Source organism: Arachis hypogaea, chromosome 16, assembly GCF_003086295.3.
Source record: "Arachis hypogaea cultivar Tifrunner chromosome 16, arahy.Tifrunner.gnm2.J5K5, whole genome shotgun sequence".
NCBI classification, from domain to species: Eukaryota; Viridiplantae; Streptophyta; class Magnoliopsida; order Fabales; family Fabaceae; genus Arachis; species Arachis hypogaea.
This window is the reverse complement of record NC_092051.1, coordinates 95461573-95533661: the sequence shown is the minus strand read 5'-3', so window position 1 is coordinate 95533661 and position 72089 is coordinate 95461573. Positions and strand designations below refer to the sequence as shown.

The following is a 72089-nucleotide window of genomic DNA, read 5'->3' as shown; positions in this document are numbered from 1 at the left end:
CAGCGCCCAGAAGCTGCCCATTTTGGGCGTTCAGCGCCAGAACCATGCTCTGTTCTGGCGCTGAACGCCAGACAGATGCTCCTCCAGGGTGTGATTTTTCTTCTGCTGTTTTTTATTCCGTTTTCAATTTTTCTATTTATTTTGTGACTCCACATGATCATGAACCTAAGAAAACATGAAAAACAATAAAAATAAGAATTAGATAAAACATTGGGTTGCCTCCCAACAAGCGCTTCTTTAATGTCAATAGCTTGACAGTGGGCTCTCATGGAGCCTCACAGATGTGCAGAGCTTTGTTGAAACTCTCCAACACCAAACTTAGAGTTTGACTGTGGGGGCTCTGGTTGACTATGCTTTGAGAGAAGCTTTTCAAGCTTCCTCTCCATGGTTGCAGAGGAAGATCCTTGAGTTTTGAATACAAGGGAGTTCTCATTCCATTGAAGGACTATTTCACCTCTGTCAACATCAATCACAGCTCTTGCTGTGGCCAGGAAAGGTCTTCCTAGGATGATGGATTCATCCTCTTTCTTTCCAGTATCCAAGACTATGAAATCAGTAGGTATGTAAAGGCCCTCAACCTTTACTAATACATCTTCTACTTGTCCATAAGCCTGTCTTCTTGAGCTGTCTGCCATCTCTAGTGAGATTTTAGCAGCTTGCACCCCATAGATTCCCAGTTTCTCTATTACAGAGAGGGGCATGAGGTTTATTCCTGAACCAAGGTCACACAGAGCCTTAAAGATCATGGTGCCTATGGTACAGGGTATTATGAACTTTCCAGGATCCTGTTTCTTCTGAGGCAATGTCAGTTGATCCAGATCACTTAGTTCATTGATGAACAAGGGAGGTTCAACTTCCCAAGCATCAATGCCAAACAATTTGGCATTCAGCTTCATGATTGCACCAAGAAACTTGGCAGTTTGCTCTTCAGTGACATCCTCATTCTCTTCAGAAGAAGAATACTCATCAGAGCTCATGAAGGGCATAAGGAGGTTCAATGGAATCTCTATGGTCTCTAGATGAGCCTCAGAGTCCTTTGGTTCCTCAGAGGGAAGCTCCTTATTGACCACTGGACGTCCCAGGAGGTCTTCCTCCTTGGGATTCACGTCCTCTCCTCTCCTCATAGGTTCGGCCATGGCGCTTATGTCAATGGCCTTGCACTCTCCTTTTGGATTCTCTTCTGTATTGCTTGGGAGAGTACTAGGAGGGATTTCAGTGATCCTTTTACTCAGCTGGCCCACTTGTGCTTCCAGATTTCTAATGGAAGATCTTGTTTCATTCATGAAACTTACAGTGGCCTTAGATAGATCAGAGACTAGATTTGCTAAATTAGAAGCATTTTGTTCAGAGTTCTCTGTCTGTTGCTGAGTTGATGATGGAAAAGGCTTGCTATTGCTAAACCTGTTTCTTCCACCATTATTAAAGCCTTGTTGGGGCTTTTGATCCTTCCATGAGAAATTTGGATGATTTCTCAATGTTGAGTTATAGGTGTTTCCATAAGGTTCACCTAAGTAATTTACCTCTGCTATTGCAGGGTTCTCAGGATCATAGGCTTCTTCTTCAGAAGATGCCTCTTGAGCACTGTTGGATGCAGCTTGCATTCCATGCAGACTCTGAGAGATCATATTGACTTGCTGAGTCAATATTTTATTCTGAGCCAATATGGCATTCAGAGTATCAACCTCAAGAACTCCCTTCTTCATAGGCGTCCCATTTTTCATAGGATTCCTTTCAGAAGTGTACATGAACTGGTTATTTGCAACCATGTCAATGAGTGCTTGAGCTACTGCAGGCGTTTTCTTTAGGTGAATGGATCCACCTGCAGAAGTATCCAATGACATCTTTGATAGCTCAGATAAACCATCATAGAATATATCCAGGATGGTCCATTCTGAAAGCATGTCAGAAGGACACTTTTTGGTCAACTGTTTGTATCTTTCCCAAGCTTCATAGAGGGATTCACCTTCTTTCTGTCTGAAGGTTTGAACATCAGCTCTAAGCTTGCTCAGTTTTTGAGGAGGAAAGTACTTGGCTAAGAAAGCCGTGACCAGCTTATCCCAAGAGTTCAGGCTATCTTTGGGTTGAGAGTCCAACCATATTCTAGCTCTGTCTCTTACAGCAAAGGGGAAAAGCATGAGCCTGTAGACTTCATGATCTATTCCATTAGTCTTAACAGTATCACATATCTGCAAGAACTCAGTTAAGAACTGAAAAGGATCTTCAGATGGAAGTCCATGAAACTTGCAGTTCTGCTGCATCAGAGAAACTAACTGAGGTTTCAGCTCAAAGTTGTTTGCTCCAATGGCAGGAATGGAGATGCTTCTTCCATGTAAATTGGAATTAGGTGCAGTAAAGTCACCAAGCATCCTCCTTGCATTATTATTATTTTCGGCTGCCATCTCCTCTGCCTGTTCGAAAATTTCTGAAAGGTTTTCTCTGGATTGTTGTAATCTAGCTTCTCTTAATTTTCTCTTCAGAGTCCTTTCAGGTTCTGGATCTGCTTCCACAAGAATGTTCTTATCCTTGCTCCTGCTCATATGACAAAGAAGAAGGCACAGAAAAATAATAATAATAATGGAGATCCTTTATACCACAGTATAGGGATCCCTGTGTGAGTAGAAGGAGAGGGGGAGACAAAGAATGTAATATAATGGAAGAAACACAACTGTGAGGAGGCTAGATATGTGAGATGAGATGTTAGGATATGAATGAATAAATAGAATGAGATGGGAAAGGGAGGGATAATTTTCGAAAATTAGTTTGAAAAAGAGTTAGTGATTTTTGAAAATGGTTTTTGAAAAATGTTAGAAATTTTCGAAATTTTTTTTTTAAAATTAAAAATAAAAATAATTAGTTAATAAAAAAGAAATTTTTGAAAAAGAGGGAAGATATTTTCGAAAATTAGAGAGAGAGAGAGTTAGTTAGGTAGTTTTAAAAAAGGTTAAGAAACAAACAAAAAGTTAGTTAGTTAGTTGAAACAAATTTTGAAAAGATAAGAAGTTAAGAAGTTAGAAAAGATATTTTGAAAAGATATTTTTGAAAAAGATAAGATAAGAAGATATTTTTGAAAAGATATGATTGAAGTTAGTTTTGAAAAAGATTTGATTTTTAAAATCTCAATTAATGACTTGATTCATAAGAAATCACAAGATATGATTCTAGAACTTAAAGTTTGAATCTTTCTTAACAAGCAAGTAACAAACTTCAAATTTTTGAATCAAAACATTAATTGATCATGTTATTTTCGAAAATAACTAATAATTTTGAAAAAGATTTGATTTTTGAAAAAGATTTTGAAAAAGATAAGATTTTCAAATTGAAAATTTGATTTGACTCATAAGAAACAACTTGATTTAAAAAATTTTTGAAAAAGTCAATCCAAATTTTCGAATTTGAGGAGAGAAAAAGGGAAAGATATTTTTTTGATTTTTGAAATTTTTATGAAAAACATGAAAATTATGCAATGCATGAAATTTTTAGACCAAAACATGTGATGCATGCAAGAATGCTATGAATGTCAAGATGAACACCAAGAACACCTTGAATGCCAAGATGAACATCATAGACACAATTTTGAAAAACTTTTAATGCAAAGAAAACATGCAAGACACCAAACTTAGAATTCTTTAATGCTTAGGCACTAAGAATTCAAAAATGCATATGATAAACATGAAAAGACACAAAACAAAAAAAATCATCAAGATCAAACAAGAAGACTTACCAAGAACAACTTGAAGATCATGAAGAACACTATGAATGCATGAATTTTCGAAAAAATGCAAGATGCATATGCAAGTGACACCAAACTTATAATGTGACTCAAGACTCAAACAAGAAACACAAAATATTTTTGATTTTTATGATTTTCTAATTTTTTTTTGGATTTTTATTTTATATTTTTCGAAAAATTATTTAGAAAAAGGAAAAATAAGGATTCCAAAATTTTTAATATGAATTCCAGGAATCTTGCCATGTTAGTCTTAAAGCTTCAGTCCAGGAATTAGACATGGCTCACTAGCCAGCCAAGCTTTCAATGAAAGCTCCAGTCCAAAGCACTAGACATGGCCAATGGCCAGCCAAGCTTTAGTCTTTAACACGAGAGTATATTGATCTTGATAACAAATTGCTGCCTCAGTCCAAATAAATTTAGACATGGCTTTACAGCCAGCCAGGCTTCAACATGCTTCATGAAACACTAGAATTCATTCTTAAAAATCTTGAATAAAATTTTTGAAAACATTTTTATATTTTTCGAAAACAAAAGAGAATTTTTTTTTTTTGAAAATATTTTTGAAAAAATTTTTGAAAATAAAATAAAAAGAAGGTTACCTAATCTGAGCAACAAGATGAACCGTCAGTTGTCCAAACTCGAACAATCCCCGGTAACGGCGCCAAAAACTTGGTGCTGTTGCCGGATCAAAAGGGAATCTGGCACTGATGTTACCGGACCAAAAGCTTGCCGAAAACTCAAACAATCCCCAGCAACGGTGCCAAAAACTTGGTGCACGAAATTGTGATGTCCAGGCTCGAACAATCCCTGGCAACGTGAGCAACTTGGTACGCGTAATCGTGATTACACTTTAATTATGTAAAGTTTACGGCTCTTTCTTTCCCTGGCAATGGCGCCAAGAACATGGTGCCAATACCATGGTTCACAACTTCGATACAACTAACCAGCAAGTGCACTGGGTCGTCCAAGTAATACCTTACGTGAGTAAGGGTCGAATCCCACGGAGATTGTTGGTATGAAGCAAGCTATGGTCACCTTGTAAATCTCAGTTAGGCAGATATAAATGGATAATGGTGTTTTCGAATTTAATATAATAAATAGAATAGGGATAGGGATACTTATGTAAATCATTGGTAGAAATTTCAGATAAGCGAATGGAGATGCTTTTTGTTCCTCTGAACCTCTGCTTTCCTGCTATCTTCATCCAATCAGTCTTACTCCTTTCCATGGCTGGCTTTATGCAAGGGCATCACCGTTGTCAGTGGCTACATCCCCTCATCTCAGTGAATAATATGCTCACGCACCCTGTCACGGCACGGCTATTCATCTGTCGGTTCTCGATCATGCTGGAATAGGATTCACCCTCCTTTTGCGTCTGTCACTAACGCCCAACAATCGCGAGTTTGAAGCTCGTCACAGTCATTCAATCATTTAATCCTACTCGGAATACCACAGACAAGGTTTAGACTTTCCGGATTCTCTTGAATGCCGCCATCATTCTAGCTTACGCCACGAAGATTCTGGTTAGGAGATCTAAGAGATACTCATTCTAGCTTAATTCATGTAGAACAGAAGTGTTTGTCAGGCACGCGTTCATAAGGGAGAAGGATGATGAGCGTCACACATAATCATCACCTTCATCACGTTCTTGGGTGCGAATGGATATCTTAGAAGCGAAATAAGAAGAATTGAATAGAAAACAGTAGTACTTTGCATTAATCTTTGAGGAACAGCAGAGCTCCACACCTTAATCTATGGAGTGTAGAAACTCTACCGTTGAAAATACATAAGTGAAAGGTCCAGGCATGGCCGAGATGGCCAGCCCCCTAAAACGTGATCAAAGGATCATAAGGTAATCCAAAGATGCCTAATACAATAGTAAGAGGTCCTATTTATAATAAACTAGTCACTAGGGTTTACATGAGTAAGTAATTGATGCATAAATCCACTTTCGGGGCCCACTTGGTGTGTGTTTGGGCTGAGCTTGAGTGTAGCACGTGCAGAGGCCAATTGTGGAGTTGAACGCCAAGTTCTGTGCCAGTTTGGGCGTTCAACTCTGGTTTTGGATCCTTTTCTGGCGCTGGACGCCAGATTTGGGCAGAAGGCTGGCGTTGAACGCCAGTTTACGTCGTCAATTATTAGCCAAAGTATGGACTATTATATATTTCTGGAAAGCCCTGGATGTCTACTTTCCAACGCAATTGGAAGCGCGCCATTTCGAGTTCTGTAGCTCCAGAAAATCCACTTTGAGTGCAGGAAGGTCAGAATCCAACAGCATCAGCAGTCCTTTTTCAACCTCTGAATCTGATTTCTGCTCAAGTCCCTCAATTTCAGCCAGAAAATACCTGAAATCACAGAAAAACACACAAACTCATAGTAAAGTCCAGAAATGTGAATTTAACATAAAAACTAATGAAAACATCCCTAAAAGTAACTAGATCCTACTAAAAACATACTAAAAACAATGTCAAAAAGCGTATAAATTATCCGCTCATCATTTACCATGGTGGGGTGTCTCCCACCTAGCACTTTTAGTTTAAGTCCTTAAGTTGGATATTTGGGAGGCTCCTTGTCATGGTGGCTTATGCTTGTATTCATCCTTGATCCTCCAAGAATGCTTGCTCCTCAATTGGTTGTCAGAATTTCCAACCATTTCCACCAAGCTTGGGTGAGATTCTTCCCAAGATATGAGCTCCCAAAATTGATCCTCATATATTTCCGGATCCCAAATCTTGTTTTTGCACCCATCTTCAAGTTGATCATCATAGCTCCAATTGGGTGGTTTAGCCTTGGAATTCTCAAAGAAGCATCCAAACATTCTCCTAGACCCATGCAATTTGGTTCTACACCAACCATTTCCATTTAACTTCGAGCATACAACCATTATGAACTTAGAGTGATGTTTCCAACCACTACACAACTCTCTCTTGCTCTTGACTCCACAAAGAGCTCTAAGTTGCCCATCCGTCTCAAGCAAACCATATTCAAGTGAGAAGTTAAAGCTTAGGGATAAGAATTTCACCCACTTGAATGTTGTATTGGATGGTGACTTAGGAAGGGGTGGTCCTAATGATCTTGCAAGTTCCACTCACTTGTGCTATTCTTTGACTATCTCCACCTCTTCACAAGCTTCTTCAATTTCAACCTCTTCCTCTTGGTGGCTCACTTCCAATTCGATCTCTTCTTCATTGCTTACCAAGGGCATGAGAGGTTGTGCATCTTCTTCTTTGATCTCCATGTCAAGCCCAATGGGAGAGGATTCAATTGTAGATAGGAACTCCTCAATGATTGAATCCATCTCTTGATCAACCTCTTTAAAGTTTTCCACCATGATATGCCTTGGAGGTTGTACACCCTCCTCAACATCAACATCAAGCTTCTTGAAAGAGGGCTCTATGACTTCACATTCCCATGGACTTCCAACATCTCCTAGGTCTTCAACCACTCCTTCCGGCTCAATTGTCTCATCTTCCTCCCCTAGTGGCAATTCTTTCTTCAACTCCTCTTCTTCACCTTGAAGCTCTAAACTCACTCCCTCACTATGCCCTTTGGTTGCTTCTCCACATTCGTCAATGGGAGTGCCTTGGTTGCTTAGACTTAGTCGGGAGGAGGCCATATTGCTAACGGCTTCCACTAGGATAGCCATCTTGGCTCCTAGCTCCTTGAACTTCTTCTCATCCTCCTCTTGTCGCCTTAAGATATGAGATTCAAGGTCTCTCAATCCGTGCGTGGGGGCTTCATCGGGAGGTGATGGTGGAAAGGAAGGTTCATTATTTGGGAGGGAAGTTTCATAATTGGAAGGTGGTTCATCTTGGTGAGGTTGTGGTGGTTCAATATTTTCCATTCTTTCCATTTGTTGCACAAAACACTCCATGGTTGCTTGAAATTGATCCAATGTCTCCTTGAAATGATCCCTTGACTCTTGTTCTTCTTGGATATCATGGGTAGGATCATATGACTCTTGGATTAAAGGACATGAGTATTCTTCCATGGGAGGTTGTGGTGGAAAGTGGTATTCATCTTGTGGTTGGAGATTTTCATACAATTGAGGTGGTTCTTGAGAGTAATTGTGTTGGAATGGTGGTGGTTCCATGTATGGTTCATATGGCTCATAAAGTGGTTGGTATGGTGGATAAGAATTAGGGTCATAATGAGGTGTTTGGTAGTAGGGGGCTTGTGAGTAAGGTGGTTCAAAGTCATGTTGAGGGGTTGGTTCATAGGCATGTGGTGGTGGTTGTTGACAATTACAATATGGGTCACCACATCCATTAGATTGATATGCATTAGGATTAGAATTATACCCATAAGAATCCGGAGGAGGTTGTTGCCATGAAGGTTGTTCATAAGCTTGGGGCTCCTCCCACCTTTGATCTCCAAATCCTTGATGCACATCCCCATTGAAGCTTCCATTTCCTACAACATAGTTTGAACCAAACTCATAGCCAAAGTGAGGATGAGAATTCATGATAGCAAACAAAAACAAAAACTAACAAAAATAAGCAACAAAGTCCTAAGACTAACAAAAACTAACAAATAAGCAAAAAGCAAACATATTCACAATATTCACAATAGCCAACAATATAACACCATTGCAACTCCCCGGCAACGGCGCCATTTTGATGAACGGACTCTTGTGTGGTTTAGAATTTCCTCAAATGAAGTCTCGTTGCAAGTATAGTTTCCAAACCAATCAAGAATCCTTTCATGCAAAAATTTGAGTTGTCACAAGTAACAATCCCCAATTAAGAATTAACCGAAGTATTTAGACTCCGGGTCGTCTCACAAAGAGTTGCAATGAAATGTATGATTATTGGCTATGAAGGGTATAGGGGGGTTTTGGTTGATTAGAGGGGCAATAAAATAAAATGACAAGAAAAGTAAAGAGAGCAATTAAAGGAAGCAAGTAATAAAGAGAGACATTCATGGCAAAGATTGAGATCATAAGCTTTCTATCCTAGTCATGCATGATTAATTCGCCTTATTTAGTTAACTCACACATCGGGAGAATGTCAAACAAGACTAATTAATCATGTCATAAATATAAACAAGAATTTATCTCATTACGTCAACTCCAACAAATAGGGAGAAAGTCTAACGAGACTAGCTAATCTCAATCCAAAAGTCCTAACCAACTTACTAATTAAACTAGCAAAAGATTAGCGTCAATGGAAATAATATTCCATAAGTCCTAATCAACTCACTAATTAAATTAGCAAAAGATTAGCGTCAATGGAAACAATACTAGCTAACAACTCTAGATCACCAACATAAGTTGGGTTTTCATGACTCAAGATTGCCCAATTACTCTTTCCAAGCCAAGAATGCTCAAAATCTACTCTAAATTCCAACCAAGCATTTTGTCAAACACTTGGAAGGCATAAAAGGAAATCATGATAAATGTGCAAGAATAGTAAAATCTATCAACTACCAATTGCAAGAAAAGTAAATCAACAACTTAAATCAACAATTAAAAGAACATCAAACATTAAATTGCATTAGAAATAAATCAAATCCAACATGAGTTCATAAACATAAAAGAGGACAAAATAAAGGAAATGACAAGTAAAAACTAGAAGAGTAGAGATGTAACAACAAGAAATTAAAAGAAAAACTAAATCAAGACAAGAATTGAAAATTGGATTTGAGAAAATTAAACCTAAACTACCCTAAATTCTAGAGAGAAGAGAGAGCTTCTCTCTCTAGAATTCTACCCTAAAACATGATGAAAACTAAACTATGACTACTTGGTTCATTCCCCCTTCAATCCTCGGGTTCAATAGCATCAGAAATGGGTTGGATTGGGCCCAAAATGAGCTGCAAAATCGCTGGGGGCGATTTCATAAAAGTGGGCCACGGACAGCATCGGCGCGCGCGCGCAAAGTGCGCGTGCGCGCCCCTGAACACGAAGCAACATATGGCAAAATTTATATCATTTCGAAGCCCCGGATGTTAGCTTTCCAACGCAACTGGAACCGCCTCATTTGGACCTCTGTAGCTCAAGTTATGATCGTTTGAGTGCGAAGAGGTCAGGCTTGACAGCTTTACGGTTCCTCCATTTCTTCATGAGTTCTCCCACTTGCATGCTTTTCTTCTCACTTCTTCCATCCAATACTTGCCTTACGAACATGAAATCACTCAACAAACACATCAAGGTATCTAATGGAATTAAAGTGAATTAAAATCACCAATTTTAGGGCCTAAAAAGCATGTTTTCACCTTTAAGCACAAATTAAGGGAGAATTGCAAAACCATGTTATTTCATTGAATAAATGTGAGAAAAGTTGATAAAATCCCCCAAAATAAGCACAAGATAAATCACGAAATCGGGGTTTATCACTCCCATCAAAGCAAGCAGTTTTGAGCTAAATCCTCAGCTCATTGTCATGGTGCAGCAAAATTGCCAGTATTCCGATTTTCCACAGGAAGAACCTACTGAGTTTCTGGCACAGTTCTTACAAATTCCTGACACAGTACGTGACAAGGAAGTGGATCAGGATGTCTACAGATTATTACTGTTTTCATTTGTTGTAAAAGATCAAGCTAAGAGGTGGTTAAATAACCAACCTACAGCAAGTATAAGAACATGGAAACAGTTATCAGACAAATTCCTGAATCAATATTACCCTCCAAAAAGGATAACACGGCTAAGGCTGGATATCCAAGGCTTTAAACAAGAGGATGATGAATCCCTTTATAACGCTTAGGAGAGGTACAGAGGGATGCTAAGGAAATGCCCCTCTGAAATGTTTTCAGAGTGGGTGCAGTTAGACATCTTCTACTACGGGCTTACAGAAAAAGCTCAGATATCTCTAGACCACTCAGCTGGTGGATCTATACACATGAGAAAGACTGTTGAAGAGGCTCAAGACCTTATTGATATAGTTGCTAGAAATCAGCATCTGTATATAAGTAATGAGTCCTCTATGAAAGAAGAAGCTAAGGAAGTGTCAACTGACTTTAGTCCTCAGGAACAAGTTGCTGAACTCAATCAGCAACTATCTTCTATAACAAGGCAGCTAGCAGAATTTAAGGAGATGCTACAAGAGACCGGAATTGCTAACAGGGATATGGAATCACAATTGAATCAGACAAAACAGCAGTTATGAAAACAGATAACAGAGGAGTGCCAAGCAGTTCAATTAAGAAGTGGAAAAACGCTAAACACTTCAACTCAAAGCAGCAAAAAGCCAAGAAAAGAACAGCTGACAGAGGAAGAGCAACCTGCTACCCCAAATCCCTCTGAGGATAATAAGAGCCCAGAGAGGAATAGGTCTGACGATCAAACGCCAGAAATAGGTGAAAAAATGGCGTTAGACTCCAAATCCACGTCCAATTCTGGCGTTCAGACGCTAGAAAAGGGTAGGAATCTGGCGTTAAACGCCCATTCCATGTCCAGATCTGGCGTTCAAACGCCAGTGAGGGATCAGACACCTGCAAGTGCTGATACTAACTCCCTCAAGAAGGCTTCTCAACCTGCCTCTGTAGGAAATAAACCTGCAGCAACTAAGGTTGAAGAATATAAAGACAAAATACCTTATCCTCAGAAACTCTGCCAAGCGGAACAGGATAAACAATTTGCCCGCTTTGCGGACTATCTCAGGACTCTTGAAATAAAGATTCCGTTTGCAGAGGCACTTGAGCAAATACCCTCTTATGCTAAGTTCATGAAAGAGATCTTAAGTCATAAGAAGGATTCGAGAGAAACAGAAAATTTTTTTCTCACTGAAGAATGCAGTGCAGTCATCCTAACAAGCTTACCAGAGAAGCTTAAGGATCCCGAAAGCTTTATGATACCATGCACATTAGAGGGTACTTGTACCAAGACAGCTCTATGTGACCTTGGGGCAAGTATCAATCTAATCCCTGCATCCACTATCAGAAAGCTTGGCTTGGCTGAAGAGGTCAAACCAACCCGGATATGTCTTCAACTTGCTGATGGCTCCATTAAATATCCATCAGGCATAATTGAGGACATGATTGTCAAGGTTGGGCCATTTGCCTTTCCCACTGACTTTGTAGTGCTGGAAATGGAGGAGCACAAAGTGCAACTCTCATTCTAGGAAGACCCTTCCTAGCAACTGGACGAACCCTCATTGATGTCCAAAAAGGGGAGGTGACCTTAAGAGTCAATGAGGACGAGTTCAAGCTGAATGCTGTTGAGGCAATGAAGCATCCAAACACATCAAAAGACTGCATGCGTGTTGATATTATTGACTCCCTGGTAGAGGAGATCAACATGGCTAAGAGTCTCGAATCAGAGCTAGAAGATATCTTTAAAGATGTCCAGCCTGATCTGGAGGAATCAGAGGAAATAAAAGAGCCTCTGAAATTTCCTCAAGAAGAGGAGAAACCTCCTAAATCCAAGCTCAAACCACTACCATCATCCCTGAAATACGCATTTCTGGGAGAAGGTGACACTTTTTTGGTGATCATAAGCTCTGCTTTAAATCCACAGGAAGAGAAAGCACTACTTCAAGTGCTAAGGACACACAAGGCAGCTCTTGGGTGGTCCATAAGTGATCTTAAGGGCATCAGCCCAGCAAGATGCATGCACAAGATCCTATTGGAGGACGATGCTAAGCCAGTGGTTCAACCACAGAGGCGGCTAAATCCAGCCATGAAGGAGGTGGTGCAAAAAGAGGTCACCAAGTTATTGGAGGCTGTGATTATTTATCCCATTTCTAATAGCCCCTGGGTGAGCCCTGTCCAAGTTGTCTCTAAGAAGGGAGGCATGACAGTGGTTCATAATGAAAAAAATGAACTGGTTCCTACAAGAACAGTTACAGGGTGGCGTATGTGTATTGATTACAGAAGGCTCAATACAGCCACCAGGAAGGATCACTTTCCTTTACCATTCATAGACCAGATGCTAGAAATACTAGCAGGTCATGAATACTACTGCTTTTTGGATGGCTATTCAGGTTATAACCAAATTGCAGTAGATCCTCATGACCAAGAGAAAACAGCATTCACATGTCCTTCTGGAATGTTTGCCTACAGAAGGATGCCTTTTGGTTTGTGCAATGTACCAAGAGAAAACAGCATTCACATGCCTTCATGGATGACTTTTCAGTATTTGGAGATTCATTCAGCTCCTGCCTTGACCATTTAGCACTTGTTCTGAAAAGATGCTAAGAGACTAACCTAGTTTTAAACTGGGAAAAATGTCACTTTATGGTGACTGAAGGAATTGTCCTTGGGTATAAAATTTCAAACAAGGGAATAGAGGTGGATCAAGCTAAAGTGGAAGTAATTGAAAAATTACCACCACCTACCAATGTTAAGGCAATCAGAAGCTTTCTGGGGCATGCAGGATTCTATAGGAGGTTTATAAAGGTTTTTCAAAAATTACAAAACCTCTGAGCAATCTGCTAGCTACTGACATGCCATTTGTGTTTGACACAGAGTGTCTGCAAGTGTTTGAAACTCTGAAAGCTAAGCTGGTCACACCACCCGTTATTTCTGCACGAGACTGGACATTACCATTTGAACTAATGTGTGATGCCAGTGACCATGCCATTGGTGCAGTACTGGGACAGAGGCATAACAAGCTTCTGCATGTCATTTATTATTCTAGCCGTGTTTTAAATGATGCCCAGAAAAATTACACAACTACAGAAAAAGAATTGCTTGCAGTGGTTTATGCCATTGACAAGTTTAGATCATACTTAGTAGGATCAAAAGTGATTGTGTACACTGACCATGCTGCTCTTAAATATCTACTCACAAAGCAGGATTCAAAACCTAGGCTCATAAGATGGGTGTTGCTTCTGCAAGAGTTTGATATAGAAATAAGAGATAGAAAAGGGACAGAGAACCAAGTGGCTGATCATCTGTCCTGGATAGAGCTAGTAGAAGGGATGTGCTTTCCCTCTATTGAGATCTCTGAAACCTTTCCGGATGAGCAACTGTTTGCCATTCAGGAAACACCATGGTTTGCAGACATTGCAAACTATAAAGCTGCAAGATTCATACCCAAGGAGTACAGCAAGAAACAAATGAAAAAATTAATTATTGATGCAAAGTACTACCTGTGGGATGAACCATATCTCTTTAAGAGATGTGCAGACGGAATAATTCGTAGGTGTGTGCCTAGAAAAGAAGCACAGAAGATCCTATGGCATTGTCATGGATCACAATATGGAGGACATTTTGGAGGTGAGCGAACAGCCACAAAAGTCCTCCAATGTGGCTTCTACTGGCCCACTCTCTATAAAGACTCCCGAGAGTTTGTGCATAACTGTGACAGCTGCCAGAGAGCTGGTAATCTGCCTCATAGTTACGCCATGCCCCAGCAAGGAATCTTAGAGATTGAGTTGTTTGACGTATATGGTATTGACTTCATAGGGCCTTTCCCACCATCATACTCAAACACTTATATTCTGGTGGTAGTCAACTATGTATCCAAATGGGTAGAGGCCATTGCAACACCCACCAATGATACTAAGACAGTGTTGAACTTCCTCCAGAAACATATCTTCAGTAGGTTTGGTGTCTCTAGAGCACTAATCAGTGATGGGGGCACTCACTTCTGCAACAACAGCTTTACTCTGCTATGGTCCGATATGGAATTAGCCACAAGGTGGCAACTCCATATCATCCACAGACAAATGGGCAAGCTAAAGTCTCTAATAGAGAACTAAAAAGAATCTTGGAACGGACTGTAAGTACCCGTAGAAAGGATTGGGCAAGAAGCTTGGATGATGCCCTGTGGGCATACAGAACAGCATTCAAGACTCCTATAGGGACCTCTCCATACCAGCTTGTGTATGGTAAGGCCTGTCATATGCCCATGGAACTGGAGCATAAGGCCTACTGGGCAACCAGATTCCTAAACTTTGATGCCAAATTAACTGGAGAAAAAAGATTGCTCCAGCTGAATGAGCTAAAGGAATTTAGACTCACTGCTTTCGAAAATGCTAAGCTCTACAAAGAGAAAGCGAAAAGGTGGCATGACAGAAAGCTGTCATCTAGAGTCTTTGAACCAGGATAGAAAGTTCTGCTGTTTAACTCTAGGCTCAGATTATTCCCCGGGAAACTGAAATCCCGGTGAAGGGGACCATATGTGATTACAAGTGTGTCATCATATGGCTATGTGGAGCTTCAAGACATTGATTCTAATAAGAAGTTCATTGTTAATGGACAGAGAATCAAGCATTATCTTGAAGGAAATGTTGAGCAAGAATGCTCAAAGCTGAGGCTAGATTAAAGGCTCAGTAATGTCAAGCTATTGACAGTAAAGAAGCGCTTATTGGGAGGCAACCCCAATCTTATTTATCAATGTTAATTACTTTTTCATTTCATTTCCCATTGTTATTTTATGTTTTTTTTAGGTTGATGATCATGTGGAGTCACAAAAACAGCATAAAAATAGCACACCCTGGAGGACAGACTTACTGGCATTTAAACGCCAGTAAGAAGCATCAGACTAGCGTTTAACGCCAGAAAAAAGCATCAAGTTGGCATTAAACGCCAGAAACAGGCTACAGCTTGGCGTTTAACGCCAGAAACAAGCACCAAGTTGGCGTTCAACGCCAAGAAAGGGGGAAAAGCTGGCATTTAACGCCAGAAACAAGCAGCAGTCTGGCGTTAAACGCCAGGATTGCACTCTAAGGGCGTTTTGCACGCCTCAATGGAGCAGGGATGCTAAGTCCTTGACCCCTCAGGATCTGTGGACCCCACAGGATCCCCACCTACCCCACCCTCTTTTCCATACTCTCTTCACCACTCACATCCATCCATCATAAACCCCTCATACACACTATCACCCTCCCTTGGCCGAACCCACCACACATCTCCATCTCCTCCTTTCTTTCTTCTTTTGCTCGAGGACGAGCAAACATTTTAAGTTTGGTGTGGAAAAATTCCTGCTTTTTAATTTTCCATAACCATATTGCACCTTCCATGATATTAGAGAAGATCAAAGAGCTTTGAGGGAGGAGCAACAAAGGCAAGGAAGAGACATAGAGGAGCTCAAGAGCACCATTGGTTCTTCAAGAGGAAGAAGATGCCACCCTTACTAAGGTGGACCCATTCCTTAATCTCCTTGTCTATTTATTTTTTCTGTTTTCGTTCTCTATGCTTTATGTTTATTTATGTTTGTGTCCTTCTTACATGATCATTAGTGTCTAGTGTCTATGCCTTAAAACTATGAATGTCCTATGAATCCATCACCTTTCTTAAATGAAAAATGTTTTTAATCACAAAAGAACAAGAAGTACATGATTTCGAATTCATCCTTGAAATTAGTTTAATTATTTTGATGTGGTGACAATATTTTTTGTTTCTCTGAATGAATGCTTGAACAGTGCATATGTCTTTTGAATTTGTTGTTTATGAATGTTAAAATTGTTAGCTCTTGAAAGAATGATGAAAAAGGAGAAATGTTATTTGATAATCTGAAAAATCATAAAATTGATTCTTGAAGCAAGAAAAAGCAGTGAAAAGTAAAGGCTTGCGAAAAAATGGCAAAAAAAAAAAGCAAGCAGAAAAAGGCAAGAGCTCTTTAAACCAAAAGGCAATAGCAAAAAGCCAATAACCCTTTAAACCAAAAGGCAAGGGTAAAATAAAAAGGATCAAAGGCTTTGAGCATCAGTGGATAGGAGGGACCAAAGGAATAAAATCATGGCCTAAGCGGCTAAACCAAGCTGTTTCTAACCATGTGCTTGTGGCGTGAAGGTGTCAAGTGAAAAGCTTGAGATTGAGCGGTTAAAGTCGAGGTCCAAAGCAAAAAAAGAGTGTTCTTAAGAACCCTGGACACCTCTAATTGGGGACTTTAGCAAAGCTAAGTCACAATCTGAAAAGGTTCACCCAGTTATGTGTCTGTAGCATTTATGTATCCGGTGGTAATACTGGAAAACAAAGTGCTTAGGGCCACGGCCAAGACTCATAAAGTGGCTGTGTTTAAGTTTGGTATTGTGATGAGCGGATAATTTATACGCTTTTTGGCATTATTTTTAAGTAGTTTTTAGTATGATTTAGTTAGTTTTTATTATATTTTTATTAGTTTTTAAATAAAAATTACATTTTTGGACTTTACTATGAGTTTGTGTGTTTTTTTGTGATTTCAGGTATTTTCTGGCTGAAATTGAGGGACTTGAGCAAAAATCTGATTCAGAGGCTGAAAAAGGACTGCAGATGCTGTTGGATTCTGACCTCCCTGCACTCGAAATAGATTTCTAGAGCTATAGAAACCCAATTGGTGCACTCTCAATTTCGTTGGAAAGTAGACATCCAGGGCTTTCCAGAAATATATAATAGTTTATACTTTGCCCGAGTTTTGACGATGCAAACTGGTGTTTAAACGCCAACTTCCTGCCCTATTCTGAAGTTAAGCGCCAGAAACAGGTTACAAACCAGAGTTAAACGCCACAAACAAGCTGCAACCTGGAATTTAACTCCAAGAGAAGCCTCTACACGTGCAAAGCTCAATGTTCAGCCCAAACACACACTAAGTGGGCCCCAGAAGTGGATTTCTGCACTATCCATCTTAGTTTACTCATTTTCTGTAAACCCTAGCTACTAATTTAGTATAAATACTACTTTTAGAGACTTACTATGTATCTCATGACATTTTTCACGTTTCATATTGTATTTCTGACGGCATGAGTCTCTAAACCCCATGGTTGGGGGTGAGGAGCTCTATTGTGTCTCGATGAATTAATGCAATTACTTGTGTTTTCTATTCAATCACACTTGTTTCTGTTCTAAGATACTCGCTTGTACTTAACCGTGATAAATGTAATGATTCGTGACACTCATCACCATTCTCAACCTATGAACGCGTGCCTGACAATCACTTCTGTTCTACCTTAGATTGAGTGTGTATCTCTTAGCCTCTTGGTTCATAATCAGAGTCTTCGTGGTATAGGCTAGGATTATTGGCGGCCATTCCTGAGATCCAAAAAATCTAAACCTTGTCTGTGGTATTCCGAGTAGGATCTGGGATAGGATGACTGTGACGAGCTTCAAACTCACAAGTGCTGGGCGTAGTGACAGACGCAAAAGGATCAATGGATCCTATTCCAACATGAGTGAGAACCGACAGATGATTAGCCGTGCGGTGACAGCGCATTTGGACCATTTTCACTGAGAGGATGGATGGTAGCCATTGACAACGGTGATCCACCAACATACAGCTTGCCATGGAAGGAGCCTTGCGTGTGTGAAGAAGAAGACAGTAGGAAAGCAGAGATTCGAAAGACAGAGCATCTCCAAATCCTCAATCTGTTCTCCATTACTGCATAACAAGTATTATTTAATTTATGCTATTTACTCTTCATAAATATAATCATTCTTATCATTGATTTCCTGACTAAGAATTACAAAATAACCATAGCTTGCTTCAAGCCGACAATCTCCGTGGGATCGACCCTTACTCACGTAAGGTATTACTTGGACGACCCAGTGCTCTTGCTGGTTAGTGGTACGAGTTGTGAAAAGTGTTATTTACAATTCGTGCACCAACAGACAGTATGAATTTTGGCACCTGCGCGTACGCACACACCCTGTTTCTCAAATTTAAAATTTGTTTTCAACTATTTCACCTTCCCAACAATATTGTAAGCTTCTATGATACCATTTTTAGACTTTTGGGCTTAATTTTGGGTATGAGAACTTGGGAAAGAACTTTAGAGATTTGGTTGATGTCATTTTAAAAAGTTAGCAAACAGAGGTTTAGGTTTCTGGTGTACCGAGGATGATTTTGGTTGAGAGGAAAAGAGTAGTGAATTGGGTGATTGCAGATAATAAATTGAGACACTGATGAATTAATGAGTTTGGGATGGAAAGTATGAATTGATGATGGATGTGAAGAGTTGAGGACTCAAAAAGGAATGGATGATCTTGATAGATGTTGAGAGTATACCAGGCACTATATCCTTGGAATGTTGAGAGTTGATAATTGAAAGTGATTTGAGATTGATGGACTTGTGGATGTGGATAGTGAGCCAGGTACTATATCCTTAGAGTGATTTGTGATGAATTATATGTTGTTGTTGTTTTTCTTCTGTCCTGCAAGAGTGTGCCAGACACTATATCCTCGGAACGATAGTGTGCCAGACACTATATCCTCGGAACGATAGTGTGCCAAGCACTATATCCTCGGAACAAAAGTGTGCCAGGTGCTATATCCTCGGAAGTGGCAGAAAGGCGACATCCGAAAGGGTGTGTCGGGTTGGCAATTATAGACCGACAAGTGATATCACGAGCCAATAGGACAGACATTCATCATATGCATCTCTTATGTGCTTGTTTGCTTTGACTACTTGGGTTTGACTAATTGTATAATATGCCTACATGCTTCTTGAAATACTTGTTATATATGATTGTTACCTGGGTATTACTTGCTTGCATTAATTGTATTTGTCTGGTGCTAAGGAGGTTAGATAGGCGATGGCGATGGGATCGCACGGAGGTTAGGGTGGTGAAGGATGTGGGATACAGCGGTGTAATTAGCATTAGTTAGACCCCTAAGTTTAGATAACTCGGTTTATTGTTTAAGTTCCTGATTTATTTATTTTATTCTAAGCTTGAATATCCGTATGTGATGTGAAGTTCTAGGATTACCTTCGGCATTCCAGAGCCTTACATCTTACATCATTGGGCACTGTTACTGTTTACACCCTGGGTCGAGCTACCCGACCCAGGATGTTCAGTAACAAAGTGACCGACCTCTTTAGGTCAGACTATCCAAACTCTTCTCAAAGATATCGGCCAAATTGCCAGAAAAGCCCAGTAAAGGGTCCAGATAGAGGAACACGACCCAAATCCAAAGGCGGCCCAAGCCTACAGAGATAAGAGCGGTTCCCTTGGAGATAAGATGACCTCACTCTAAGATAAAGATAAGATAAGATAACTAGCTTATCTTATCTAAAAAGGTCACTCCACACCATTATAAATACACTGGAGCACTAATAAACCCATGTTTTATGATATATATTGTGCTCAATTCAAGAGATTTATTCAATCCTTCACCCACTTATTCATGAAAATTGCATGGTTTTACTTTCCCTTCCTTATTATGTGATATATGTGAAATACATGTTTCCTATGCTTTAAAATTATTTATTTTAATTATCCTTTATTATCATTCGATGTCGTGATTTGTGTGTTGAGTAGTTTCAGATCTTCTAAGGCATGAATGACTTAAAGGATGGAAAGGAAACATACAAAAATGGAAGAAAAGCAGAAAATGGAGTTTTTGAAGAAGCTGGCAGCGACGCGAACGCATGGACGACGCGGCCGCATGCGCAGTACGAAAAGGCAGCGACGCGAACGCGTGACTGACGCGGACGCGCGCCATGAGCAGAACACAGATGACACGGACGCATGACCGAAGCGAACGCGTGACAAGGAAAACTTCAGATGACGCGACCGCATGACAGACGCCACGCACCAGAAATTGCAGAAAACGCTCCTAGCGATTTCTGAAGCCTTTTTGGCCCAGATCCAAGTCCAGAAAGCACAGATTGGAGGTTATAAAGTGGGGGAATGCATCCATATGGAGGGAGATCTCCAATTACTCGCTTTTGATAGTTTAGATGTAGTTTTTAGAGGGAGAGGTTCTATCTTCTCTCTTAGGTTTTAGGATTAGGATTTCTCTTAATTTTAGGATTATTTCTCTTCAAGTGCAGGTTCAATGTTTCTCTTATTTATTTTCTACTTTTATTATATACCTTTGATTATCATTTATCTTTTCAATTTAGCTTATGCTACATTCATGTTATGATTTTCTTAATTAATATTATTTGAGGTATTTCAGTTCATAATTGTCTTATTCTATTTATGAATGCTTTTAATTTAATTTAGATATTTTCTTCCTTTTGGATTTGGTTAAGTAATTGGTAACACTTGAGTTGTCAAACTCAGCAGTGGTTGAAATTGGCAGATTCCTAATTAATCTAGATCGCTCTAAAGCTAGTCTTCCCACAGGGATTGACTATGACTTGAGGATCAATCTAATTAGTCCACTTGACTTAACTAAGTGGGATTAAAATCCAATTCTCATCACACCTGATAAGGATAACTAGGATAGAAATTCCAAACTCCCATACCTTGCCAAGAGTTTATTTTACAGTCATTTATTTATTTTATTGTCATTTAAAGTACTCGTTCCTTACATTCAAAACCCCAATTTACAAAACTCATAACCAATAATGAGAACATACTTCCCTGTAGTTCCTTGAGAAGATGACCCGAGGTTTAAATACTTCGGTTATCAATTTAAAAGGGGTTTGTTACTTGTGACAACCAAAACGTTTGTATGAAAGAATTTTTCGTTGGTTTAGAAACTATACTTACAACGCGATTACTTTTATTCTTTACCGATAGAAAATTTCGATCATCAAAATGGAGCCGTTGCCGGGGAACTGCAATCGTGTGCCTTATTATTGGTTATTATAAATATTTTTCTTTTATTTGTTTAATTGTTTTTGTTTTTCCCTTTTTATTTTTATTAGCTACTATGTATTCTCACCCCTCTCGCTTTGAGTTTGGTTCTAATATTTTTGAAGGAAACGGAAGTTATAGCAGGAACATGCATCAAGGTCAGAACAATCAAAGATGGATGGAGCCAAGAGGATTTGATCAACCCTTTAGCCAACAACACCCTCCAAGATATCATGGACAAAGATCATTCTACAATGCATACCAAGCTAATAGACATGGTGGACCTCCTGGTAGTTACCAACAAGCCCCACCCTGTGCCTATAGATCATCCTCTCAACATAACTTTGGACCACCACACTCACAAGCTCCTTTTCACCATTCACCACCATACGATCCTTATCTATCCCAATTCCAATCCAATTACTCCCAATCACCATCACTTCCCTATGTACCATGTCCAAATCCATCACCTCGAGAATCACAGGTTCGCCTCAAGGAAACAGTAGATCAACTTCATACAACCCTTCATCAGCTGGAGCAAGCAATACATCAATTATCTTCCAGACGTTTAAACCCTCAAGGAACTCCAATAGCTTTATGTGGAGAATCTAATGACAAACGTAGCATGAAGGAGACCCTAGAAACCCCAGTGGGCAGTAATGAGCATAACTTTGTTCTGGAACAATTGGAGGAAGCTCAAATTACCCAAGAAGAAGAAGTACTGATTGAAGATTTAGGAGATGCTGAACCTCCATGGGAACCCAGAGTTGCGAAGAATTCCGTCAAGGACGTTACAATTGATGCTAAGGAGGATAGTGCACAAACCCCAAGGCAGGTATTTTATGAAGAACCAGACAGAATGACCCAAGACACCAGTTTCCTTGATAATGATAATCTCAAGTCAAGTTCTCCTAGTAATGAACTTGCATCCGCAAGTGAATTCTCCGAGATTGAAGAATCTTCCCCAAGTGAATACGAAGATGACACAGAGGTAGATTTCTCTCAACCTCTAGCTTATGACTTGAGTGATGAGGAAGACATAGAAGACTTTGATCAGGACGATTTTGCATTTGAAGAATTCTGCAAGGAAGTAGAGAAATTCATAGAAGATCACAAGGGAGTAGAACTTACAGAACCACTGGAAACACCTACCCCAAGGCCATTACCACCTAATACAAGCTTCAAGTGGGTACAATCCTTAACCTTTAACATTATTTTTCCACTTGAATATGGTTTGCTTGAAACAGATGGCCAGCTTAGAGCTCTCTACGGCTTTAAGAGTAAGAGGAAAATGGCTCGTACTCGGAGCTGGTGCACAAGGTTCAATAAGGTTCCACACTTCAACTCGAAGTGCACGGATTGGTATCATGTTCAATCGAATGGATCTCGAAAAACGTTTGGTCATCTTAGTGAGAATCTAATTTCTGAACCGCCCGGATAGAAAAATATAGATCTGATGCGTGGAAAACTTGTCTCTCAACAAATTCCCCTTCGACAAGTGTACCGAATTTGTCATCAAGTAAAAACTCACAATAGAGTGAGGTCGAATCCCACAGGGATTGATTGATCAAGCAACTTTAATTAGAAGAATGTTCTAGTTGAGCGAATCCAGAATTTGGGTTGAGAGTTGCAGAAATAAAATGGCGGGAATGTAAATAACAGAAAAGTAAATGCTGGAATTAAAGGACTGGAAGTAAATGACTGAAAATAAATTGCAGAATTGTAAATGGGAATGGGGGATTTGCTCATAAAAATAAATGGCAGAAATTAAAGAGAATGGGTAAGATCAGAGATGGGGAGTTCATTGGGCTTAGGAGATGTTGCAATTCTCCAGATCAAGTTCATTTTCATCTCTTCCTCAATCAATGCACTCATTGATCTCCTTGGCAATCTTAATTGATTGAATTACAATTTCTTGCAATTCAATCTCTCAAATCTTGATCAATAGCCAATTCCTTGGTCAATTTCTCATGAGAAGAGATGAAGTATGGTCACTGATTATACCACATGCATTTCCCAAATCAAGTATTGAGAGGGTTATAGTCACATACCCATCCAAACCCAATTTGGTCCAGCATGAGAAAGCATTTCTAGCTTGATCTCTTCATTCCTCTTTCAAGGTTCAGAAGAGATCCAAGTTTGAATAGCTTCTTTTCCAAGATAACTACTCAATTGGATGAAGATCGAAAGCTTTCAAGTAAAATCAAGAGAAAAGATGGAAGAAGAATAATGAAAATTAGTATTGATCCATCAAATTACAACAGAGCTCCCTAACCCAATGAAAGGGGTTTAGTTGTTCATGGCTCTAGAAAATGAAAACAAAGATGGAGAATACATCATAAGACTAGAAATTGCAGAGAAGGTAAAATACAGAGAGTAGTTTTCTTTTCCAACTTTTCAGAACTCCTTTCAACAATTCAAAGCTACTCCTATATATACTACTTCTCTCAGCTTCTAGTTAGCTCTTTAAGTCTTGGGCCTTTGGATCTTGAGTTTGAAGCAGTTCTCTTCTTCATTTGGGCTTGGCTTTACTTGCAGAGAGAAAATGTGAAGTGGGCAGAGACTTTAGCTCAGGACGTTAGGGGTGTTAACGTTTAGTGAAAATATAAGTTCGAGAACGTTAGTGACAATCAACTTTCTCACTAACGTTACTAAGTAAAAGCCACGTTAACTTCATCGTTAGTGGCATAAACGTTGCCACTAACGTTGCCTCTAAGTCCTTCGCACACATTATTGAGACTTAACATTTCTAATAACTTTGAAAATCCCCCTTTGTTCCCACGTTAGAGCCCACGTTAACTTAGTTAACGTGGCTCTTTAACGTGGGCTTGCCATCCTTCGAGAACGTTAGTGACACTCAACATTGTCACTAACGTTCCAAGGTGCCCCTATGTCTCACGTTAGAGTCCACGTTAACTAGGTTAACGTGGCTTCTAACGTGGCCATGCTTAGCCATCCCCAACGTTAGTGACAATATTGAGTGTCACTAATGTTGGCCATTCTTTCACTCATCAACGTTAGCTTCCACGTTAACTAAGTTAACGTGGCTCCTTGGGGGGTTGTGTGGTTGCTTCCAACGTTAGTGACAATGTTGGGTGTCACTAACGTTGTCGACCATGCTTGTTTCTTACGTTAGCTCCCACGTTAACCAAGTTAATGTGGGAGTTAACGTGGTATGTTTCTCCTTAGGCCAACGTTAGTGACAATGTTGAATGTCACTAACGTTGGCGTTTCTCCCCCTTTCTAACGTTAGAGGCCACGTTAACTAAGTTAACGTGGACTCTAACGTGGTCACTTATGAGCATTTGCCAACGTTAGTGACAATGTTAAGTGTCACTAACGTTGGCTCAACTTCCCTTCTCCACGTTAGAGTTCACGTTAACTTAGTTAACGTGACTCTTAACGTGATTGATGACATGTCACCATGTCATGTTTTTCTATGCTTTTTCCTTTGTTTTCAATAGGTTTTATGCACTTTCTTGAGCCATAAGCAAGCCAATTGGGTAGATTTTCATGTTTCCTTTGATTTAATCCACCATGTGTGAATTCATGCTATTTCATGAGGTTTTATGCTATAATTGTCACATATTATGAAAGAATGAATATCTCATGATTTTAAGCATAGCTTTGATGTGTTTGGTTGATTAATGATAGGTGAAGAAAGCTTGGAGAAAGGTTGAAGCAAGAAGGAATAGCTAGGAGTAAAGAGAAGACAATGGAATAAGTGAAATTGAACCAGGAAGCAAAAAGTTGGACCTAAAGTTAGCCTCAAACTTTTGCACAAACTTTTGGTTGAAAAGTTAGCCCCAACGTTAGCCCCCTAACTTTGAGGCTAACGTTGGCATGAAGAAAACTTCCCTGGGCACCAAAAGTTTGCGCGAACGTTAGCCCCCTAACTTTGAGGCTAACGTTGGCATGAAGAAAACCTCCCTGGGCACCAAAAGTTTGCGCCAACGTTAGCACCCTAACTTGATGGCTAACGTTGGCACATGAAAATCACAAGGGGAGGAGCAAAAGTTTGCGCCAACGTTAGCCCCCTAACTTTGAGGCTAACGTTGGCGCCACAAGTGCACAAGGTAAGGCCAACGTTAGGGCCAAAGTTAGACCCCTAACATTGGCACCAACGTTGGCGCCACACACCACAACAGCTTGAAGGGGGTATACTTCCAACAAGAATAACTTGAGCTACAGAGCTCCAAATGAGGTGATTCAAGAAGCATTGGAAAGTAGGAATCAAGAGCTTTCCAAGCATATATGGCACTGCATGGTGAACACTAAAACTGAGGGAGAAAACTGCCCCACAATGTGCATAAACGAACATGGTGGCAACCTGCAGTGAGGCCAACTGACCTCTGCACCTTCAACGGAGTATAACTCGAGCTGTAGAGCTCCAATGGATGCGCTTCCAACGGCAATGGAAAGTAGACATTCAGGGCTTTCCAACAATGTATAATAGTATGGGGTGGACAATACTTTTGAGCCTCCAGAACTGGCGTTTTCGCCAACGTTTGAGGCAAACTTTACCTCAAACGCTGCACACCAAAGCCAGCGACCATGCCCTCTTCAAATGATCATAACTTGAGTTGTAGATGTCCAATTGAAGTGATTCCAAGTGGGTTAGAAAGCTGACATTCAGAGCTTTCTAACCATATATAATAGTCTATATTGGGCATAAAATTGGCAACATGACAAGAGGACAAAGTTGGCGCCATAAATGTGCATAAGGGAGGCCAACGTTGGAGCAAAAGTTAGACCCCTAACTTTTGCCCCAACGTGGATAGCAGCAAATTTTGTGGGCTGATATGAAAAGTTAGACCAAAAGTTAGACCCTAACTTTTGCTCTAACTTTTGCACCAACTTTTGCAAACTCAACCCGGTTCAATTCGGTTCCTCCTCAAACTCCAAGAGCAATCAACCAAGGCCTCTTTCAACCCAATTCCACCAAGAGCAAAGGCCCATGATCATCACTCAAAGGCACAAGAAATAGATAAAATAGGAATTTCATTTAGTTATAATTTGTTTTTAATTTCATTTTCATTTCCATTTTGTAAAGCCTATATAAGGCATCATTTTCATATTTGTGAGGAGGCGAGCTCCACTAGGGAGCATTAGGAATACAGAGCTCTCTCTTTGATTTTCTTTCTTTGAATTTGAATCTTGGATTGAGGGGAGAAGGAATTCTATTTCCCTCTCGGTCTAAGATTTCTCTTGTTCTTCTTCTTCTGCAATTTTAATTTCTCCTCTACTACAAGTTCCTTTGCTGCAAGTTTACAATTGAATTTACATTGAGTTTGATTTTGATCTTTGGTTCTCATTGCTTTCTGTACTCAGTAAATTCAATTTATTTTCAAGCAATTTAATTCTCCTGCAAGTGCTCTGCATTTTACATTTTCTGTTCATGATCTGATTTACTTTTCTTGCAAGTTTAATTTTCTCTAAGCTTTGATCTATTGCTCTCTTTAATTTCCAGCACCCACTCCCCTTTACATTTAATGCAATTTACATTTCCTGCAATTTAAGATTCTTGCAATTTACATTTCTTGCTCTTTAAGTTTCAATGCAATTTACTTTCTGCACTTTATAATTCCTACAAATTTTTACCTTCTGTTGCTCAACTTCACACAATTCACTCAATATTAGCTTGACTAAACTAATCACCCACTAAAGTTGCTTGATCCATCAATCCCTGTGGGATCGACCTCACTCCTGTGAGTTATTATTACTTGATACGACCCGGTGCACTTGCCGGTTAGATTTATGTGTTTTAGGAGAAATTCATTTCTCCAACAAAATACTTATCAAGTTTTTGGCGCCGTTGCCGGGGATTGATTAGATCAACAATGATTAAGTGGGTGAGAAGTCTAGATTAAGCATTTTCTTTGTTTTTGTTCTTTGCTCTAAGTTGAAACCAAGGTGTTTGAGTTATTGCCTCACTAAGAAATTCATCTCTGAGATATGAATTTCAATTCTCCTTGGTGTTGTGTTTTACAAAATTCAAATGGAGTTCAACTCATCTTATGATCAAACAAATTTTATGGGATATTACCCATAATCACCAATCTCTAATGGTGGCTGGGAATATCACCAAGAGAATACACATTCTGAGCACTCCAATTCATGGAGATTTGCTTCAGAACCACAAGATGAGAAAGAAAATTATATGGGATATTTCCCTCCACCACAAAATGATGCAAGTCATGATTCTAATGGTGGCTGGGAAGGGAATTCTAGTGCTCCATATGATAATCATCCAAAGATATCATCACTTGATCATACTTCAACCGAAAGCCCCTTTCAAAACTCATCACCCACACAAACTTCCATGAACCACTCAAAGCTTTCAGAGCTTGAGTCCAAGATTGAAAAATATGCGAAAGAAGCACAAATATTCGAGAAAAGGCAAGAAGCTCTATTCAAAAATATGAATGGAGAAATATAGAAAATAAGGAGGAGCTTAGAACCACTGAGCAAGAAAAATGAAGGCCAATTGATGGATATGAAGGAGAAAGTGGAAGAGCAAGATAAGGAGGCCACTGCATCAAGTGAACTTTCAATAAAGAATGAGGAAGTTGAACCTGAAACTGCACTTGAGACGACAATAGAACATGAAGACTCACAACTCTCACAAACCTCCCTGGACCAAAACGACTCAACACTTGAATACATGATTGAAAGGTATGACGAGGAGATGAAGAAATGTTGGGAAGATCAACAAACCTCCCCCATGATAGAGCTATTAAAACAAATGTTGGGTGCAAAGAAAGGAGTGGAGGAGCATGAAAGTGAGGAAGTCATTCCAGAGAATTCACACACAAGTGAAGCAGAAAATCACATGAAGGAAGGGCTCGTGGAACCACCAATACAAGAGGCCCTTAATGAAGAAATCACTCCAATAATCACACAGCAACCATGTCTTGACATCCAAGAAGTGAAGGCAATTGACAAAAGCACCAAGAAGAGGATTGTGACCAAGATACCAAGGACAACATTCATGAGAAGGTCAACTGCAAACAATCCTCCCCCTGATCCAGCAAGCAAGATCAATCAAGCCAATTTCACAAGGGAGCTTGTTGAAAGAAGACCAAGACAGGGGACAATAACTGAAACTTCTCCCCTCTTGGAGTCATTCCTCTTAACAAACTGGAAGAAGAGGAAGAAAGTAATCAACATGTCAACAGTAGGTACAAATTCTCTTCTCTGCTTTGCTTTTGTTCTTTGTTTTGTTTCAAATTCAATAAATTGGCATATGGTTACATTCTAAGTTTGGTGTTGCCTTGCAACAAATTGTTTTCAATCTTTTTGGATGATTGCATCAAATCAAAAATGAAAGCGACACACCAAGATTCTAAGTTTGGTGTGCCACCTATTTTTCTATGCAAATCATTCAGCAACACCACTTGTCTGCATAACCATAATGTCTTTGCAGTGTTAATTTTCTTTTGGTTTGATATTTTGTTATTCTGTTTACTTTAGTTAATTCTTTGTTTTTAATGCTTTCATTTTAGTCTGCTTATTTGCTGTGTTTATTAATACATCACCAAGAGAGCTTTATTAATGATAGATTCTTGGCTTAGTGATCGTATTTAATAAAGAACAGTTTCATTTGCTTGGTTTTAATTCAAATAAATGGACATAGGATTGCATTTTAAGTTTGGTGTTGCTATGCAACAAAATTTGCTTCAAATCTTTACTGGATACTTGCATTGATTCCAAGTGAAAGTGTCACACTAAGTTTGGTGTGCCACTTATTCTTTATGCAAAGTATTATGCTCACCTTCTTAAGCTTGCAATCACAATGTCTCTGTCTCTTGTGCCTTGATTATTATCTTTAATTTTGCTTGCTTGAAACACATGTACTACTAACATTTCTTGTGTAAGACATTCATGATCCATCTTAGCCCCATAGCCACGGTTCTAATAGTTGCTTGAGGATGAGCAAGCATTCTGAGTTTGGTATGGGAAGGAGGAGAAAGGGAGGAAAATGACAACAATAGAGAAGATGAACTACAAGGTTGTAAAGTTCCTTTTCCTCTCATTTATTTCAAGCACTATAAACTGCATGATTGTCTTTATCTTTTCTGTTTACATGTGTGTATGAATAAAGCATAGCTTGAATCTTGATTGGTAACATGTTGCTGTGGCATTATGACTACCAACTTGAGTTTTGTGAATTCAAAAGCAGTAAAGTATCATGATCATAAACAAACAAGGCATTAAAGAAGATTTTAGCATGTGCATAAAAGTATTGGGAAGCTAGTATGTTTGATTGTTGCTTAATTGCATTGGATTTTATTTAATTGAAGTTTTCATCTAGGACATTTTGTGAAATCTTTTGAAAATCATGAAAACCTTGAAGAAGCAAATACAATTAAAGCAAGAAAAGAAAAAGGGAAAGAATGAGAAAGCTGAAGGCTCTGAGTACCAATGGCAATTTATTTGCTAAGTACTTGTGGTGTTTATGTATCAAGCCAAATGCTTGGAAACAAAACACTTAGAAGTCAAGGCTAGGCTCAAAGTGCAAAAGCACTCCCTCAAAGCTCAAGGCTCTGAGCATCAATGATTAGAGAGTTAAGAAAAGAAAAGAAAAATGAGCTTAATGAAGTCCTCTAATCAAATGCTTGTGGTGCTTATGTATCAAGTGGTAATACTTGAAAACAAAGCATTTAGAAGTCGTAGCTTTGTTATCAACTCATGGGGCAAAGCACCCAAAAGGAGAAGCTAAATAAGAAAATCAAAAGCTTGTTTCAAGGAAGAAATATAAGAAAAAGGTTTCATAAATTGAGCTAGATGAAAGCATCAATCATTTATATTTCTTTTGTGATTGTAGCATGCTTAGAAAACTAGCTCACCATGAACATTGAGTTGCTATTCTTCTTGCCTTGGATTGTCAATCTTTATTGCATGATTCTTTTCTTGCTTGGGGACAAGCAAGGTTTAAGTTTGGTGTTGTGATGACATGTCACCATGTCATGTTTTTCTATGCTTTTTCCTTTGTTTTCAATAGGTTTTATGCACTTTCTTGAGCCATAAGCAAGCCAATTGGGTAGATTTTCATGTTTCCTTTGATTTAATCAACCATGTGTGAATTCATGCTATTTCATGAGGTTTTATGCTATAATTGTCACATATTATGAAAGAATGAATATCTCATGATTTTAAGCATAGCTTTGATGTGTTTGGTTGATTAATGATAGGTGAAGAAAGCTTGGAGAAAGGTTGAAGCAAGAAGGAATAGCTAGGAGTAAAGAGAAGACAATGGAATAAGTGAAATTGAACCAGGAAGCAAAAAGTTGGACCTAAAGTTAGCCTCAAACTTTTGCACAAACTTTTGGTTGAAAAGTTAGCCCCAACGTTAGCCCCCTAACTTTGAGGCTAACGTTGGCATGAAGAAAACTTCCCTGGGCACCAAAAGTTTGCGCCAACGTTAGCCCCCTAACTTTGAGGCTAACGTTGGCACGAAGAAAACCTCCCTGGGCACCAAAAGTTTGCGCCAACGTTAGCCCCCTAACTTGGTGGCTAACGTTGGCACATGAAAATCACAAGGGGAGGAGTAAAAGTTTGCGCCAACGTTAGCCCCCTAACTTTGAGGCTAACGTTGGCGCCACAAGTGCACAAGGTAAGGCCAACGTTAGGGCCAAAGTTAGACCCCTAACGTTGGCACCAACGTTGGCGCCACACACCACAACAGCTTGAAGGGGTATACTTCCAACAAGAATAACTTGAGCTACAGAGCTCCAAATGAGGTGATTCAAGAAGCATTGGAAAGTAGGAATCAAGAGCTTTCCAAGCATATATGGCACTGTATGGTGGACACTAAAACTGAGGGAGAAAACAGCCCCGCAATGTGCATAAACGAACATGGTGGCAACCTGCAGTGAGGCCAACTGACCTCTGCACCTTCAACGGAGTATAACTCGAGCTGTAGAGCTCCAATGGATGCGCTTCCAACGGTAATGGAAAGTAGACATTCAGGACTTTCCAACAATATATAATAGTATGGGGTGGACAATACGTTTGAGCCTTCAGAACTGGCGTTTTCTCCAACGTTTGAGGCAAACTTTACCTCAAACGCTGCACACCAAAGCCAGCGACCATGCCCTCTTCAAATGATCATAACTTGAGTTGTAGATGTCCAATTGAAGTGATTCCAAGTGGGTTAGAAGGCTGACATTCAGAGCTTTCCAACCATATATAATAGTCTATATTGGGCATAAAATTGGCAACATGACAAGAGGACAAAGTTGGCGCCATAAATGTGCATAAGGGAGGCCAACGTTGGAGCAAAAGTTAGACCCCTAACTTTTGCCCCAACGTGGATAGCAGCAAATTTTGTGGGCTGATATGAAAAGTTAGACCAAAAGTTAGACCCTAACTTTTGCTCTAACTTTTGCACCAACTTTTGCAAACTCAACCCAGTTCAATTCGGTTCCTCCTCAAACTCCAAGAGCAATCAACCAAGGCCTCTTTCAACCCAATTCCACCAAGAGCAAAGGCCCATGATCATCACTCAAAGGCACAAGAAATAGATAAAATAGGAATTTCATTTAATTGTAATTTATTTTTAATTTCATTTTTATTTCCATTTTGTAAAGCCTATATAAGGCATCATTTTCATATTTGTGAGGAGGCGAGCTCCACTAGGGAGCATTAGGAATACAGAGCTCTCTCTTTGATTTTCTTTCTTTGAATTTGAATCTTGGATTGAGGGGAGAAGGAATTCTGTTTCCCTCTCGGTCTAAGATTTCTCTTGTTCTTCTTCTTCTGCAATTTTAATTTCTCCTCTACTACAAGTTCCTTTGCTGCAAGTTTACAATTGAATTTACATTGAGTTTGATTTTGATCTTTGGTTCTCATTGCTTTCTGTTCTCAGTAAATTCAATTTATTTTCAAGCAATTTAATTCTCCTGCAAGTGCTCTGCATTTTACATTTTCTGTTCATGATCTGATTTACTTTTCTTGCAAGTTTAATTTTCTCTAAGCTTTGATCTATTGCTCTCTTTAATTTCCAGCACCCACTCCCCTTTACATTTAATGTAATTTACATTTCCTGCAATTTAAGATTCTTGCAATTTGCATTTCTTGCTCTTTAAGTTTCAATGCAATTTACTTTCTGCACTTTATAATTCCTGCAAATTTTTACCTTCTGTTGCTCAACTTCACACAATTCACTCAATATTAGCTTGACTAAACTAATCACCCACTAAAGTTGCTTGATCCATCAATCCCTGTGGGATCGACCTCACTCCCGTGAGTTATTATTACTTGATGCGACCCGGTGCACTTGCCGGTTAGATTTGTGTGTTTTGGGAGAAATTCATTTCTCCAACAAAATACTCATCAGTGATCAATGATGGCTTTGAGAGCGTTATTGGCAATCACTTTTCTCATTAACTTTGCAAGTTACCTCCCATTCCTTGCTTCCTTTGGTCCTGAAATCAAGCAATAGAGCGCATCAAAGTTCTAGTCTAAGTCATGGGCAATGCAACATACAATTTGTCACTAAACTTATGCAAAATCCTCATGAAATAATGTAAAATGCACAATGTATGCTTGAATCAAGATGTAAGTGAATCTCTACCCAAAACTAGCTTATTTCCTAAGGAAATGCATGAAACTAACCTAAAAACAGTAAAGAAAAGGTCAGTGAAACTGGCCAAGATGCCCTGGCATCACAACACCAAACTTAAAGCTTGGTTGTCCCTAAGCAAGTACTGGAACAAGAGAATGATGAATGGAATGCCAAGAGCAATGAGTCATTCTTGTGGAAGTCATATCACTGATTTTATGGTGGTTTCATTCATAGCAACTTAGGTTCATTCCTGGATTTCAGACCTTTATCATGTCCTAAAACACTCACTTTGCTTACATTCCATGAGACTTTTATTCATTGATCCCTTTATTGTCATTTCAGAGCTTATTGGTGTTCTTAGGCTAAGTGCTCTGTAAGGGGGCAACTTTTTAAGATAAGCTTTCAGCCAACACTCCCGAACCAGTTGGTTCAAGGTGCTAGGTGTTGAAGCACCCCTAAGGACTTACTTGCTCAAGTCTCTCCCCCATACATACACGCCACAGGCACATAGTTCATTTATTTTCCTTCTTGAGACCTTGGTGTCCAGCACCTCTTTGGGTTACTAAATGCTCTGTGGTGAGGGTTACTCTTGATAATGGACTTTCAGCTGATAATCCCGGGTTAGTTAACCCAAGTCACCAAGTGATAAAGCACCCCTAAGAGCTTATTCATCCAAGTAGATCCCTCACACAGGAACACCACAGACACATATCTTAAGATCAAAACCATTGGTGCCTAGCCTTATTGCTTACTCTTTTTCTTTTGTTTTTCCACTTTCATTATTATTTTCTCTTTCTCTTATTAGGAGTTCATGAACCTTGATTTCTCCTCCCTTCAGTATACAGTGCACCATTGTGGCTCTCTTGACATTCACCTCCGAGTTGTTTTTAGCTGGGAGAATAGACCTTCTCACTAGCTCAAACCACCCCTTGGCTTCAGGAGTGAGATCTGTTCTCTTGATGAACTTTGGTTTATTTCCCGCACCCCTTTCCCAGTCAGCTCCTGGTACACAAATATCTTGCAGAATCTGGTCATAATTGGGGTTGTCCAATCTTCAGTGATAGCTTTCTTCTTCAAACTGTATAGACCGTAGCTTCAATGCCCTCATGACACTCATGGGACCAAAGTCCACCATCTTTCCTCTCACAAAGCTTGTGTAAGACTCATCCTTCTTATCATATCGAACTGCATTTGCATAAAATTCTCTTATGAGGTTTGCATTCACCTTAATGACCGGGTCAGTGAGGAGCTCCCATCTTCTCCTTTCTATCTTCTCTGTGATTTCGGGGCACTCAGTCTTTTTAACTTGAAATCCCAGCTCATAAATGATTTCCTTATCAACCATCCACCCGTATTGCAATGCATGATGCAAGCTTCTAAATCTCTTTTCATCATATGGGTGTTCTTCCATGGGTTCTTTTCCCTTCCTTCTTTTAGAACCCGAAGACGCCATGAATGATAGTTAATATATGAAGGTGGCAAAGTTGTGGAGATTTTTGGTTGTTCAGGGTTTTATTGCAATGAAGAGAGTGAGGTGGAAAAAAGGTTTTTAATGGGTTAGGGCGTGTCTTGTACCGAAATGGAGAGTGGTGAAGATTGGGTAATGACAATGAAGGTGTGTACGGAACAAGGGTCATTTATATAGAGAAGTTGTGAGAGAATGGAGGGTGTGGATTGATTGAGTGGTTACTTGATGGACGGTTGGGGTGATGCATGGATAAAAGACAAGGATCATCACTTTATGAATGAGATTGCTCGGTCTTTTAGGGGTTCCATTTTTCCAATGTTGCATGGCAACATTTTCCAATGTATTCCCTTTTTAGAACAAGTGTGTAGCCCTTCCTTTTGTGGTGTTCGATCCTTCTTTGTTTAGTTGTCCAATCCATCCCTTTTTATGCTTCTTTTCTTTTTTTCCTATAAAGATTTAAAATAAGGAAATTAATATCATAAAAATCAAACTCTACGGCTAGAATAATAAAGAGAAGAAAAAGAGTTTGTTTATTTATGAATTTTAACTAACTAACTACTTGTGTATCCTTATGCATTTTGGTGGCACCATGGGGTGACACCAAACTTAGTTTGAAGCAATGTGATGAAAAGTTTTGTTCAAAGCTCCAAGAGTTCTGCTTTGAACACCAAACTTGTTCTTCACTATATACTGCATGATAAAGATGTCACCAAGTGTTTGTCAAGTTTGGGTTGAAATTCATAAACATTGATTTATTCATTATTTTAAAAACATATAAAACATGGGTTGCCTCCCATGAAGCGCTTCTTTAGCGTCACTAGCTTGACGTTTTTCCCTTATCAGGGTGGTTGGTAGTGCTTAAAGTCCTCCCCTCTTGCTGTGGACTTATATCCATTGGTTGGATCAATGATTTCTACATATTCCAGGGAAAGAACTCTGTTGATAGTGAAGACCTTAGGTAACTGAGATGGTACAGTGGGGAGATTAGGGGGAATATCTGGAAAGTAAGCTGAGATAACTCTATCCCCTGGAGAGAAGTCTTTCGTAGGGATTTTCTTGTTCCTCCACCTCCTTGGTACCTTCTTCTTTGTTTCTTTTGAAGTTTCCTTCCCCTTGGTGACCTCTTTTTCTAAAGGAGTTGTGATGCTGTCTTCACCTGCCTCTAGAGGTTTAGGTTCCTCCAACTTTTCCTTGAGCTGTGGCAATTGTTGTTTTCCTTGTTTATCAATTAAGGGGATCTCAGAATGAACTGGCTGTGCTTCAATGCTTGTCTCCTCCTTCAGTGTCTCATGATCATTTGTGCTTAGTTTCTTGTCCTCTTGATCTGTTTCTTGTGAGAGTTTGAAAACATTGAATCTGAGTCGTTCATCATGGATTCTCAATATTAGCTCCCCTTTCTCTACATCGATAAGTGCTCTGGCCGTAGCTAGGAATGGTCTTCCCAATATGATTGTGTGAGTGTGACTCTCTTCCATATCCAGGATGACAAAGTCTGTTGGGAGAAAGTATTTCCCAACCTTTAGCAACACATTTTCCACCACTCCTATTGCTTGCTTTTGAGTTTTGTCAGCCAGTCTGATGATTACATCTGTGGGCATTATCTCATTGATCTGCAGCCTCTTCACCAGGGATAAGGGCAGTAAGTTGATGCTGGCCCCCAAATCACATAGTGCTCTATCGAACATAGTTTCACCTATGGCACAAGGGATGTGAAAACTCCCTGGGTCTCTTCTTTTTGTAGGCAACTCAGGTTGAATAAGGGCACTACATCCCTTGTTCATCACTATAGTCTGGCCTCCTTTGAGTGAGCTTTTTCTGGGAAGAAGTTCCTTCATATATTTGATGAATGCAGGTATTTGTTGAATTGCCTTGATGAATGGTATGTTTACATGCAGGGATGCAAACAAGTCTAGGAACCTTGAGTATATTCTCTTTCCCACAGCACCATTGAGCAGTTGAGGGAAGGGTGCATAGAGCTTCAGCAGCTCTTGTTATGAGATTTCTGGTTCTTGGTGATCTCTATCCCCCTCCTTTGTTAAGTTGTCTTCAGGTTGTTCGAAAAGTTTGCCTTGCTTGTCTTCAGTCTCTTGATCACTTGTAGTGACCATTTTGCAATCTTCCCATCTTACTTTCTTTGCTTCTCCTTTGGGATTTTTCTCCGTGTTACTTGGGAAGCTATCAGTAGGTTTGGGAATCTTCTCAGCTAAATATCCCACCTGGAATTCCAGCTTCCTAATGGTCTCTCCCTGGTTCTTGATATTGGCTCGCACCTCCTCTTTGAACACCTTATTTTCTTGAATCTCTTGGCATATTCCTTCAAGTAAGGCTTCAATCTTAAAGATCTTTTCATCAATTGATGAGTGATTCGGAGCAGATGTGCTGTTTTGGTTTTGATAAGCGTGTGGAGAAGTGTTGTTGTGGGGGTGTTGAGATGTCCTCTGCGTGAATTGCTGGTGAGCTGCATTGTTGTTGGAGTTGTAACGTCTCTGGTCTTGGTTTTGATCTTGCTCACTTCCCCACCCAAAGTTTGGGTGGTTTCTCCACCCAGGGTTGTAGGTCTTGGAGTATGGATCATAGTTTTTCCTTGGTGAATTCCCAATGTAGTTGGCTTGCTCCTGACTACCCTCTGCTTCTTCATTCACTCCTTCTTGGGTTGTTGATGAAGTTGAGATTGCTGCTACTTGGTTCCTCTCCATCTTCTTGGTGAGGTCAGCCAGCTGCTGGGTAATGAGCTTGTTTTGGGCCAACAGAGCATCTACATTGTTCAGCTCCATTACTCCTCTTGTGTTCCCTCTTTCGGAAGCATAGAAGTAGTCGTTCTCTGCTACTGTTTCAATAACATCTATGGCTTCCTTAATAGTCTTCTTCTTGTTCAAAGATCCTCCGGATGAATGGTCTACGGCCTTCTTTGACTCATAAGAGAGCCCTTCATAGAAAATGTGCAGCTGCACCCATTCGTTGAACATATCTGGTGGGCACCTCCTTGTTAGGTCTTTAAACCTCTCCCATGCTTCATATAGAGTCTCACCATCTTGTTGCCTGAAAGTTTGGACCTCAACTCTCAGCCTATTGATTCGTTGAGGAGGGTAAAATCTTGCTAAGAATTTGTTCACCACGTCTTCCTAAGTTGTCAAGCTTTCCCTTGGAAAAGATTCCAGCCACTTGGCTGCTTTGTCCCTAAGTGAGAATGGAAATAAGAGCAGTCTATAAGCGTCAGGATGAACACCATTAAACTTCACTATGTCACATATTCTCAGGAAAGTGGTCAAATGTTGATTGGGGTCTTCTTGAACACCTCCTCCAAACGAACAGTTGTTCTGAACAAGGGTGATGAGCTGTGGTTTAAGTTCAAAGTTGTTGGCATGGATTCTTGGCTTTTGGATGCTACTTCCACAATTGCCTGGGTTTGGATTGATGTAAGAGCCCAAAACTCTTCTATCCTCCCCAGCATGATTTGCTCTACCTCCTCCCCCATGGTTGTGATCCTCTTCTTCATGATGGTTTTCCATGTTGTCTTCCATGTTTGGTTCAAAGAATTCCTCTTCTTCCTCAGCACCAACCACTTTCTTTCCTCTTGTCTCCCTCCTTAATCTAAGGAAGGTCCTCTCAAGTTCAGAATCGAAGGAAGTTGAAGCTCCGCTTCTTCTCCCTGTCATACAACCATCAAGTGCAAGCAAGAAAAGATAGGTGCAGAAAGTATTTTTGTCAGAATTACTGTTAGTTGTGGGTGATGCAATATATCAAACAGTTAGTGGGTTAGCAAACAGAATTGAAAATAACAAAGAAAAACAAAAGAGTAGAGGGGGAAGGGAAGAAGTTTAACTAAAACAGAAAGTAAATCACTCAAACAAAAAATGAAATTCACAAAATAAAAATGCTCAATCTAGTGATCTTCCAATTTAATCATTGTTGATGCACAATCAATCCCCGGCAACGGCGCCATAAACTTGATGCGGGTGGAAACTTGTCTCTCAACAAATTCCCCTTCGGCAAGTGTACCGAATTTGTTGTCAAGTAAAAACTCACAATAGAGTGAGGTCGAATCCCACAGGGATTGATTGATCAAGCAACTTTAATTAGAAGAATGTTCTAGTTGAGCGAATCCAGAATTTGGGTTGAGAGTTGCAGAAAATAAAATAGCGGGAATGTAAATAACAGAAAAGTAAATGCTGGAATTAAAGGACTGGAAGTAAATGACTGAAAATAAATTGCAGAATTGTAAATGGGAATGGGGGATTTGCTCATAAAAGTAAATGGCAGAAATTAAAGAGAATGGGTAAGATCAGAGATAGGGAGTTCATTGGGCTTAGGAGATGTTGCAATTCTCCGGATCAAGTTCATTTTCATCTCTTCCTCAATCAATGCACTCATTGATCTCCTTGGCAATCTTAATTGATTGAATTACAATTTCTTGCAATTCAATCTCTCAAATCTTGATCAATAGCCAATTCCTTGGTCAATTACTCATGAGAAGAGATGAAGTATGGTCACTGATTATACCACATGCATTTCTCAAATCAAGTATTGAGAGGGTTATAGTCACATACCCATCTATATATACTACTTTTCAGAACTCCTTTCAACAATTCAAAGCTACTCCTATATATACTACTTCTCTCAGCTTCTAGTTGGCTCTTCAAGTCTTGGGCCTTTGGATCTTGAGTTTGAAGCAGTTCTCTTCTTCATTTGGGCTTGGCTTTACTTGCAGAGAGAAAATGTGAAGTGGGCAGAGACTTTAGCTCAGGACGTTAGGGGTGTTAACGTTTAGTGAAAATATAAGTTCGAGAACGTTAGTGACAATCAACTTTCTCACTAACGTTACTAAGTAAAAGCCACGTTAACTTCATCGTTAGTGGCATAAACGTTGCCACTAAAGTTACCTCTAAGTCCTTCGCACACATTATTGAGACTTAACATTTCCAATAACTTTGAAAATCCCCCTTTGTTCCCACGTTAGAGCCCACGTTAACTTAGTTAACGTGGCTCTTTAACGTGGGCTTGCCATCCTTCGAGAACGTTAGTGACACTCAACATTGTCACTAACGTTCCAAGGTGCCCCTATGTCTCACGTTAGAGTCCACGTTAACTAGGTTAACGTGGCTTCTAACGTGGCCATGCTTAGCCATCCCCAACGTTAGTGACAATATTGAGTGTCACTAATGTTGGCCATTCTTTCACTCATCAACGTTAGCTTCCACGTTAACTAAGTTAACGTGGCTCCTTGGGGGGTTGTGTGGTTGCTTCCAACGTTAGTGACAATGTTGGGTGTCACTAACGTTGTCGACCATGCTTGTTTCTTACGTTAGCTCCCACGTTAACCAAGTTAACGTGGGAGTTAACGTGGTATGTTTCTCCTTAGGCCAACGTTAGTGACAATGTTGAATGTCACTAACGTTGGCGTTTCTCCCCCTTTCTAACGTTAGAGGCCACGTTAACTAAGTTAACGTGGACTCTAACGTGGCCACTTATGAGCATTTGCCAACGTTAGTGACAATGTTAAGTGTCACTAACGTTGGCTCAACTTCCCTTCTCCACGTTAGAGTTCACGTTAACTTAGTTAACGTGACTCTTAACGTGATCAATGATGGCTTTGAGAGCGTTATTGGCAATCACTTTTCTCATTAACTTTGCAAGTTACCTCCCATTCCTTGCTTCCTTTGGTCCTGAAATCAAGCAATAGAGCGCATCAAAGTTCTAGTCTAAGTCATGGGCAATGCAACATACAATTTGTCACTAAACTTATGCAAAATTCTCATGAAATAATGTAAAATGCACAATGTATGCTTGAATCAAGGTGTAAGTGAATATCTACCCAAAACTAGCTTATTTCCTAAGGAAATGCATGAAACTAACCTAAAAACAGTAAAGAAAAGGTCAGTGAAACTGGCCAAGATGCCCTGGCATCAAGATCAAGACCAAGGCAGATTTAATAGCAAAGTTTGGGATCCTAAAAAATATTCTGACATTCATCACCCCAGGAGCCTGAGGTCCTGTTTGAAGCTACTCAAAAGCTTCACATGCCTAGTTTGGCATCCTGGAGGCTGTTGGCATTCCAAACATTGGTGGAGATTTCTAGATGAATTTAAGCATAAGCCGCCATAACAGGAAGCTCATCTAATGTCCAACATAAGGACTTTAACTAAAAGTGCTAGGTGGGAGACAACCCACCATGGTATGATCATTCATGTTTCCATTTTATTTCGTTTTGTTTATTTTTATATTGTTTTATTTTTATTGAACCTGGATGCTATTCATAAACATTTGCATTTAGCATTGCATACTGCATAATTGCATACCTACATAAAAAAAAAAGAGGAGGGAAAAGAAGGCTTGCGACGCGATCGCATCACTAAAGCGTTCGCGTCAGTTGCGAGAAACAACCGCCACGCGTCTGTGTCATTCACATGGCCGCGTGACCTGGAAATCGAAGTAAAAATCTAACGCCCAGAATTCTGCGCTGGAATCGTGTGGCTGTCGTGTGTTTAGCACAAAACGGCCCACGTATTCGCGTCCATCACGCAAACGTGTCACTTGCACAAAACCTATCCCACGCGAAAGCGTGAGCAACGTGTTCGCATCGCGTGGATTGCACAACACCCCAAAGGAGACAGAGAGTTACGCTGAAATGATGCTGGAATTGTGCGTTTAGCACAATTTCCTGCGACGCGGTCGCATACCTCACGCGACCGCGTCATTCATCCTTCTACCCATTCCATGCGATCGCGTCACTCACGCGATCGCATCAACCCTTATCCACCCTAGCCACGCGACCGCGTGCCCTACGCAATCGCGTGGATTCAAATTTATTAACCCCCAGTGACGCGAAACCCTACCCCGTCGCGCCCCCCCATTCCTCTTCTTCTCTCTTTCTTCTCTGTAACCCTCCCCTGCACCCATCACCACCACCCCAACCACCCCCACCGGCCGCACCACCGTCGACCACCCGACCACGACCGCAACGCCACCCCCCCTTCTTCCTTCCATCTCTTTCTTCTCTTTCTCTTCTCTTCTTCCCTCCACCACCGCTGCCCCCACCGCGGCCAGCCACCACCACCGCGCCCTCACCGCTGCACCTCCCACCAACACCCGACCTCCCCACACTTAGCAGTTTATGTTTAAATTTAGGCTAGTTAGAGATGTATGTTGTAGTGGATTCTAGGTGGTTAGGTAGCTAGGATGTGGTTAGTAGATTTAGGCCTGATTAATTGCGCTATTCTTGATACTTGTTTTATAATTTTCGCAATTCTGCTGTTGCTGTGATCTAAGTATTATTCATATGATGTTCTTACTGTTCATGCTGCTATTGCGACTGCTCTTTCATGTTCATATTATCTATCTCTATTTGCAGTTTATTTTAATTTATATGAACTATTCTGCTGCTGTTTATTTTCCGGGAACATCTAATTTTAGCCGGAATGCTGTCCAATTTTCTGTAAATTGTTTTGATTCTCATTCATGTATTGGTTTTGGAATTTTTAATTTTGCTGTCCTTAGCTTTCACCAAACCAATTCATGAATACACGGGCCAGCATTCTTATTCCTTTTGTTTTCCCGGTTAATAAATCACATTATTGATGATTTGATTTCAAATTTTCGTTATTGGTATATCTATATGAATCATCAGCAACTTGATTTTCTTGCTTGAATATGAGTTGTCTGTTGCTTCAAATTGTGAAATTCTTGTTACTTAGAAACCAATCATCATGCCACTTACTCTGACTTTCTTTTTACTAACTCACTGATTTTTGCTTCCTAACTTCTTTTTCAATTTAAAACCACTTTTAACTTTCTAACCACCCCCTCTACTTTTTGACTAACTCCTTACTTTTACTTTTTAACTTAAGGCATGATTATGGTTTTTCCTAATTAACATGAATTCTATTTATATTACATTTTGGATTGAACTTTCTCATCTCAGTTTTTTTTTTAACTCCAAAACACTCTAAAATGCATAATTATTCAACTCATTTTATTATTCTACTGCTCCTTTGCCACTTTGTGCTTATCTTGTTCTTTGCCTACTTGTTTTCTTGCTTTTATTATATTCTAGATTTCTATTTTTCAGGATGTCTGACACTCAAAGAAAAGGAAAAGGAAAGGCAACAACTGGCAAACAGAAAAGAAGTGAATCCTCTATGTCTCTCCTGGAGCTTATATATTATGATGACTCCTGGCGGGAGAAGCACTTTACCCCGCAGGAGAAGGCTGACCAGCTCCTCCCTGCCACTGATCCAATTAAGTTTGCAAACCGATACTGTGAGCTGAAGTATCCAGTATTTGCTACCTCCAGAAATCTGTACCTGGAGCGGACTTTGAAAATTCCAGAAGAACTACAGTAGTACACCTCCGATCAGATCAAACAAAGAGGCTGGTTCTTCTTGGAGAGAAATTTGACTGAGGTCAATGCTTCCTGGGTAAGAGAGTTTTACTGCAATTATTTCAAGACTTCCCTGGACGCAGTGCACCTCAGAGGGAAACAGATACTGGTCACTGAAGAGGCCATTGAGGATATTCTGCGCCTTCAGCCTAAGTCAGATCAGCCTGACGGTTACCAAAAGGCTGAAGAGGACATGCACTTTCTGAGCTTTGACTGGGACGCTGTCAAGGAGAGGATAGCCCTTGACCCTACTGTCCCATGGGTCATGGGTAAGAACACCACCATGCCTAAAGGAATCAAGCGGATATACCTGAATGATGAGGCTCGGCTCTGGCACCAGATCCTGAGTAACTTCATTATGCCAAGCACTCATGAGACGGAGCTGCCTACTGCTATGATTACCCTCCTCTGGTGTGTGATGGAGGGTAAGGACCTGTATCTGCCACGTTTCATCTGGCACTATATGGCCAGGGTCCATGTCAGAGGCACCCTCCCTTTCTCTTACATGGTCACCCAGCTAGGCCATCGAGTTGACGTGCCTTGGGAGGATGCTGATGAGAAGCCACCTGCTGCGGACTGTAAGAAGGTCATTCCTCACAGCAGAAACTTTCTGGCTTTAGGCTACAGACCTCCATTCCTTATTGCTTCTGATGAGACAGCCACACCTTCAGCTGCCCCCTCTTCTTCCACTGCTGCACCTGCCCCACCCATTGCATCTCCAGCTGCTCCTGAGCCTATTTACCATTTGGTGCATCGACTCTTCGCCCAGTTGGATCGTATGGAGCGCCGCAACAAGCGACGCTATGAGCACGTCAAGTTGATGATCCGTTCCGGCGGTGACATCCCCTCCGAGCCTGACACCCCTTCTAATACATCTGAGGTGGAGGAGGACGCTCACGAGGAGGAGACCCCCACCCAGGCTGCCCAGGCAGGACCGGAGCAGGCTGCGCCACAGTAGGGGGAGCCACACCTGATACAGACCGCAGATCCAGAGATTCCTATCCAGTCAGAGCTTCCTCTACAGCAAACAGATCCTCCCACGCTCATCCAGTCTGCAGATCCTCAGGCCACCACCGAGACTCTAGTAGCCCATCCTTCCAGTGATGACACTCTTTCACACTCAGCTTGAGTGAGCATCGAGGACGATGCTTTATTTTAAGTGTGGGGAGGTCGCCATCTCTGGCATATTTTTTGGTGAACCACTACAGACTCTTTTACTTTATTTTGGTTACTTTTCTGTATTTTTATCTTTATTTTTATTTTTTATCTTTCAGTACTTATACATTGTTCTTTTCATGTGTTTTTACTCTACTTTCTGCATTTTGCACTTTAGTTTATACCATTAGCCAGTTAGTTTAGTTGCAATTTCAACTTATTAGAATATGTGGATTAATTAGTATAGTTTACCCTTTAGCATGTGATAGTTGGTTTAAATTGAAAATAAAAAGGAAGTAAACTAGAGACTTTAACAGAATAAAAACAATCCACACACCTTGTATATAGAACATAACATGTTAGTTAGTTAACAACATTTCATCAAGGAGGAACACTAAAACTTTAAAGCCACCCAAAATAAATTTTACATTGAGAATAATGGGAACTCTTAATTTCTACTTTCATGACATGTATAACTGATATATGATTTTTTGAGCTAGAGAACACACAGCCTGTGAGTTTTGATCTTAATTGTATGGTTACATTCAAACCATAATTTTTATTCCTGTGTGTTTCGCCCTTCTTTTTATTCTGATGTTCTTTGCTTTGTTTTAATCTATATGTCCAATTATAGAGTATAGATACATACTAAGAGATGATTGAGGCCATTACTTGTTTAGCTCACTTATCCCAAATAAGCCTACCTTTTACATCACCCTTGTTAGCCCCCTTGAGCTTTTGAACCCCTCTTGTTATATAAACCACATTACTAGCCTTAAGCAGAAAAACAAAATAAAAATTTCAAGTTGAATCCTTGGTTAGCTTAAGATAGAAATTGTGTATTATTTAAGTGTGGGGAACTTTATGGGAACATGGATGATAGAAACAAAGGTAGGAAGTTAAAAAGAATAAAAGTACTCAAAATAAAATTTTGGGAAGCATGCTCATGTGAAATCAATTGAATTACCATGTGCATTAAAAAAATTTATTTAAATAAAAGGGATACAAAAACTCCCCAATTGCAAAATAAAAAGAATCAATGCACATGGGATAAAAATTTAAGTTAATGAGCTTGCAATACAAAGTGAGAAAAATCTGGGCAAATAGGTTAAGAAGCTTCAAATTACAAAATATGTATGTTAGGTGAGATCTTAGACTAATCAAGGATTCACTTATTAGCTCACTTAGCCTTATACATATACCCTTACCTTTACCTTGGCCCCATTACAACCTTGAAAAAGACCTCATAATTTTTGTATGTCTGTATTCTATAATTGTTGATTGGTTAGATGAAGAACAAAGCTGTAGAAAGTAAGGATAAAAAGAATAATAGAGTGATTAACCCAATAAATATTGAGTGACTAGAGAGTAAACACAAAATCCAGTGAGGGTTCAATAGCTCATCACCATATATCTCTGCTTAAATTGTTAAGTGTCTTGCAAGTTTGAAAAATATTTTTACCCATCTCAATTGTAAAAGTGCTTTGACATTATCCAGGGTTTGGCTATGCATATATAATTCCTTGAGAATGTGAATTAATTTAACTACATGTAAGTTTTATATACAAGTGAATAAAAATTAGAATTGCATGATTCATTTAGGTAGTTGCATTTAGATAGATTGCATTGCATGAGATTCCACCACTTTAACCTTACCTTACTCTTTATCTTGGACTTAGCATGAGGACATGCTATTGTTTAAGTGTGGGGAGGTTGATAAACCCATGTTTTATGATATATATTGTGCTCAATTCAAGAGATTTATTCAATCCTTCACCCACTTATTCATGAAAATTGCATGGTTTTACTTTCCCTTCCTTATTATGTGATATATGTGAAATACATGTTTCTTATGCTTTAAATTTATTTATTTTAATTACCCTTTAGTACCATTCGATGCCGTGATTTGTGTGTTGAGTAGTTTCAGATCTTCTAAGGCAGGAATGACTTAAAGGATGGAAAGGAAACATACAAAAATGGAAGAAAAGCACAAAATAGAGTTTTTGAAGAAGCTGGCAGCGATGCGGATGCATGACCGAAGCGAACGCGTGACAAGGAAAACTCCAGATGACGCGACCGCGTGACAGACGCCACGCACCAGAAATTACAGAAAACGCTCCCAGCGATTTCTGAAGCCCTTTTTGGCCCATATCCAAGTCCAGAAAGAACAGATTGGAGGTTATAAAGTGGGGAAATGCATCCATATGGAGGGAGATCTCCAATTACTCGCTTTTGATAGTTTAGATGTAGTTTTTAGAGGGAGAGGTTCTCTCCTCTCTCTTAGGTTTTAGGATTAGGATTAGGATTTCTCTTAGGTTTCTCCTCTCTCAATGTTTCTCTTATTTATTTTCTACTTTTATTATATACCTTTGATTATCATTTATCATTTCAATTTAGCTTATGCTACATTCATGTTATGATTTTCTTAATTAATATTATTTGAGGTATTTCAGTTCATAATTGTCTTATTCTATTTATGAATGCTTTTAATTTAATTTAGATATTTTCTTCCTTTTGGCTTTGGTTAAGTAATTGGTAACACTTGAGTTGTCAAACTCAGCAGTGGTTGAAATTGGCAGATTCCTAATTAATCTAGATCGCTCTAAAGCTAGTCTTCCCACAGGGATTGACTAGGACTTGAGGATCAATCTAATTAGTCCACTTGACTTAACTAAGTGGAATTAAAATCCAATTCTCATCACACCTGATAAGGATAACTAGGATAGAAATTCCAAACTCCCATACCTTGCCAAAAGTTTATTTTACAGTCATTTATTTATTTTATTGTCATTTAAATTACTCGTTCCTTACCTTCAAAACCCCAATTTATAAAACTCATAACCAATAATAAGGACATACTTCCCTGCAGTTCCTTGAGAAGATGACCCGAGGTTTAAATACTTCGATTATCAATTTAAAAGGGGTTTGTTACTTGTGACAACCAAAACATTTGTACGAAAGGATTTTCCGTTGGTTTAGAAACTATACTTACAACGCGATTACTTTTATTCTTTACCGATAGAAAATTTCGTTCGTCAAGCACCCAAGTATAACTCATACTCTGATTCTACTAAAAACCTGCTCAATACCCTTGCTAACTTAAGCATCGGAGTCCCTTGCAAGTACCACCACCTTCCGGTGATGAAGGATCAGCAGCGCATCCAGTCCAACAAGTCAGATACGACAGCTCCGGCCGCCATCCACAAGCCGGACACGTCATCTCCGACCAGTACAGAGGATCTCGTCCGAGATCGACCTACAGTTTCAGGTAACCCTCGGAACATTGGTGCCGTTGCCGGGGTCCTGGAAGTCATCCCATCACCATGGCGGACGACCATGACAACGACCACGATTCAGATCTAGAAGATAGAACACCGCACAAAAACGCGAACACTACACTAAAAGATACCCCGGAATCTAACAAGGACAAAAACTCATCAAATCCGGGAGTATTAAAAGCGCTTCAAGACCGTTTAAAGCAACTTGAAAAAGAAATCCAGCATCAACGAGAAGTTGGGAAGGATCTACAAAAAGAGGTAAGGCGACGCTGAGAGTTAGAAGATAAACTTCTAAAACTCGAAGCCGATCTCAAAACCAAAGCTACTGGTCCACTTCTGAGGACAACTCTCGCAAGGGTCAAGATCCATTCACTAGGGAGATCATGAAGACCAAAATTCCTAAGGACCTCAAACTTCCGGATATGGCGTTGTACGATGGCACTACAAATCCCAACCATCACCTCAGCAATTTCAGAAGTAGGATGTACCTCACCGACGCCTCAGATGCATTTCGCTGTAAAGCGTTTCCAACAACTCTTACAAAGACAGCAATTAGATGGTTCGACAATTTACCTCCGAGGTCCATCTCAAGCTTTGACGACTTAGCCAAAAAATTCCTGGCCAGATTCTCTATCCAAAAGGATAAGGCTAAGCACGCCCCCAGTCTATTAGAAATCAAGCAAGGAGATCAGAAAAGTCTTCGCAACTACATGGAAAGATTCAATAAAATATGCCTAGACATACAAAGCCTACCAACAGAGGCCGCCATCATGGGCCTCATCAATGGCCTATGAGAGGGATCTTTTAGCCAATCCATATCAAAGAAATACCCCACATCTCTGAATAAAGTGCAAGAACGAGAGGAGAAATACATCAACATGGAGGAAAATTCTCGACTAGGAGAGACCTCAAAATCCGGATTCACCTATCCCCCCCCCCCCCCCGGGACAAGGATAAAGAGTCCAAAAAGAAGGAAGATCGACATGGGAAAAATTAAAAAATATCATAATTATACCCCTCTTCGGGTGTCCCTTGTGGATATCTACAAAGAAGTCTGTCACACAGAAAAAATACCCCCAGCTCGACCTCTCAAAGGCAAAAAAAGAGGAGGAAATTGGACCGAATATTGTGAATACCATCGAGTCCGTGGGCATTCCACCAATGAATGTTTTGACTTAAAAAATGTCATAGAAAAATTAGTAAGAGAGGAAAAACTAGATCGGTATCTGGCCACCCGGGATGATGAGCAAAGAAAAAAGAAAAGGGACGAGGATGTTGGACGAACCGAGCAATCACCTCGTACACCAGAAAGACATGTTCATATGATACACAGAGGATTTGCAGGAGGGAAAATCTCCAAATCATCTCGAAAAAGATATCCCAAAGAAGTATATCATATCGAGGGAAAGAAGGAAGCACCCGACATCCCGACAATTACGTTTACCAAAGAAGATGCATCAGGTATCATCTCGGGACACGACGATCCCATGGTCATCACCATTATACTGGCAAATGCAAATCTTCACCGCACACTGATAGACCAAGGGAGCTCCGCCGACATCTTATTCAAAACTGCCTTCAACAAGCTCGGCTTAGAAGAAAAAGAGCTTAGAGCGTATCCAAACAGCTTGTTCGGACTGGGAGACACCCCAATGCAACCACTGGGATACATCTCACCACGCACAACCTTCGGAAAAGGAAACCAATCCAAAACACTCAAAATAGACTACATTGTGGTCGACATAAGTTCAGCCTATAATGCCTTAATAGGTCGGACAACATTAAATCAACTCGGCGCAATAGTCTCAACTCCACATCTATGCATGAAATTCCCAACTGCAGGAGGGATAGCTATAATAAAAGCATATCAAAAGATGGCGCGCCGTTGTTACAACGAAAGTCTAAACCTCATAGGTAGAGGAGAAGAATTCCACACAATTGAACTTGGTGGAGTTCAGAGGCGAGAAGAACTCCGTCCACAACCTGAAGGTGAAGTAGAGAAAGTCCAGATCGGAGACATCCCGGACAAAACAACCAATATTGGAACGATTCTAAGAGGAGACATAAAAGAATCACTTGTACAGTTCTTACGAGATAACGTCGATCTCTTTGCATTAAAAGCTACAGACATGCCAGGCATAGACCCCAAACTAATGTGCCACAAGTTGGCGGTCTACCCAAGATCTCGGCCAGTACAGCAGAGACGAAGAAAACTCGGGCCAGAACGATCCCAAGCTGTGGAAGAGCAGGTACAAGCCCTACTGGAGACAAGATTCATAAGAGAAGTCAAGTACCCACTATGGCTAACTAACGTCGTCTTGGTGAAAAAGTCAAATGGGAAGTGGCGAATGTGCACTGACTACACTAATCTCAACAAAGCCTGCCTAAAAGATCCTTATCCACTCCCAAGTATCGACGCTCTGGTGGATGCCTCATCCGGATATAAATACCTCTCATTTATGGATGCATATTTCGGATACAATCAAATCCCAATGTATCCACCTAATCAAGAAAAAACCTCGTTTCTAACACCAAAAGCAAACTACTGCTACATCGTAATGCCTTTTGGTCTTAAAAATGTGGGAGCTACTTATCAAAGGTTAATGAATAAAGTCTTTTCAGATCATATCGGAAAGATCATGGAGGTCTATGTGGACGACATGTTGATAAAGACACAAAGCGAAGAGACATTATTGTCTGACCTGGCCCAAGTGTTCGACATTATAAGAAAGCATAGCATACGACTCAATCCTACAAAATGCACCTTTGCAGTAGAAGCTGGCAAATTCTTGGGTTTTATGCTCACACAAAGAGGAATCGAGGCAAATCCGGATAAATGCCAAGCCATACTCGACATGAAGAGCCCAACTTGTGTCAAAGAGGTATAACAACTCAACGGGAGGTTGGCAGCCCTGTCCAGATTTCTAGCGGGATCAGCAATAAGGTCTCTCCCCTTCTATGCCACTCTAAGAAAGGGAAAGAAGTTTGAATGGACAACGGAGTGCGAGCAAGCCTTCCAAGATTTCAAAATATTCCTGGGGAAACCGCCTATCCTAACTCGACCACGAGAGGGAGAGCCACTCATATTATACTTCGCAGTAGGAAGTCAGGCAGTAGCCTCAGCACTAGTCCGAGAGGACGACAAGGGGCAACAACCTGTATACTTCATCAGTAAAGCACTACAAGGGTCCGAGCTGAACTACCAAAAAATAGAGAAATTTGCCTATGTTCTCATACTAACATCTTGACGACTTTGCCCGTACTTCCAAGCTCACACTATTAAGGTTCGGACCAACCCGCCCATAAAATGGATATTGTAGAAAACAAATCTAGCAGGCAGAATCTTGCAATGGACAGTCAAGTTGTCTGAGTTCGACCTTCAATACGAAGCTCAGATAGCCATCAAATCACAATACTTAGCCGACTTCATTGCAGAATTTACAGACATTCCAGAAACCCCCACAGAATGGAATTTCTATGTGGACGGTTCCTCAAATAAAACTGGAAGCGGCGCAGGTGTGATAATTGAAAGCAACCAAGGAACCCAAATTGAACTTTCCCTCAAATTCGGGTTCCCTGCTTCAAACAACCAGGCGAAATATGAAGCACTATTAGCTGGTTTGAAGCTGGCTAAAGAGGTCGGGGCTCAAAGGCTCATTATCTTCAGCGACTCACAGGTGGTCACTTTACAAATAACGGGGAGCTACCAAGCTAAGGATCCCACTATGAAAAAGTACCTGGGTAAAACTAGGGAACAGCTTGGACAACTTCGGGAATATGAGATCCACCACATACCCCGTGAACAGAATGCCCGAGCTAACACACTCTCAAAGCTAGCCAGCACCAAACCAGGGGGCAACAATAGGAGCCTCATCCAAGAAATATTGCAGAGTCCATCCATCTCGGAAGAAGAAAAAGTCCTAGCCATAACAGGTCAAGATCAAGGATGGATGACCCCATAATTAACTACCTCAAAACAGAAACACTCTCCACAGATGAAAAGGAGGCAAAGAGGTTAAAGTGAGAGGCACAACACTACACTATCATAAATAATACTCTATACAAAAGAGGGATTTCAATGCCATTGTTAAAATGTGTGCCAACTTCCAATACAAAGGAAGTTTTAGAAGAAATACACAGTGGCATTTGTGGCAACCATCTCGGAGCATAAGCACTTACCAAAAAAGTACTCCGGGCAGGATTTTATTGGCCAACTCTACAAAAGGAGGCCACAGAATTTGTAAAGACATATCTACCATGTCAGAAACATGCCAACTTTCACATCGCCCTGCCAGAGGAACTCATCAGCGTAACCTCACCATGGCCATTTACAAAATGGGGACTCGACCTTCTCGGACCCTTCCCTCAGGGATCGGGACAAGTTAAATTCCTCATAGTAGGGGTAGACTACTTTACAAAGTGAATCGAGGCAGAACCCCTAGCTAATGCCACTGCTCAAAAAAGTCGAAAATTCCTATATAGAAACATTGTCACAAGGTTCGGGGTCCCATACTCCATCACCACAGATAATGGCACCCAATTCACAGATGCAGGCTTCAAAAAGTTAGTGGCCGACTTGAATATAAAACACCAATTTACTTCCGTAGAACATCCCCAAGCTAACGGACAAGCTGAAGCCGCCAACAAAGTGGTATTGGCTGGGCTAAAACGAAGATTATAGGACGCAAAGGGAGCCTGGGCTGAAGAGCTCCCACAAGTCCTATGGGCATATTGAACAACGCCACATTCTACCACAAAGGAATCACCCTTCCGGTTAGCTTACGAAATGGAGGCAATGATCCCAGTAGAGATCGAAGAAGGGTCGCCTAGAGTGGTCCATTACAATGAAGAGGCTAACTCCCAACTTTAAAGGGAAGAGCTCGACCTACTTCCTGAAATCCAAGAAAGAGCTCGGATCAGGGAAGAAGCACTAAAACGTCGAATGGCTTCCAAATATAATCAAAAGGCAGTGCCACGAGGTTTCGCTGAGAATGATCTCATCCTAATCTGAAATGATATCGGAACAACTCGACCTGGAGAAGGAAAGCTGGCAGCAAACTGGAAAGGACCCTACCGAGTCATAGAAGTACTTGGGAAGGGATACTACAGACTGTCCGAACTCGAGGGCCGAGAGCTTCCCAGATCATGGCACGCCTGCAATCTAAGAAGGTACTATAGCTAGGGATGGTAAAGGATCTCGGCATAGGATGCACTCTTTTTCCTGAAAAGGTTTTTTAATGAGGCACCAAGTTGAGATCCACAAATTATCTGACTTAAAAGGATAAAAACTCTGCATGTACATATTTGCATTTTCTTTTAAATAAAATATATTAAATGTTCTACAAGTTCTCAAGATGCATTAATATGAAAAATTCATCGCCCGATTATAAAGCAACAGATCGGCAGAAAGTGAAAAACAAATTCACTGCGCGATCACGATAAAGACCAACAGAGATGAAAATCAAATTCATCTAAAGGTCGACCAAATGAGGATTGAACCCAACTTCTACAAATCAGCAAAGATGAAAATGGAATAATGCAAGAAGTTATCGAAAGTGATCCGGAGAAAGGACCTGACGAGATCTTGATAAGATGGATTGCTAAATAATAACTTAAAGGCTGGCCGACGTTAAGAAGTTGGACCAGTCAACCAAAGTTATAAGTAAACCATGGAAAGAGGTTTGGCCAACCCTATAAAAGAGGATTACTATAACTTAGAAGGGCACGACATGATGAAGTCGGCCTAAAACCTAAAAGTTATAAAAAGTAATCCCTGAAAGAGACCTGAGTAAGGTCCAAAAAAGAGGATTACAAAAATAACTTAGAAGGGCTCGACATGACGAAGTCAGCCCAAAACATAAAGCTATAGAAGTAATCCCTGAAAGAGACCTGAACAAGGTCCAAGAAAGAGGATTACAAAAATAACTTAGAAGGGCTCGACATGACAAAGTCGGCCCAAAAACACGAAAGTTATAAAGGTAATCCCTGAAAGAGACCTGAACAAGGTCCAAGAAAGAGGATTACAAAAAAAACTTAGAAGGGCCCGACATGACAAAGTCGGCCCAAAAACATAAAGTTATAGAAGTAATCCCTGAAAGAGACCTGAACAAGGTCCAAGAAAGAGGATTACAAAAAATAACTTAAAAAGAGCCCGACATGACGAAGTCGGCCCAAAGACACAAAAGTTATAAAGATAATCCCTGAAAGAGGCCCGAACAAGGTCCAAGAAAGAGGATTATAAAAAATAACTTAAAAAGAGCCCGACATGATGAAGTCTGCGCAAAACAAGAGATCACAAAAGTAATCCCTGAAAAAGACCTAAACAAGGTCCAAAGAGGATCACTAACAACAATTCGGACAAAACCGACATGACGAAATCGGCCTCCCGAAAGACCTTAAGTGTTATACAAAGCAAAGGAACCAAGCCTATCCAAAGAGGTCGGACAATGAAAGGTTCCAGCATTCACAAAACCTAGAAAGGTGCCAAGCCGAGTGCAGACAGACATAATATAAAAGCATAAAGTTATAATAATAACAAGCTTCAGAGGCCACCAAAATCATCCCCAAAAGCTTGGAAACTACTTTGTTTTTCAAAATAAAGTTGCTAAACAAGCAACTAAAAGAGTGTCAACAGTTAGCTAACATCATTTACAAAATAAAGAGTATAAAAAAGCCCACAAGACGGGCTATCTACACAAAGCATTCGCATAATCAGGGAAGACCCGAAGGCTCCTCGGCAGCATGAGGTGAAGGAGGGCGAGTCTGAATAGGCACAGCATCCACAGTCCTATCATCTCGATTCAATATTTGACAGTCAGGATCTGACACGGGATGATCGACCTCAGTTGAAGGAGCGGAAGAAGTCGGCACTTCGGAGGTTTTGGCAGCAAGCACCGGGGGAGGTTCAACATCGTCGTCATCAGGGTCGTCAGGGACAATTTTGCCATCCTTTACAACATTGTCCAGAATGAAGAGAGTAAGGTCGACCTCGGGAGCAAGAACTCGAACTTGCTCCTTCAGGTTCTCATAAGCAGCATTTACGCTGCCTACAAGGTGACCCTGGAGCTCAGCATAATCAACCCAGGAAGACTCTAATTCCTCCCTGAGACGCATCACTTCCCTATAGGCCGTCACATAGCTATCCTTGTGCCTCAAAGTGGTATCCTCAGCCAACCTCACAGAAGCCACCAAGGCAACAGAACTAGTCTTTTCGGTCTCCAACTCCTTCTCCAATTTGGTCACTTTCACTTGGAGCTCCTCCTTTAAACCCTTCATATGGTCGAACTCTTGCTTAGCCTCCTCCATAAAAGCTTTGGTAGCATGAAGAGGGAGGTCTTGGGCAGTTCGGTACAGGGCAGCTCCCATATGCGCCATCTTGACGCTACTCCGAGTAATAAAATCCAAGTGGCGAAGGAGAGAGACATCGTCGGTAGGAATGGTACCATAAGGACCAATCTGCTAATCGACAAACTCAACTGCGTCAAAGTCAGGAGCATCAAGGTTGAAAGGCTCAATTATTTTTTATTTTTTATTCGGAGGAGCACCAGAAGTGGCAACAGAAACTTGAGGAGGATCAGCCAAACGAACCCGAGGAGTAGGGATTACCTTCCTCACCCCCGGCGAGTTCGGTATGGCCGGCTTCGACTGAACCTGAGATGATCCCTCACCGGCCGCCTTAGTTGAGATGTTTTGAGCTGCAGTAGCCTTTCTTGCCCTCTTAAAGGCCTTCATAGATTCCTTATTCTTAATCATCTCTGCAAACAAAACATCACAGTAGGAAACCAAGTTACAAATCTTTATAAAGAGCTCGTAAAGAAATAAACTCAACAAAACGAGGTAAGCCAAAATTAAACACTACCCAGCTCATCTCGAAGGAGTGAGGGGTCCCCTAAAAATTTTTTGGTATCAAGATAGGGAGGTTCCCCCCAATTCTCCTCCAACACAGTCACAAAGGCCTGCTCGACCTCGTCCAACATCTCCCAGGAATACCCCAAACAAACAAGCCACTAGAAAAAATCTCAAAAGGATCATCAATGAAATCATCAACATAGCGAAAGTCATCAAAAGGAGCAACCTTCTGGGCAAAGTAAAATGGGTTCATAAAATACCAGAAAAACATACAGCACAGCGACAAGCAAACACGACAACGCAAAAAGACTCAAGCTTTCCAAACATACATTCAAGCAAAACCAAAACTTTACCAAGAACCGAAGGCAAAACAAAAGAAAGAAAAGGAACGGCGAGATGAAGAAAAACCAAACCTGGACCAAGGGGGAAGCTTCGAAAGAGATTGAAGACGAAGAGACAGAATCACCTTTCAAAGAAAATAACCAGAGATCACCAAATGACGTTGCAATGCAAAAATTTGGGCAAAAACAGAAGGTGAGAGAATAAAGGAGGAAGTTACAAAGAAAGGTGAAGAAGAGAAACCGTTTTTTGTATGTAAAATTCAAAATAAAGAGCTAAGGGAAATGGAGCATTAAAAAGCAATTAATAAGGGTATTAAAACCTCGCCCGTTCCCAAGAACGGAGCACTAATACAAAAGGACACGCCTTGAGGAGAAAAACGTTCCACGTTCAAAAAAGGAAGATTCTACAAAGAAAGAAGTCAAAAAATGCTCGAGTTTGGCTTCACCCAAGAAGGATCGAAGTCCTAAAACTAAGGCTCGATCTCAAAAAAGAAAAAGACCGAGCTCGAGTAGGGGCACTGTTCACACCCTGGGTCGAGCTACCCGACCCGTGATGTTCAGTAACAAAGCGACCGACCTCTTTAGGTCAGACCATCCAACATCTTCTCAAAGAGATCGGCCAAATTGCCAGAAAAGCCCAGTAAAGGGCCCAGATAGAGGAACACGACCCAAATCCAAAGGCGGCCCAAGCCTACAGAGATAAGGGCGGTTCCCTTGGAGATAAGATGACCTCACTCTAAGATAAAGATAAGATAAGATAACTAACTTATCTTATCTAAAAAGGTCACTCCACACCATTATAAATACACTGGAGCACCCAGGTATAACTCATACTCTGATTCTACTAAAAACCTACTCAATACCCTTGCTAACTTAAGCATCGGAGTCCCTTGCAGGTACCACCACCCTCCGGTGATGAAGGATCAGCAGCGCATCCAGTCCAACAAGTCGGACACGACAGCTCCGGCCGCCACCCACCATCTGGACACGTCATCTTTGACCAGTACAGAGGATCTCGTCCGAGATCGACCTACAGTTTTAGGTAACCCTCGGAACAGTTACCATACTGAGAACCTCCGGTTCTCATTCTATACGTTGTTGTTGTTTTTCAGATGCAGGTCGCAACCCACCTTGGTGAGTTTCCTGGATAGTGACAGAAGCGGAGGATCCATATACCTTTTGAGTCCCTTGATTTATTTTGCTACACATCTCTCACTTTTGTATTTTGTTTAGCCTAGAGGCATGTATTGAGAGAACAAAACTTGTATAAGCTATTTTTACTGCCTTGTTTCATGTATGGTCTGTATATGGCTAGCCGGCTTAAACTCCGCGAGTAATGGCTAGATCCTTATGATATTATACTATGATATTTTGATATAAATTGTATCTATTTCTTGTGCTTTAAGTTAGTTGCTCTGTTTATACGTTTTGCACTTTTCATATCCTAACTTTGAGCTATATCCTTCATCGGGCTTCTAGATTATATTAATTCTTTCTATATATTATATGTATGAGCTTAGAACTGTCGTAATCTCTGATTATCCTTTGCTTTACGATGCGAGGTAAAGCTTAGGCAAATTAGGGTGTTACATTTAGTGGTATCAGAGCCGGAGCCTGGATCGATGTGCCAGCGAGGGCGCTGGGCTCCCTTAGGGGGTGGATTGTAAGGTCCCACATCGGTTGGTGAGGGGGGACGAAGCATGCCTTATAAGGGTGTGGATACCTCTCCCTAGTATGACGCATTTTGACGAATGAGTGTGGGGGGCTTCGGCTATCATCCCTATCGTCAAAGGCAAAACCGTGAGGCCTTGTGTGCCAAAGCGGACAATATCTTGCTAGCGGGTGGTCTGGGCTATTACAGCTACCTTCTCCTTCTTCTCCTCTCTTTTAAACACTGAACTAGTAGAACACAGCCCCTGTCTTTCTCATTCTTTCTCGTTCGCAGAACAAATCAAGCTCAAGCTCCTGTTCTCTTAGTCTCAGCTGAGCTCCAGCACGCCAGCGCTACATGTAGCAGCGTCGGTCCCCATCACCGCCGTGCCTCTCTCTCTCCTTTTATCCCCACTCAGTTCTGCCTCGTATATCTTCTCAGAGCCACAGCCATCATCTCCTCTAGTCAATGCTTCCAGGTTTTGGTTTCAAAATTCTTTTAATTTCTATTAAGTTCAATTAATTTTGTTTAGTTAGTTTGATTTTAGTAATTAGTTTAGTTAGATTTGTTTTCTGATTAGTGAATTTTTAGGTTTTGATTAGATTAGGTTTAGTTAGATTTGTTTTTTTCTGATTTTAGTAATTAGTTTCATTTAAAATTTGTTAACTTTTTTCCTCATGGTTTTTCAATTTTTGGTGTTTCTTTTCACTGTACTATCTTTTTCCTTTTACTCCTACTTCTTGCTGCAGTGTGATAGTGATCCTTCTAAGAGAATACGATTATGGATTATGCTTTACAAGGGTTGAACTTAGTGATCTGCTTAGAGCTCTGTTAGCTGCAATTCTTCTATTCCATATGTCTTACTAATGAATCACCTGCAATTTTTCTATTGGTGATAAAGCCATCAGAAGAAAGAAAAATTTTGTTACTGATGTTAAAGCTAACCAAGGCAAGCTTGTCTCTACTTAAATCCTATTGCATATATACGATAGAATAACATTTGGTTTGGATAGTAACAAATTTTCAAATAAGTCCATATAGTTAAAAAATTTGTAATCGTGTGGTTCTTTTGTTGTGTGTGGAGGAAGGCATTGTTACTGAATTGAGAATACAGCATGGAACAAAGCAGATTGGTTTCATGGCTGTTATGTTCACTTCTTCTGTTGATGATGGAGATTTCTGCTGTTGTTCTTTCTCCTTCTGGCATAAACTATGAAGGTTAACCTTTTCTTTAATTTTCTTCCCCGCTTCCCTTTTTCATTTTGATCTTTGGTCAAGTTAATTATGCCAGAAATTACTAGGAATGATAGCTGAAAGATTGATGATGTTGCTATTCTGTGACAGTTATTTCCTTTTCTTTTTTGCCTTGAGAATCTTAACTCTTAAGTACTTCCTAATTACCTGTTACATAGTGGCATATGCTCAAGTGAATCAATTGATGGGAGGTTTTAGTTCTTACCCTTCTTTCTGTTTCTTCACTGAACAGTTCTAGCTTTGATGGCGATAAAGAATGAATTGAATGATCCTCACAATGTCCTGGAGAATTAGGATAGTAATTCTGTTGATCCTTGCAACTAGAGGATAATTACTTATAACCTTGATGGCTCTGTTTCAGTATTGTAAGTTTAGATTTTGAAGTATTTTATGAAAGTAGCAAACAAGTTTCAAGATATTTATATAAGAAAATGAACCAAACTATAACTGTACAGCACTTGTTTCTAATTTGTGTATCGAAGGTTTAATGACATCATCGCAATGTACACTTTATTACAATAGCTACCAGTGTTAATAGATTCAAGTCAAGCTTGAAGACTGTTCTTGTTGAAATTGAATAAGCTTAATGAGAGAATGACTTGGAAATAGCAAGAAGCTAGTTTCTTATTCACTTGAATCACCTCTGAGATAATACTTTGATAAAGACTTCTTTGTTTAATGTTGTATGATTTGTAATGTAACTCTTTTCTATAAAAAACGGTTAATATTTTCCAGCAATATATTTTCTGGACACCTGTTCAATATTTTGATTTAGATTTTCCCATTTTTTAATTATGACGACAATTTTATGATACAGGGTGTTTATTATTATTTCTATCAAATATTCAGGAACAAAGCCAAAGTGGCTACACTAGAATAGAAAAGGCTAGGCATTGGCGATGGATCAGTTGGGATGTTCTCCTCACTTATTGTTGCTGCATTCTCCGGATAATTTTAATTTACTTTGCTAAAAGATGTCCTACAAAAATTGGTCAAATGGAATAACAGATTATGTAATGCCTCAAATTGCTCAATTCATTCCTATTGTAGGTGTGTTAATGTGCTATTTTATGACTCCTTATTAGTAGGACATAATTTCCTAACAATAATGGATTCTAGTAGCTAGCTACTATTAATATTATAAATAAATAAATGTGGCTTTTATAAAGTGATTGCCAAAGATATCAGTGATTGCTAAAGATATCATGTTACTTTTGTGCTCCTTTATTATTCTATAGTTTATGGCCTTCTGCTTTCTGACTTTAGATTCCTTTCTATTATGTTTTTGTTCATTTACTAACTAAATACATGATGATATCTGCTACCAATTCTTTCTGACTTCTGTAGCTAATTGGTAGAAGTCATTAGAAGTCATAAATTAGCATAGCATAGCATATTTATATTAAACTTTATATACAGTGGCCTGCAAAATTATTTGAACCAGCTAGGCTTTCACACTCAACTATGGTTGCACAACTTGCATTGGAAATTTCAAATAAGGGTACTTAGCGCAAAACTATTTAGTACATGTCAATCTGCATAACTTTGTTCATAAGATTGGTCTAAATTTAACAATATTCAATGCAAAAAATGTTAACATGCTTATTTTTTAACTACAATGATAACTTGCTTCTCAGGTTGACATTGATTTTAGTAAAGAGCCAATTGGAAATGGAAAGAATGTGTACTTATTTTGAAGTAATTAACTGGCCCTTTAAATTATTATTTTGAAAAAAATATTCTTTTTTTTTTGGATGAGCTTGATTTATGTTGTTTGGGGTGTTTGGCTTCGAATTTTGCTTAGTGTTTAAGTTTTCATAATGGGTTGGTGTGTGAGTGGACATATTGCAGTTCATGCTGGTCTTTTATCTTTAATGTGAAGCCATTTAGTTATTTTCTATAAAGTTTGGTAAGGTGTGTGAAACCAGCTTCTCTTTTTGTCTTTGCTGTTTTGGTTGATTAGAACTATTGTAGAATTTTTTTGCCTTTATTTCATAGGGTTAGTTATGCTTTCAATTTTTATCTTCTACTTTATGGTTGAAGGACTTCTATTATTCTTCTCAAACTGCAGTTACTAATCTTATAATTTAAGAACTTTGGACATTTTTTATTGATTTTCATATGCAGTATTCTGATTTTGTGCATTTCCCCCTGTTAAAATTTGTTGTTGACTGCTTATGAGAACAGAGTTAGGTGTTAAAGATTAGTGTATTGAACATTGTGTGGTTTGAATCTTGTAGTGAAATATTCTTGAGATTATAGGATCTTGAAGAGTGAATGCATGGATCGTGGGGACCAAATGGCGTTGTCTAGTTTTGCATCTTATTATACATAGAGAAGAATGCCTGGTTCTGGAACATAGCAACCTGACTTGCACAATTCGCCTAGTATGGGTCCATTGTCGAATCCTAACCTCCAATTTCAACCAACCATTGGGGGTAGTACCATTGGATCCACCATGCCATTAGAATCTTCGGGGATTTTGTCTCAATGTGTCAATGTTGGTGCCCCTTCTAGAGCTCCTCCCGGAGAACCGGTCAAAAAGAAGAGGGGTATGCCTAGGAAGTATGGGCCGGATGGAACCGTTTCACTGGCATTGACTCCAACGCCAGCTACTCATCCGAGAACCATGACACAACAAGGCCAAAAACAGGGTAGAAGTCGCCCCCCAGGGTCTAGGAAGAAACAGCAGCTGGCTTCTCTTGGTAAATATATGTTTCAACTTTTATTATGTCTTGTGATGAATTAAAGTTATTATAATTTAATGTTGAATTGTTAATGTTCTTGTTTGAAAATACTTATTGAGATTTATGTAAAAATCCAAATTCTTCATAGCTTTTGCAGCTTAACTATCAATTATAGAAATGCTTGTCTTATCCAAATAACCTACCTTTCCTAATTAAATATAAAATAAGGTAGAACTGTAATTGTACTTCTCTTCAGAATAACTACTTCTATTCATTCTCTAAACTTAGTCAGAATGACTGGCATATATCAGTCTAAACATAATAGGCAATAAGTGGGGTTTAAAAATATAATAGCTTAATTATTAACTTTTTTTAGTTTAAAAGAAGATTTTAAGGAGAAAGAATTAATGCATAATTTGCAATTGATATAATGATATGTATTAAAATTTGAAAGTTAGATGCAGCAGTGAAAAGAATTTAGAGAGAAAGAACATATATGATTCTGGTTTGACTCCAATTGTTCCCACCCATTTTCACTTGTGTGCATATATATAACCAAGTGGGTGCATTTGTCAGAGAAAAAAGCAGGGAAAATATGGTGATGACCGGTGAAGAGCAATATGGAGATGATGTTGTTCAACTTGTCCAACCATCAGACCCGCTAGCTTAATCGTTTGCAAAACCACCTCAAAGGTTCTTTCATATTCATATTGATATACTTTCTTTTTATGCATGATTCACTATAATTTTCTATTTTGTTGTTGTTCTTTTTTATTTGCATACACCAAAAAGAATAAGAAGAGAATGTTTGTTGCAGAAAAGAGCAAGGAATTGGCCACTTGCCAGGGTCAAATCAAGACCTTCAAGTTAACTGAGGCTCAAAAGGATAACGCCATAGAAGAGGTATTTACGTTTCAGTCTATGTATTTTAGTTGCATTATAATTACAAAACATATTCTTTTTAGAGTCTTCCAGTTGAGAAATGCAGTTAATAAACTGGAGGAAAGGCTTAGAGTTACTGAGGATCATCTCAAACAGAAGGTGTTGTATAGTCTGCTCCTGTTATTTCATGGAATTTGAGATCATGTTTAGTATATCTAAATGCATGTTTTTAAATCTATTGCCATGCAGAATCTAGAAATCAAAAAACTGACAGATGAAAAGAAATGTGCATTGGCTACACAATATGCGGCAGGAGCAACTCTTAAAAGGGTATATGCAAATCAAAAGGATGATGATTCTCTCCGAATTGACAGCATCATTGCTCCATTTGAAGCTGAGATTAAAATATAAAAGAATGAGGTACAAATAATGTAACTCCCAGCAAGGATGCATTTGTCAAATAATTAATTTAATGTATGAACTTTCCTTACTGATGATGATGATGATAATAATAATAATAATAATAATAATAATAATAATAATAATAATAATAATAATAATAATAACAATAATAATGTAACATGCTTTTGGCTTCATAGATCACAGCACTACAGGAAGATAAGAAAGCTTTGGAACGACTCACAAAGTCAAAAGAGTCAGCACTGCTAGAAACAGAGAGGATTTTGCGAAGTGCACTAGAGAGGGCTCTAATTTTTGAGGAAATTCAAAATTAGAACATGGATTTGAAGAGACAGATTGAGATTTGTCAGGCAAGAATCTCTATCCTTTCTCACATTTTTTCTTTCTTGTTGTGAACTGAAATGCAGCTAACTAACAACTGCCATAAATAGGAGGAAAACAAAATCCCAGAGAAAATACACCGCCAAAAGATTTTGGAAGTTGAAAAGCTTAGCCAAACCATTCAAGAACTCGAGGAAACCATCTTAGAAAGCGGAGCCACTGCTAATGCCATTCGTGATTACCAATGGCAGATTTTTGAGCTGCTAGTAGGCATATCTTGAACCCATTTGCTCATATAATATCTGACTGGTTAGTATGTGTGGTAACTTGGAGTTGTACCATCATGCTGGAGGAGAAGAAAACATTGGAGAGGGAGCTAGCAAGGGCAAAAATGGACTTGGTATAGTTTTAGTATGGTTCGGATGACACAACTAGAAAATGGATTAATACAGACAGATTTATAGACAAATTTAGTCTTTATTATAGATGGATTTTTGGTTACCGACGAAATTATCGATAGATTTTGTCCCTCTGTGAAAGCCTCATCGGAAATTATTTACCGACGGATTTTTACCAGTTACCAACAGATTTTTCCTCGGTAAATTCTCCTCTCTATTTCCCAGAAACGTCGAACTTTCCGACGGATTTTCTATTGGTAATTGGCAATAGATTTTCCGACAGATTTTACGTTTGTTATTTGAACCTTGGAAAATCATCCCACACTCTGAATGCAGACAGAAAATCCATCTGTAAATCCGTTAGTAAGGTAAAATAGAATTTTTTTTAAATTTTTCCATTGCAAAATAAACTTGTTTTCATACAAAATAAATATAAATTTAATACAAATTTTTATCTAATTTGTATTCGAATATTTGTAATATTTCAAAAATAAAAAACAAATATAATTCAAAACAAGCAAATCAAACTAAAAGAAAAGTACTATAAACAAGCAAATCAATATAATTTAAAACATAAACAAAGTGTATTGATCATTAACTATAATTCCCAGTATATTGTTCAACTATACTAAAACTATCAGCTATAGTCTTCATCCTCATCTTCATCCTCATCATCATCCTTTAAACAAAAAATGATATATGTGTCATCAGATGTCTTGCTAAAATATAGTCTATTTTGGTATCAACAATAGCTAGAAATTCTATGAAATTCATGAATGCTTGAAATATTAAACATGCAGTCTTACCAATAATTAGACATGACAGCTATTTATTATGCAAAATTCCTTGAAAAATAAGCATTCCCAGCCTCAGTTGGATGAAATGCATCCCAAAACAGATGCTCCCTTCTGTTCTCACATGGTGTTTGCATTGGCAAACATGTTATTTGACCATTGTTCCTTCCCACACCACAACATCCAGCATTTGTAACACTGAACCCTGGATCATTTAATCAAATTCATTCATATATCATGAAGCATATCACATATAGCATGTTTAATTTGGAATAAGAATTTACCATAGGCTGAAAGGTTGCTTATAATATCTTGGAAGATACCATAGGAGTTTATGTAGATGAATCTTGCATCAGGGAGTTGGGTGTTGAGTTGATCAACAAGAGATTTCAATTTGTTGTTGAATATTTGGTTTGCATCATTGATTCTTTCAATACATGTAAGTATGTAACACCATCGGGGCTGTTTTGGGCCAACTCATTTGGGCTGCACCCTATTTGACCAACCCCAAACAGCACCATTTTCCTTGCTCCATAGTTATACAGACTCTGAATAAATGAATTAAATCATCATATTAACTATTGTGGTTATGTTTATACTTTAATGGAAAATGATATAAAGAGAGACTAACTTGAAGTTGTTTGGTATAATCTTGAAGAATAACATCAGCATACTCTTCTGTAGAGTACTACCTGCTTCTAGAATAGAACTGAGGCATGAAATAGTTGTTAAGGTAATCATTGCTCCCCAACCCAATTGAGTATATGCACTTGCTCAAGTAATTTGCAGCTGAGTCCTCACTTCCTAGTATATTTACCACCTGGGACACTGTGTTTTGGTAATTCTGCACCTGTCCACTAAAACTAATACGTCCTTCCTGCATTCATATGAACAATTTTTAGACATAATACTCTTCTTTCATCAAAAAACTAATAATAATGAAGGGTACTACGAACCAGTTGCTGGCCAGTCTCCTCTCTAATTCCAGCAGCAGCAGAAGCATAATTGACACCTTTGAGAATGTCATCTGTAACACCCTAATATTAAAATCCTTATGCTCGAGTCATAAGTCAATGATATTACGGTGGTACGACTCTCAGGTGGATTTTTAATATATAAAAGTAGGTAATTTCGAAAGGAGTATTAATTGAGAAGCCTGAAAAGAGTAGAAATAAAATCGCGAAGACGTGTCACTCACGTATCGACAACAAAAGATAAACCGTGAAGCCGAAAGCGATATACGGATAAGGCGTAGAGGAGATTAAGAGGTAAATAACAGATAGATATATATAACATAAGTAAATAGCCACTAGTCGCGACCCGCGAAGTTTAGGCCGGCTAGGATACAGTATGAAAGTAGTTGACAACAGTATATTCTAATCTCTCCCGAAGGAAACATGAGAGCCTCTATAGGCAAATTCAAAAGAGTTCAATACATAATATAATCTTTTCAAAACAAAGGTGGAGAGATTCTAAGCAAAACACAAAGGAGAGAAAATAAAGATCTTCGTCGTCTCTCAAACGACCCACAACTCACTTCTGAGCACCTGGACCTGTATCTAAAAAACAAGAGATATATACGGAATGAGAACCCCGGGCCCATGGGTTCCCAATACGGTAAAAGTGTCAAATAAATACAATGCACTGCAATAAAAACTCACTAAGCATCCTAAACTTCTTCACCAATTATCCATCCTAGGTTCTCGCTAATTCATGAATAGGCAACTGTCATAAGGGAGTGCGAAATCTAATTCATGTTTCACATGTTTCCCAACTCGCTGACTCTTCCACGAATCAGACTCAGAATCATAAGCAAAACTATCACCAGTTGTTCTATCTCAACAATTCTATATCAATACATCATACCTTCACCTGGAGCTAGTGAAACCACATCACTGCGTCTACCCAGGGAGTTCAAATTATCTCATTCAATAATCATCATCATGATGCAATCGCATCATCAATTCATCTCATCAAGAACAGCCCTCAACATCCACCGACACAAGCATGAGGGGCCTCTCAATTGTACAAACACAAGCAATACAGGCAAGTAATACACAAATATGGTACAAGTAGAACAAGTAGCACATAGTCAAGTAACATGGCATATATGATGTAGAAATCCAAAACAAACAGGCAAACCCAAACAATTCAAACATATGCAAATGATGAATGCCTGTCCTATGGCTGATGATATTATCTGTCGGTTATATAGCCAACCCGACATATCCTGGTAGCTAACCATTGGACAAAAACACCCCTTGCGGAGCAAGTAGGTTTGAGCTACAACCCCCTTGCTACTGCCCGCTGAACCCAGAGCCAGTGAAATAATCACTACTGCGGCTACTACCCAGGCGGGTGTCTAAAAGCTCAACCTGGAGCGAGTGGATTCACCACTACTGCCGCTACTACCCAGGCGTCACAATCTCTGACCTAGAGCAAGTGGGATGAACCACAACCCTTGCTACTGCCCAGGATCTCAAACATTAACTTGGAGCAAGCGTGATGAACCACCACTCTTACTACTACCCAGATATCACATATACTCATTTATTCAAAACTCCATAATTTAACTCATTTATCATAAACATCCTTTCCCGTCTCATACCCGGAGCAAGTGGACAACGCCACTGCCTACTACCCGGGGTCACACCTCACATTTCAACATTCTCCATTATTATCCATTTAACACATTCATTCGTTAATCATATATGCTTTTATACTCAGCCATAACCAATAATGGCTTTGCCATAACCCGGCAATAACTCAGCTATCCGGCTCATGGTTCAATCAAGAACCAGCCATTTATCAATAAATATAGCCCTTCAGCTCATGGCATACACGGTACTTCCACCGTCATCCTTCATATCTCATATAATCATCTTTGATCATCATTGATCATAACTTTTCCCCTTGCTTCACTAGCAAATTACCACATCCCCTAGCTCCTTTCTCATTGCTAGGCATATCATAATGATTTAATACATAAGGGGTGAGATCAGAGGCTTAGAAGCATGAGATTTGGCTTTTAAAACTCAAAAATCAACTTTGGCATGAAAACAGGGCCACGCGTACACGCACTCCACGTGCACGCGTGGATGCCCACAAAACTCATCGACGCAGAAGCGTCATACGCGCGGACGCGCGGATTGAAAAATAGCCAAACGGCGCGTATGCGTCAGCCACGCGTACGCGTGGGTGCACTTGTGCCCCAGGCATAAAACTGGCACAATTCTGGCACAACTCTCGGAAAATGGCTGGCCATTTGGTGCAGCGCATCGACGCGCCCGCGCACACCACGCGCACGCGTGGATGGTGCCTTCTTGAAGAACGACGCGTACGCGCCAAGTACGCCTACGCGTGGAGGGTCATTCTGCTAAAAATTTTCTAAGTTAAAAGCTGCATAATTCACAGATTCAACCCCCAATCTTCCGACGGACATAACTTTCTCATTTTAAATCGTTTTTCGCCCGTTCTTCGAACGGCATGGACATCGCGGATCCAATTTCACTTTTAAACAAGTTTGGCACAAAACGGAAATTCGCAGTCCAAGTTATGTCCCATCAAAGTATGCCCAAAAACCATGTTTTCACACAAAATCACAAAGTGCCATTTTCAAAACAAGCCATTTCCAACTCTTTTCAAAATCAACCAAAACATGCCAATTTCATCCCTTTCTTTGAAATCAATCAAAATATACCAAAATCAACATTAAGCCTCCTCAACTCACACATTAACACTTTACCACAATTCACAAAACATCATCCCACCATTTTAACCCACTTCACCCAAGTGGCTCAAACTCAAACACATTTACATATCATATACTCTTCCTCATGCCAAATTTCAACAACACTATTTCCAATCAACCATCATTATACATAATCAATATCATACTCACTATCACGTGGTTTCACCCACAAATCAACCTTAATCATTCCTCAAGCATATATCACAACATACGTATCTCTAATGCATCATCATACCATCAAGCTAAGGCATCAATAATCATAATCACATATATGACCACATAATATATCTCAACCAAAACCAAACATACCTCATCTACATAATTTCACCCAAAATTACCAAATTCCACACTCTAACTCCCCAAACCTTATTATTCAATAACCAACCCAATCATTCATATATTCATTATCTGAAATTTATCCAATCACTTGTGACATCATATAATGCACACGTCAACTTACCTTCCTTACCTCTTTCTGGCCTCCGGCCCAAAATTCACGGCCTCCGGCCCAATTTCACAATTTAAATGCATAAACCACAAATCAATACTCATTACCCAATACATCAAATTTTCAATACACCAAGCATACAAGGCCACACAATTCAAAACCCAATCATTAAATTCATATTACATACCAACTATGTATATTAGCACCAACCATTTACACAATCCAAACTTAATCCTAGGGGCATCTAGCCTAGAAATTCTCATCACACCACACGGTACTTAAATGAAACTTAAACCGTACCTCTTGTAGCCAAACCAATTGAGCCTCTTCTTTGGAAGTCTTCACCAACCTTAGCTCCAAGCCTCACCAAAGCTCCTCAAGCAATACCAATCTTCCAATTGTGCACCAACATCACCAAATACACTAACATAACCAATATCACATACATACATCAACCTAGGGCTCATAAAAATGACAAATCACAAGGGTTTGAGCACTTCTTACCTCAGCCCATATGAAGTAGGGATATAACCCGCTTAGAATCCATGTTGGAGTATTCCTAAACACCCAAAATCACAAGATTTCAACACTAACTACCCAAAAACGTGTAACAGTAGGAAATTTCGAAAACTGGGCAGAGATGAATGGAATACTCACCACAAAACTTAGATATAATTGTAGAAGATGAGAAGAGCGATGCGTGGCCGCAAACGGCTCGTCAATCGGAGCTCCGTAGCTCAAGTTATGGTGGTTTGAAGATCAAAGAGAGTTAGGTTTTCTCTCTTCTCTTCTCTCTTCCCAAATCAGCGCCCCAACCCTTCCTTTTAGGGTAAAATAAGCTGAAATGCTCATAACTAATGTTTATATATGTTGGGTCTTGGGTCCACTTAGGCCCAGTTCACTTATTTTTGTCCGTTGGCCCAATTTTGGGCCAAAACCCTTTAAGATTAGCGCTCTAAATCGCACTTTAAAAATTTCTACCTCCCCTAATTATAATTCCTCATTCCTTAATATTATTTACTCATAATCAATTTTCTCAACTGTAGTACCAGACAGATTTTAGCCGGTACTGCCGGTCAAAATTCTACTGCGCGCTTTTACGCAGAAAACTATGTTTTCCGACTCGGAAAAATTCACTGAATCTAAATATCATATTTAAATTATCAAATTCCAATTGCCAAATCTTCCAACCATATTCGCTCCTATTTAACTCATTATTTAATTAATTTCGGTTAGACCGGGTATTACATCATCACCACTGGCTGTTGTAAAGGGTGGTATGTAATCATCGAATCCCAAAAGCTCAGCTGTCACATTTCAAAACAAAATCAATATTAGATAAGACTTGCATGCATCCTCTTCTTAATTATTTGTTATTTGCTAAACACAGTAAATGTTTATTTCTTTCTTTAGTTGCTATTATCTTAAACAATTCTTCTAGAGGCTCCCCTTTGTCCTTTTGTCTAGTTTTTGGTGGATTATGGGGAAGGAGTAGCTAAAAAATTACAACAAGTCAAGAACCATTAAATAAAAAGTATAAGAAAAGAAACATTTGATAGATTTAAATTTGTAGGAGAGAATGAGAACCGTGCAAGCATTTACATCTACGCCTAATGGATCTTCTTCTATTATTCATGTTCCTCTGTTTGTGATAGCTAGCTTCTAGGGACGGTTTTCCTGCTTCATCATCTCCATCATCCGCCAAGTTTCCATTCTTCATCTCCACCTTTTCCTAACATGAAACATTTTCTAAGCTACAAAACTAAATGAAGCTCAGAATTGTATGTTAGAAACATACCACTACAACCTCAGTGTTGGTCTTGGTCCCTTTAAATAAAGCAGCCCTCCATACAAGTTCATGTTGCGATGCTTTTATCTGAAAATGAGTTTCATCAAAAGGTTTATATCATTGCAAGATAATAAAATTTAAATTTGCAATCTAAATATATATATATATATATATATATATATATATATATATATATATATATATATATATATATATATATATATATATATATATATATATAAACTCACCCTTTCCATTTCTAAATTAAGCTCCTGCAAGAGCAACTAGATAAAATTATTACCCCTGTAAAAATAATGATATTAATATGAATGTATAAGATGTAAAATGTACCGCTAGCATGTGTGTGTTTGATTGAGCAAGATTCTAATTTTGTAATTGCAGTTTTTGAACACTGCCTCTTAACATCTGCATCTCAGCTTTAGTCCATTCAATTATTTTACTGTTCCCAATTTTAATCAAGAAAAACAAAAGCAAATTCTTCCTAATTATATATTTCCATAGATTACATGAGAGAATACTTTTTCTCAGCTGGGAGCTTCAGCAGAGTCATTCTTTCCTGCATAAAAAGGATTCAAGTACTGTCATTTTAGCCATACTAGACTACTTTGACGAAGTGAAGGATAGGCTTGACAACAAATTTTTTGTGTAGATATAGTATAATTGAAAAAAGATTAGTCATGTTTGATAATGGATATCCAATCTCAGGGAGAAATAAAAAAGATAAAAAGAAAAATTGAAGAATAAATATTATTGTAAAAGAAAAAGCAAAAAAAAAACAGAAGAATCCATATAATTTGGCTGATAATTTAAGAATATTGGAGGCATAGAAAAGAGGTGAATGAGTTGTGAAAGAGGGACACCTTAAAAGGCTTACAAGCAAAGCATGAATTCAGAATTTCGTTTGCTTGTGATGCCAATTACCAAAGCCATGCATCTGATGCTACTTTTCATGCCGCTTGTTGCTTTCTATAATTAAAATATTATACTCGTTAATTAACTCATAGCTACATTTAAAAAAGTATGTCAACATTAAAGTAGCTTGGATTCGTGATAACCTTGGCCTATCCTTCACTTCGATGGTTTTATCTCTATCAAGGTATATATTATAATTAGAGGTGTAACTGATTGAGAGTCAACTTTGTCAAAGTAGTCTAGTATGGCTAAAATGATAGCAAAGTAGTCTAGTATGGTTAAAATGCACAGGATTGTTTCATAAAAGACAAATCCTAAGATGCCACTTTACCGTTTTTTTTCTGCATGAAAACTTTTCCTTCCATTCAATTGCGGAAAAATTTTATGCACTTTCACTTTCATGTTAGAAAGAGTGCACTAAATAAAAGAGAAAACAATAAATGAAACAAAAAAGCACTTAAGCCATTCTGCAAAAGTGGCATAGAACTGTGCATTCATGTATAACTCGGTCATTGAAATTATTTGACTCTTAAATCTTATCCCCATTATCTTAAAAGTTATATAACATACAAGATTTGATTGCCTAATAGTGTATATGCATTATCAACATCAAAATTGATCTCATTACTAAAATTAAGACCAATAGAGAATGTTAATATTTTTCTTTAATTTTTCATAGTCACCACCTGAAGATTCTATTGTCAATTAACATGGACATTCTCAAATAGTATAATACAACAGAACTTCAAACTCTTAACAAGCTCAAGAAAGTCCAATACAACGAAAATTGATTGAAAAGCATTATTAATTTGTAATAACTAATAACCATAGCCAAAATAAAAGAAAGAACATACCTTCTGGTCATCTTTGGGAACACCATAACCACTGTAATACATCTGACCTACCAAGACCTGCATGTTTATGTCCCCGGCTTTAGCTTCTTTCAGAGTGTCTCTAAACCACCATTTCACATAATCTGCAGCAACCCCTGAAAGTGGCACACGCCCATTGCTCTCAATTCCACTGCTACTATCCATCTATGATTGATAACCCTTCTTCAAATCATTGCAACTTCAGCAACTTTCTTTTTTTCTTTTTTGGGGGGTTGGTAACCGCTAATGAGAGACTGAGAAAAAAGGATTTCATAAAGAAAAAAGGTTGAATTTTTGGGAAACTAATGAAAAAAAATCAAATAATGGATATGTTTCAGATTGAGCTACAAGCTTAAAACACTAAGAAATACAGTATACAGAACTGCAAACTAGATGGCAAAGCTGAAAACCTACAGGTTCATTCAAAAAATTTTAACATAGGAGTTCAAGCACTTATGCTTCTCAATAAAATCACATCCAAGAATCAGGTCAAGCACAGATGATATATGTAAGAACCGCAACTAATCAACCAGCTAATTAAGTGATTATATTGCCCAAATTTTATTCCGAAAAGTTAGAGAGAGAATTTGAGGATTTAAAGGTGATTTTTGGACTCAGTGGGTCTTTCTGAGTTAGAAAATGTGGTTTCTGCGAAAAACCGTGAAAAACCGCAAACCGACAGTTGAACCGGTTGAACCTGTTCAAGTCTGCCCGGTGTTGTGCGAGAAAAAGTGG

The 72089-nt window shown here is 39.4% G+C and overlaps 2 non-coding genes and 2 pseudogenes across 2 annotated transcripts; 3 read left to right on the top strand and 1 right to left on the bottom strand.

Moving 5' to 3' along the window:
• The first annotated feature begins 1895 nt into the window (after positions 1-1895).
• Positions 1896-2003, top strand: LOC112760996 (small nucleolar RNA R71). The gene has a single exon (XR_003181406.1). It is a non-coding gene; the product is annotated as a small nucleolar RNA R71 (small nucleolar RNA).
• Positions 2004-37116: 35113 nt separating this feature from the next.
• On the top strand, positions 37117-37223 carry LOC112761454 (small nucleolar RNA R71). The gene has a single exon (XR_003181849.1). It is a non-coding gene; the product is annotated as a small nucleolar RNA R71 (small nucleolar RNA).
• Positions 37224-60448: 23225 nt separating this feature from the next.
• On the top strand, positions 60449-62775 carry LOC112757240 (microtubule-associated protein 70-5-like; annotated as a pseudogene).
• An 824-nt stretch (positions 62776-63599) lies between these two features.
• On the bottom strand, positions 63600-71399 carry LOC112757239 (GDSL esterase/lipase At5g45670-like; annotated as a pseudogene).
• Positions 71400-72089: the final 690 nt, after the last annotated feature.